The sequence below is a fragment of the Rhinolophus hipposideros genome (genome assembly GCF_964194185.1).
Source record: "Rhinolophus hipposideros genome assembly, chromosome: X".
NCBI lineage: Eukaryota > Metazoa > Chordata > Mammalia > Chiroptera > Rhinolophidae > Rhinolophus > Rhinolophus hipposideros.
Window position 1 is genome coordinate 81,605,915 of NC_138046.1, and position 72,089 is coordinate 81,678,003.

The 72,089-nt window shown below is 45.8% G+C and overlaps 1 protein-coding gene across 13 annotated transcripts; it reads right to left on the reverse strand.

The window, feature by feature from the left end:
* Positions 1-694: 694 nt before the first annotated feature.
* LAS1L (LAS1 like ribosome biogenesis factor) lies at positions 695-21,206 on the reverse strand. Of its 13 annotated transcripts, none has more exons than XR_013992919.1 (15): positions 20,834-21,153; positions 19,895-20,020; positions 18,834-18,903; positions 17,929-18,010; positions 16,808-17,089; positions 16,514-16,560; positions 15,547-15,656; positions 13,651-13,736; positions 13,253-13,303; positions 12,748-12,954; positions 12,250-12,397; positions 9,387-9,499; positions 6,658-7,193; positions 2,994-3,144; positions 695-1,036 (listed from the first exon to the last, which is right to left on the reverse strand). XR_013992919.1 is itself a non-coding variant. In XM_081042131.1 (15 exons), the coding sequence occupies exons 1-14, from the start codon at positions 21,022-21,024 to the stop codon at positions 1,571-1,573; spliced, it is 2,211 nt and encodes a 736-aa protein (XP_080898257.1). In that variant the 5' UTR covers positions 21,025-21,153; the 3' UTR covers positions 695-1,036; positions 1,556-1,570. The 13 variants fall into 13 exon arrangements, 10 of the variants coding, with proteins under 10 accessions (XP_080898257.1, XP_080898258.1, XP_080898261.1 ...); XR_013992920.1 differs by having other exon boundaries at positions 2,994-3,141; positions 20,834-21,145; XM_081042131.1 differs by lacking the exon at positions 9,387-9,499 and adding an exon at positions 1,556-1,694.
* Positions 21,207-72,089: the final 50,883 nt, after the last annotated feature.

The window sequence follows — 72,089 nt, forward strand, 5'->3', positions numbered from 1 at the left end:
TTAGTAGAGGAAATCAGGTTATCATAAGTAACGTCCTTTCTCACCAGGCAGAGGTCTCTGAGGGGTGAAAACATGATTTATTTATCTGCCTCTTGGCAGCTCAGGGCTGGCTGACACAGGGTAGGCACCCTGAATGTCTGAGGCAATTAGGTGACCATAGAGAAGGAGCTCTGGGTCAGTCCCTAAGGGATTTCTCTGGCTCCAGTGTCCACCACAGGAAGTCCACTCTATCTTGTGTAGGCCAATGGAGTGTGAAAGTCACAAAGAAAGCTTTCTGTTTGGCTGTCAACTGCTGTTTGGTGCCCAGTGAGGGCAGGCAGGGAGATGAGTCAGAAGCCTGCTGGGTAGCATCAGGAAGGCCTGGGTCTTCCCACTGTCCGGGAGGTTCTGAGCACATTCACCTGATACTGGCTGGGCTCTATGGCCAGCAATGCCTCTCTTCTGGGGTCTGATGCTTCCAAGTGAGCTGACCTCATACTATAGCTGAGGGGAGCGAAAATGGTTTCAGTCAAGATCTGAATGGAGCCTGGTGGTGGCAACAATCAGGGGCAGTGGGCCCAAGGGGCCTCAGGATCCACCTCCCACTCAAAGCCCTGTTATGATCCTGCCTTCTCTGGAGCCTCCAGAATAAAGGGAAAACTAACTACATTGGTCTGCCCCAGCACACACACCTTCACCTCACAAACACCAAAACAACAGTTGCCTGTTTATTTTTTTTTCAAAAAACCCAACCAAAACAAAACATAATTAAAATGCCATTGTGGTGAAAGATGAGCTGATGCTGCTGATTCGGGCTGTCTCCCAGATTGTTTTCAGGGAACATCAGGTGCACTGGTAGGGTGGGCTGCTGTCACAGCAAGAATGGCACCAAGGCAGGCCTCAGAAGAGCTGCAGGCCACTTTTGAGCCTGTGCAGCTGACCCTGGCTCCAGAGAAGGCCCTCCAAGTTGCTGCTGTCGTTGCTGCAGCTGCTGCAGTTGCCACTGCAGTTGCCATTGCAGTTGCCATTGCGAGTGCCACAGCTCAGGCCCAGGGTGCTGCGGAGATGGGCAGGGGACTCAGTCAAGGAAGGAGGCAACTTTAGGCTCTGGAAGGGGTAAGGATGATGTTTGATGTGTGTGTGTCTGTGGGAAGGGTCCTCCCTCTCACCTAGCTTTAAAAAGAAAAGACTAGAGCAAATCTGAGAAACCACTTCAGATGGGACCCAGTGGTGGCTCTGCCCTCCCCTCACTTGAAGGAGATAGGGAAGGAATGGAACTTTACAAATGAAACTTTATGCAGAGCCCCAATATATAAACCAGATTAAAACAGAGATATGTAGGTGGAGGTAGAAGGGGGACCTGCACCACCCCACCCGCAGGAAGATATTGAAAGTGGCTGCTTTAACAGGCCTCTTCCAAGGCCCTAGAGCTTGGGAACCCAGAGCACCCAGGGCTGGAACCCTCCCACCTCCAAAAACCGGTTAAAAGGCCCAAAGCCAGGCTTAGGCTACAGGGCTGGGCCCAGTTCCCACCCCAGGATTTTAAGATTCCTCTAGGGAGACACTGCTCTCTCACCTTCCCTGGCCCTGTTCAGAACACTCTTGCTTCCCCTGCTTCCTGCAGGTCAAAGGTCCTTCCAGGTTGATGAGGGTGACAGCTGAGAGCAAAGCTATCATACCTCCTCTCAAGCAGATCCATGGTTACACTACTGCAGCTGAAAAAACCCTTATAGATCTAATCCCAGCCCCTCCCATCACCCACCATCTTACAGACAAGGGAACTGAGGCCCAGCGATGAAGAGGGCCTTGCTCAAGGCACAAAGCCAAGTGGGTGGAGCTGAGACAAGGAGCCGTGGTAGGAATGCCGGCTCCAGTGGAAGAAGCCTCCCTGCTACAGGGGGTATGGTAGTTGGGTCAAATCAGCTCCACCTGCCCACACTTCACCTTTGATACCTTGGTGCTCATCAAGCCAGCCTCACCCTAGCGTAGAGGAGGTGTCTCAATCTCTCTCTCCCTCCCTCACTCCCTCCCTCCCTCACTCCCTCCCTCCCTCCCTCCGTCCCTCTTTCAGACTTGTGGGTACCACTACCAACTATACACTAACTGGCTTCCCCGGCTGCCTCCTCTCCTCTCCAAGAGACCTGCTGCACCTTGGCCTCGGACAGTGATGAGTCCATGCCTGGCCTGCTGCTGGGCCCCTGGGTTCTGTAGCCCTCTCTCTGAATGTCCAGAGGAAGATGGGCTCATCTCCCAGGGAGTGGTCAGGTAACACAAGGATAAACTCTCAGTTTCATGGGCCCACAGAGGTCTGTCTCTGGTACACACAGGATTCTCCCAGTCGTGATTGCCCCACATTACAGAATGTATGGGCCTCCTGGACGGGCTCCTTTTGAGTTATCAGCAGAGACCCTCAGCAAGGGCCTCTTGGTTACTGAGGCTCTCAGATGACCCAAGGGCTCCCACACCTGTAATCCAGAGGCAAGTTTTGAGGGAGAGCATGAAGCCCTGCACAAGCCTTGCTACCAAGATGCCTGGACAGTGTGGGGAGGCCTATTGATTACTCTGTGCACCTCTGGACAAATCCCTTCCCCTTTCTGGGCCTCAGTTTTCTCCTTAGGAACACGAGGAAGTTGGATTAGAGCATCTGTTCTTAACTTTTGAGAGTTGTAGACCCTTTAGAGAACCTGTTGAAAGGTATGGAATTATCTCCTCCCAAGATGCACATGCGCACATGCACACATACACACACACACACACACACACTCACACATGGATGGAATCTGAGAGGGGTGTCAAGCCAGTTCTGCGTGGCCGCCTCACTGGCTCCCCCACTAGGGGCTGGCAGTCCTGGCAAGGGCCCAGCCAGGGACTGGAGCTTACACTTCACTCATTTAGGCCCTGACTAAGGGCAGCTACCTCCCCCACCCACCCCACTTTGTGTCCTCTTCCTCCTTTCCTCCCTCCTGCAGGAGGCAGAGAAAGGGGAGATAAATCCTGCCACCACGGGCACTCACCCCTTCTTGCATGTTGGGGGTTCCAGCCGCTGCTCTAGCACAGGCTGGTCCAACAGATACATGGTGTCATAATTTTCCAGCATAAGCTCTGCTGGGTCCTCGGTCTGACCTGGTATTTGGCCTAAAGGGAAGGTCTCCCACCGCACATCTTCTGTGGAGTGAAGGGAGGAGGCAAGAGCGGATTGGTTAGCTAGTTCTCAGGCCCACCTCTCCTATCTACCCACCCACCTCAATGACCCCACTCAGCATGGGCTCCGTGTATCTAAAGCCTCACTCTTCTCTGCATCACTTCTCCAGAGCTCCTGTCCACCTCAGCAGTCCCCACCCCTTCCCCACTCCCCCATACACTCTTTATGGCCCTTCTTCCCATGTGTGTGTAGACACACACACACCACCAGCACCACAACTCACCTGCACACCAGGCACAGAAATACAAACACTTTTCTTCCTCTCCACTCTTCTCCGTCCCCAGACATGTCCCCACACAGACACAGACAATGACATCTGTTTCAGATCTGGCTTTATATCGCTACCTCAATGTCTCACCCTCACCCCCATTTCCACACACATATATATCCTGGAGAGTCTGGATGCCCCAGAATTCCCACTGCACCTCCTCCCCAAACTCACAGAGTATCTGAATAATCTAGGTTTCCTACATATGTATACACAAACTCTGACATGTTTGAATGCCATGCCATTTCTCAGTGGCCTTGCCTTGACAGATTTACACACACACACACACAGCACCTCAAGGTGGACTTCCTCACAGAGACATTATGTTCCTCCTGCCCCCTGCAGTCTTATTGCCACCAGCTGCACACAAAGAACATTCCTTGTCTAGGAAGGGCTGTCTTACTGCATACCCTACCCCCACCACTGCCTACCTGTACACACAAGCACACAGATCGAGCCCCCCATTCAATGAATGTTCCCAGTTTCACTCTGTTCCTCCTAGACCTCTCACACAGGCACACAACCCAATAATCTTAGTGTCACTGCATCCCCACATATGTGTATGCACACAGAGAAAGCAATGGCAAAGGGGAGAGGGAAAGGTTTTAATGTCCTAGCCTTTCCACGTTCACAAACCACTCCTTCCTTCCCCCATCCCAGAGATACTCCACTGGAGAATGAACTATGACAGACACTCTCAACCCTTCTGCCCTGCCCCATCCCTTACACACTGTCCACACAGTGTTACACTAAATCCCCACCCCCACGCTTACACCAATACATCCAGTGTTTTCATTTGAAGCCTTCACTAATGAGCTTCTCCAAGTAGACCCAGTTTCTGGCCTCTTGGTACCCAAAGAATTCTCCCTGTCATAATGCATTCTAGAAAGTATCAACCCTGGACTAACTTTTTATGTTACCCATAGAAGCCTGTCAGGAAGGGCTATTCCTTTGCCTGCCTATCTCCCTACCCCCTGGCTCTTTTACAGGAACGAAGTTGTGCCTGTCCTGACACCCTGCCTTGCCCTGTATGTACAAAGATAGCTGTGTACACAAGGACCAATGCCCCCATGTCACTGACCTGACTATCCTCCCTCTCCATCGCCAACATCCCCAACCCTGTCTACATCACTGCCTCGTCTCTCTAGCCTTACACTCTTGTACGTGTTCCGTCAGAGACAACATGGACACACAAGCAATCTCTGGATGGCGGTCTCACTGCCTATTCTCACAAATTTCCATGCACTCCCACCTCAGTGCTGCCACTTCTCTCCCTCACACACATACCTCCTGGTCCTCATAGGTCTTGGCAACCCTGCCTCCTCTTCCAGCCTCCTCTTCCCAAAACATCCATAACTACGTATGTGTGTATGCACAGATGCATGTACAGTGACTTCACAATGACCTTTTCATAGCCTGTTCTCTCTCTCTCTCTCTCTCTCTCTCTCTCTCTCTCTCTCTCTCTCTCTCTCACACACACACACACACACACACACACACACACACACACACACTCTCTCTCTGCCTGTGTCAATGCCCTTCACTTTCAATATTTACAAAGACCCACAAACACAGACCTCCTTGCCCTAAGAGATTTCTCACTGTGCCTTGCTTTGTCCAGCACGGGCAGGCACACACCCATTGAGACACACAGACAAAAACATGTTCCCTCACCGCTAGCACTCTCATTATGCCCCAGCCCTTGCACACACATCTACACAAGGGCAAAGGCTCCACCTTCCCCCCAAGTTCCTTTACTGCCTCCCCTCTCTTGCTATGGTTCCCCACCATACCCACCCTACACCACACCCAGTCCCAGCTCTTTTCCCTCCCTCCCTTAGGCTCCATCACACAGGCTGTGCCCCATATCTAAGTTTGTACACGTACACACACAAACACACACGCAAGTGCGCGCGCGCACACGCACACACATACCAGACTCTTCATTCCTTTGGGGTTACCCTGTCTTAAGGTTCCTGCTCCCTAACCTAAATGAGGGCACTCAAAAGACCACCCTCAGGAGGAGCATATTCATGTTCCCCCACTTTCTTACCACCCAGCCCTCCCTGCCCCCTTCCCAGCTTTGCCTCACTAAGTTGTATGCTCACCTAAAAACTATGTCACTCCTTATGCTCACTCTCCTGCTCTTCCACTTCCTGATTTAATGCCCCTGGTTTCCTTCTTTCTCATGCACACAGCAAAACCCTGTCTCATCACCACCCAGCCTCCATGTGTATATGCACGCGCACATATGAGGTCTGACAATTAGGTTCAAGAACTTGTTGCAATGATATTGCTAACCTTTTTTTGTTATCAGAGGGATTATTCATTATGAATTTGTACCAACTGGACAAACAGTTAACCAAGTTTACTATTTGGAAGTGCTGCAAAGACTGCGTGAAAAAGTTAGACAACCTGAACTTTTTGCCAATAATTCATGGTTCTTGCATCACGACAATGCTCCAGCTCACATGGCACTGTCTGTGAGAGAGTTTTCAGCCAATAAACAAATAACTATATTGGAACACACACCCTACTTACCTGATCTGGTACCCAATGTCTTCTTTCTTTACCCGAAGACAAAGGAAATATTTAAAGAAAGACATTTTGATGACACTCAGGACATCAAGTGTAATGCAATGTCAGCTCTGATGGTCATTCCGGACAGAGTTCCAAAATTGCTTTGAAGGGTGGACTAGGCACTGGCATCTGTACATAGCTTCCCAAGGGGAGTACTTTGAAGGTGACCGTAGTGATAATCAGCAATGAGGTATGTAGCACTTTTTCTAGGATGAGTTCGTGAACTTAATTGCCAGACCTCGTATATACAAAAAGTACTGTGTTCTCCCTGCGCTGCGTCACTGCATATGAAAAACACATGCTGAATCAGACATATATCCACCCCCTACCTCTCGTGTCCTTCTTGGTTTTGCTGAGCAGGACCCACACCCACACCATGCCCTCTGAACATGCTCTCTGCGTGAAGCAGCCTGCAGCATGAGTGCTTAGGCCCCTGGTGCTTACACTCTTCATCCTAAGGGGTAGGGAAGCTAGCTGTTATCCATACACCAGACTGCGACCCAGGCTTGCGTTATGTGGGCTACCTCCTGCAACTTTTCCATCTCTGCTCTAGGGTGGAAGGAAGCCTCAAGAGCCAGCCAGTAAGGGCAGTTTGGTGTGAGGAGAAAGTGGGTGTCAGGCTTCTTACCTGAACTAACTTGCCATGCAGAGCCCTGCAAAGCTCCTCTTTTCTGGGCCAGGAGCCTGGCATTCTCGGCAGTGGGGGACTCCACTTCCACAGAGAAAGGCTCCACATCCATTCTGCCTTCATCATCTTCTTCGTCGTCTTCATAATCATCATCATCATCATCGTCATCGTCATCATCATCATCTGCGTCATCATCCTCCCCCCACTTCTCCCGGTCATCATTTTCCTCTTCTCCCTCTTCCTCCTCTTCCACATGGTCTTCCATGACCTCTTTCGCCTCCTTCTCATCTTCCTTGACATTATTAAGGCTGCCCAGCTCCTTCTGTGGCTGGGCTTCTTCAGGCCCAGAGCAGGAGCCAGCCGGTTTGAGGTTCCCATACAGGCTGTCCAGGGTGTATGCAGACTTCCCGATGGGGGAGGCCTCTGAGCCCTCCTGCGCCAGACTGTTTTTTCCATTTTGGGTATAAATGGAACAGATGCCCAGAAGTTTCTCCTGGTCCTCATCTGGCAGGAGCTGCCCCATGGCTTTGAAGATGCTGAGCAAAGGGAAGGACGGGGTAAAAAGATTCAAAATCTCAAGTCACTTCATACCCAACACTCCACGGTTTGAACTTGGTCTCTGAGCTTCCAGACCTGCCTCTGAAAGGCAGTGCAGTAGAGCAGACAGGACACAGAAACAAGACCATGAACCCTGAACAAGCTCTGTGATTCATCTGGGGCTCACTTCCATTCTCGGGAAAATGAGGAAAATAATGGCACGACTTATAGAATGCCTGGCACAGTGCCTGGCACACAGTGGGCATGCAATAAATGATAGCTATTATTAATCTGTACTAAAATGCCATGTAAATACACAAACTAGTCAATAGGCCTGCAGGGCTGGACCTGAGAATGGCAGATCCCTCTCTTCCCCTGGCCTAGCTGAGCAATCTGTCCTGAGCTCCGAAGATATGCCTGGAAGTGTGCTGGGCTCCTTCTGCCTCGAACGAAAGTGGGATACCTTTCTGGGAACAACTACAGCCCAGCCTGGAATGGAGAAAAAGAAAAAAAAAAGCAGCAGTCGACAAGACAAAGCAGGATGTGGGAGGGAGGCCAGATGAGCACTGCAGAGCCCGGGCACTACGGGAGCTTGGGGGAGGCAGAGAGCACAGGACAACAGGCGAGATTGAGGGACAGCTTTATGCAGAGACAAGAGCTAGCACACTGTGCTGTGTGCATGTGGCGAGAGAAGCCTGGCTCCAGGGGAAGGGCTGTGCTGAGGAGCTGTGGGAGGAAGAGCAGGCTACAAAGGTGAAGTGTGTGTGTTGGGCGGAGGTGTCACCTGATGATTGAGCACAAGGGAAGGCTGCGTTTCTGGAGATCTCCATGGTGCCCATGTGGAGGACGGCCTGGATATGGCAGGCTGGACGCATGGAGACCAGGGAGAGTTGGTGAAGGCTGACCTAGGGCACTGGCAGTGGAGATGAGAGGGAGAAGCTGTGAAGGACAGACGACAGACAGACAGACGGACGGACAGAGAGCACAGCTTGATGACCAGATGGCAGGAATCAGGCAGGAGAGTTAAAGATGGTGACATAGTGCACACATAGGACGGCGCTAACAGCAAACCCACCAACAGATACACAGCCGCTGGGGAGGAGAGCTTCTGGGGAGGAAGAGGGTGAAAACCCCTTGCAGAGCCTCACATTTAACCGGGTACCTAGAAGGCACCTGGCCACTGATGGAGGCATGGGTGGGGTGGACAGATGGGACGGTTTCTTCTAGGTGTATGATGTTTGAACTGTGGACCGTTCATAGAGGGGCCACATATTCTCAGGGGGCTGTTTTCTCTCTGGGCCTCACAGGTAGACTGGCCACATATGCGTGGTCACTGGTTGCTGGGGGCTAGTGACTCAACTGGGAGACCCTCTGTAGGGCTAATTTCATATTCCAAGAGGACACTGGCTCAAACTGAATTGATATTGGCTGGCTGGGGGAAGCTCTTGAAAAGCTTCCAGCCTTACTAGAGGAAAAGCCAGAGAGAAACTCTCTTCTCTCTCATTGTGGCCCATTAGTATGATTAATAATAAATATTCCCAGGCACTTGACATTGGCAAGATGCCATATCACCGCTGTTTATTATTACATACCTGCTATCTCGAGCTGTCTAGTCTGACCACTGAGGTGCAGGGGTGATACGAATCTTAAAATGCATCTCCTTGCTCAGGTTTGCTGGGTCACAGGTCAGGTTGGTGGAAAGGAGGTGGACTTTGGACTCGCAAAACCTGGGTCCAAATCCCTGCCCCCACCATCAACAAACCATGTGACTTTTGGATAAGTCACTTCGCTCCTCCGAGCCTCAATGTCTTTCTTATGTGTCAAATAAGGGTATTATACCTCTATCTCCAAAGACTGCTGTGTCTAATGAAGTAACTTCTACAAAAAACACAGCACCATGCCTGACACTTAATTGCCAGTGGTATCTTTTATTTTTCCTCTGGAGAAAACAAAAGCCACGTTCTGTATGTGCCTAATCACATGCTTTTTGCAGTAATGCGATCTAATAGAACACCACAGGAGTAAGGACTGGATTATCTGGATTTTGGTCCCAGCTCTGACTTGCAGATTTGCTACTGACTTGCAGCATAATACCTGGGGAAATCCCGTTTCCCATTCTGTGTAATGGGGTGATTAGGACTAGATTCACTGATTATCTGGCAAAAGCAGGATCTGTGCACAAGGAATCGTACCCAAGTGAGCCGCTGTTACTGCTGGCATGTGTCGCATCCCTCTGGTATGCTTGGGTTGGGAGATCTCTGTGGTCCAGACTTCTCCAAGACCAGCAGCTTCCACTCTGCAGGCACTTAGGATTGGAAAGTACCTTGAAGGCCACCTATCCAAACCTCTCCATGCTGCTTTTTTCACTCCCTCCCCCCATTATATACACATGCCGTGTTCCTTCTGGCTTTGAAACTTCCTTTATTCTTTTTCGTGCTCGAATTGCTCAAATGTCTGTGATGCTTTCCTTGCCCCTCCAGGCCTTTGTAGTTCTCCTCCCAGTTTCCCACCCATCCATATAACTTCCGGTCTAGAGCACACACATCTGGAGATTTGGCTGTTTGGTTCAGTCCCATCCCCTGCCAGTCTTGCCCTGGCTGACACTGTCTATAAGTCTACTTTTTTTCTCTTCTAAGCTACTACTGTGCCCTGAATGGCATCAGGGTGCACGACTCTGGCTCTATGGGGCGATCAGGGGACTAAGAGGGTCTTGGCATCCAGACTCCCACTTCATTCATTCCCCCAGCATGGAGTCAGCTCCCACCAAAGACAGAACTGCTGGCAATGAGACAGCAGAGTATAGTTTAGTTCAACAATGTTTACTGAGGCCTATTTGGGACCTGGACTTGTGTGGTGTCTTGTGGTACAGATGGCTATGCAGAGCCCTTGCCCTTGAAAAGCTTAGTCTGATAGAGGGAAGGAGACACTAGGGAAGTAGACACAGCAACACAAAATCTCAGATTTGGGAAATATTTGAGAGTCAACATGACAGGGTAGATGGTGCCGGCACCAAATGAGATAGGGAGCAGAGGAGGAAGACCACTTTGGGGTTGGGGTGGGGAGTAAGATGACCAATTCTCTTTTGGTCACAATAAGGTGCCTGTGGGACATCCAAGGGGAGATAGCTGACTTGCTGTCAAATATAGGAGGGTGAATCTTGGGGAAAAGGCCAGGGTTAGATAAAGAGAATTGGGCCTCGGCACTTTATAGGAACTAGTAAAAAAGCAGACATTTCAAGGTGGGAGTGGTAAACAGCATCAATGCAGCAGACACAGCAATGGACAAGGGCCCACTGGATTTGGTAATTAGGAGGTCAAAGCAGCTCTAGGGGTGAACGCCAAATTGCGGCAGGTTGAGGTGTAAGAGGGTAGTGAGGAAATCGAGATTGTTGAGTGTAGATTACTCTTTTGAGATGTTCTGATGGGAGAGGAAGGAGTGATAAGCTGGTGATAACCCAACAGAGGGATGCAGGGTCAAAGGAGATTTTGCTTGTGTTGTTGTTATTGTTGTTTTAAGATGAGAAAAACTCAGGCACGTTCATAGGTTGAAGAGCAAGAGCCAGTAGAGCAAGGGAGAGGCTGGGATGAGGCCCCAGCGATGCTGGCAGAGGTGGCTCCAGAGCACAGGTGGAGGAGCAGGCTCTGAGGTGGGGCAAGGCCACCTCATCCTGAGACTGGTGAGAAGGTTGAGTGGAGCCGCAGATCAGTTCACGAGGACTGGACCTTGGGTCGAGGGGGCCCTGCTGGATGCCTCCACGTGCTCGAGGAAGCTAGGGTGAAATGGGAAAGGGGGAGGGGCTTGAGGTGAGTGGTAAGGGTTTACAACAGTCAGGAAACGGGAAAGTGGGCAGAAAACAAGTAAAAGTTCAGATAAGCAGAACTGAGGCCTGGCCCGAGATTAAAAATCATACCTCTGCAGTGGCAGCAATCCGCAGTGCTATGTGGTTTTCTCCAGCAGAGCTCAGCTCCTCGGGCTGAGGAGTGGGGGAAGCAGAGTAGGGATCAATCCCAGCTTGGGGGTTTGCAAGTCAGATATGACAAAGGATGGGCAGAGCCAAGGGTCCTGATGAGTGGCTGAAGTGATCAACCACAGACAGGATCAAGGGGAAGCAAGGATGAGTGAGGTAGGAAATGGAGGGATGGAGTCTGGATGCAGGCAAAGAGCAGATGCCATGTGATGTGAGGGTGAGGACGGGAAGGACAAGAGGTGGTGGTCATCGAGTGGGATGCTGGGGTGTCAGCTTTCAGAGATGGAACAGCTCTGAGTGGTGGAAATGGGTTGCTGAGTGTCATGGAGAATGAAAGTCACCAGAGTTGAGGAGCTGCAGAGTGTCAGATGGGTCACTCAAATGAAACAGATATTGCTCCAGAAAGCAGGAAGAGAATCGGGTGCTAAAGCCTTCTATGAGTATGAGGGAAGTAGCTCAGGGTCAGGGAATGACAGAGAAAAGGAAAGGGAGACAACCACAGGTATTTACAGGAACCAGTGCAATATTCAGTTTGACCACAGTGCCCAGGGCGGATTGGGTAAAGGGGAATCACAGTGCCCAGGGCAGATGGGGTTAAGGGAAATCTGCCCCATGATAGGTTGGGGTAACATCAGAAAGATCTTTGAATGTCAGGCTAAGAAGCCCAGACATCATCAGGAAGACAACAGAGAGCCACTGAAGGTTGCTGAGCACCTATGAGAGGTATACTTTGGGAAGATAACAGAGGAAACAGTACTGGGCTTAGAGTCAGAAGACAGGTTCAATAATAAACAGCAGCTACCATTTATTATGCACTTACTCTGTATAGGCCACTGTGCTAAGCACTCTAAGGGAGTTGTCTCATCCATTCTCACACTGCACTCAGTTCAGCCAGGCCTTAAGCTGTGTGATCTCAGGCAAGAATACTCTACTCCTCCCCTCTTGGGGACTCAGTTCTCTCATCGGTTAGTAGGAGGGAGACTGAGTAGGTGTCCTCTCAAGGGCCCGTCTAACTGCCATTCTAGGGCTGTGCAGCTCTGAGGCCTGCAGGGCGTCACCCTCTTACAAGATGAATTCAAGAGACTTACAGCTGAAGGAGTTGGGGGCTGGCCCAGCAAGGTGAGCCCAAGCAGGACTCAACCACCTGGGGCCAGTCAAGGGAGGCAGAGCAGTTGAATAGCCTCCAGTTCTTTCTCGTTTCCCACTGGTCTGCAGAAAATCGGCGGGCATTCCGTCCTGAGAGAGAAGAGAGGGCGTGAGAAGGAACCAGTAAGCCCCCACCCTGTCCAACCTTGCACTTTGAAAACCTTGGCTCTGTCCCTCCCTATCCTCCCATACTCCCCACTCTATACCTCCTAGTTGCTCAAAGCATTCCAGGCCATGTGCCCCCAGCTCAGTATAGTTGGCTCTAAGAAGAAAAAGGTGGAGGGAGATTTCTCCACTGATGCCATAGGACCCTCTCAGGCAAACTTAAACCTTTAACCAGGGATGTGTCCGCCTGGTGCTATTCAGCCGAGCTGAGGACAGTGGCAGATGTTCTTGTCTGGGCTGCGTTAGGCCCTGGGGCTAGGGCTAGTCTCCCTCACCAGTCTTGGTGTTAGCCACGATCAGTTCAACGGTCCATCTGAGGATGTAGGTAGGCCGAACCCCACTGCTCCCCAAGGCTGGCAGCTCGGAGAGCATCCTCTCTAACAGGGCCTGCGTGAAGGTCTGGGAGTGCAGGCCCCTGAGCAGGGGCTGCCAGAATTGAGAGAATGGCTTTGGCACCACGATGTCACTGAAGTCCATGTTTTCTGGTTGCAACGGACACCCGTTGAAAGAGAAAGGCAAGGAGTGGGCAATGGGAGACAGGGAGCAGGAGGGAGAGAGAAAGCAGAAAGGAGGGACAGAAAGGAGGAAAGAAGGGGAGGAGAGAGAGGGAAAAAGAAAGGAGGCCCCGACAACAAAAACAGTTCCCACCGCAGAACAGGAGGAAAGAGAAGAGCAGAACAGCGGGGAGAGAAACTAGTTAGTATCTGGAAACAAACTGACTCAAAACAGTATAAAAGAAAAAGAACTCTGGTTCTAGCTTCAGCTTTGTCAGTAACTCACTGTGTGACTGTGGGTCAGTACCTTCCCCTCTCTGGACCTCAGTCTGTCCATCTGTAACGTGAGGATGTTGGACTAGATGGCCTCACAAGGCCCTTCCAGTTCTGCTGTTCTAGCTCTCTAGCAAGTGGCTAAATCACAATTAACACAGCACAATAACGGCATAAAGACTCCCCATCCCATCCCACCCCACCCCACCCAATTGCAGGCCACCTAAGAAAAGCCCAGCAAGGGCTTATTAGTGAGGCTCCCTGTTCTGCTCAGCCCAGAGGGGCTTCCAGAGGCTATGGAATGGCAGGTAACAGCCCTTGCCCCCCAGCCCAGGGCCTCCCAGCCCACCCCTGGTGTTCTTGCCCCCAAAACACAGTACCCTAGGCTGCAGTGAGCCCTCAGGACCCTACCTTCATACTCTATCTGCAAAGCTGCCAACTGCTCAAACGTGGGGATGAGAAATCCATCATCCAGAAAAGCATCCAGCACAGCTTCCCTGGAGCAAGAGGACGTTCAATTAAGCAAACTGAAGTAGACAGAAGAATCTCTCCTATGCCCTCCCCACCTTGCCCCACTCCCAAAGCAGCTAATGCCTCTGGCTCAAGTGGTCAAAGCAGCATGGGGGAAAAGGAACGCAGCTGACAGTTGGTTCTCAGGCCTCAGCCTCTTGGGGCAGGGGCTGGGCCCGAGATGGATCAGTGAGTTTTGAATAAGCGTTTACCAAGCACAAGCTGATCTAAGGCCCATAATAAGAGCAGCAGCAGCTGAACAAGCCTGAAAGCACAGATGGAGAAAAGTCTCAGGCCCCCAGAGGAGTTAAATGTTTGGGGTCACAGGGTTAAGTGCTTTTAAACTTTAGTTCCTGCTCAAACTATTTCTCTTGACAGTCCTCCAGTCTCCTACCCCCCTCCCCTTCTCCCCTGTTGCTTTCTTTCAGATCCTAAAAGCAGGAACTTTGGCGACTCAACTGCTGGACCAAATTTGATCCTTATCCTAGGAACTCCAAAAACCCAGAACTAAGTTACAGATGTTGCAAGTGCAGGCTCTAGGGGTAATCCCTCATCCTCATCTACCTTAAACTGAAAGCAGCAGCAGCCAGCTGTCTCCTCCAGAGCTAGCAGTTCCCCAAGAGGCTCTCCTAGCTGAACAGGCCTAGGGGGGAACAAGCGCTCCCAAGGTGTCTCAATGCCTGGAGAGTTGTCACATGAGCTCAGATCCCTCCCTCCACCAGGCTTGAGGAGGAAAGAGTTGTCTGTCCTTCTATCCACCTCCCATCTCTTCAGATACCAGTATCCAGAAAGAGCACTTAAAGCAGACAGCCAGCTGCCTGCTCAGCACAACCAGGCATATACTACTGCACAGAGGCACAGGGATAGTTTTTCCACCTGCTGAGGGGGCCACCAACCACCCCTCTGCTGAAGGGTGCAGCAAAGAAGCATAGGCTGGACAGACACTGATAAAACACCTTTGGACTAAGAAGGATCCTGGAAATGAAGACTCCAGGGGCGACCCCAACCTGCACTGAGGCTCCCACCCAGGCGCACTAGGCCATCTACTCATCACCTTCCTACGCGCTCAGCTCCATCCCAGATTCCTTCCAACCTCTGCAGCTCGGAAGGTCTAGCACTGCCTCCAGAGGTTCTCAGAAGAAAGTTCCCCAAAGCCCTTTCCAGCTGAATTTAGGTAGCGACCACCCAAGAGCTAGGAAGGACAGGAATGGATAGACATTGTTTGACTGCTCTGGATTTAACTAAGCACTGTTTTTTGGGGGGTGGGGGAAATGAAGGCTCATGGCCATACTGACGGGTGAGGGACTTAGTCTTTTGAGGAGCTAGGCCTTGGGAAGGCCCCTCGTGCTCCCCAACCATGACTATATGGGGGATGCTGATACTCTCCAATAACATTTCAAAAAAAAAAGATCAGCAGTGCCAACCATGAAGTAAGCAGAGCTTACCTCAAACTTATAGACAAGGGCTAGGCAGCGAGGTGGTAAGGATTTAAAACTTTTCCTAGTTGCCAAGAGCTGCACATACCACTGGACAGACAGAAACAAAGCGGGCTGACAGGAAACCTTCCTGCCCCTGGCCATTTTAGTGATTCAGAGTTGGCAACCCCCACCTGGTAGCTGGCAGGGCCAGGGGAAAAGGGTCATGCAGAATGCAGGGTCACCCCATGGGGTATAAGGATCATCCCTGAGATTTCCTACAGCAGAGGTTGGCAAGCTGAGATATGGAAACTGATTATCAGTGAGGCTGCTACATTCTACCCTAGAGAGTAAGGTGGCCCCTGATTACCTAGTTACACACCTGTTCTCCCATGTAATGCCCTTGAGCTCTGCCAGGATGCATTCTACAGGTGGGGACAGGTTATTCCATGCCTTAATGGCCTGAGGTAAATGCCTAAATTTCTCCAGCACCTGCCAGCAAAGAAGGTCCCATCAGAAGGCTGGTTTAGCCAGGCAACCCGCCCCCACACCTTCAGGACCCCGTCCCATAGGACCTCTCAGCACCTCCCTTTAGGGGACAGGGCAGGGTGTGCAAGGGTGGGCCCATCACTCCCCTATTGGCCCTGCAACTGAAATTATCTGGCCCTCAAATGCCAGACCTTCTCCTCTTCCTCCCCTTGCCCCCCAATTCCTTATGGCTCCCAATGACCAGATACCCCAATACTGAGATATTCAGTGGGGATATTTGGCTGGAGTTGGGCAGACCCTTGGGCCAAGGGATGAAGGGAAGCAATGGGTTATGGAAGAAAGGAAATCAGAAGACCCAAGTTCTAATCCTGGTTCTATCACCAACTGCATATGTGACCTTGGGCCAGTCTCTTCACTTATGCATGGCTTCAATTTCTTCATCTGTGAAAAGGAAGGGTTGAGCTAACTTGCTTCTAAGCTACCTCCCTTCCTGCTAAAAGCAACACCCCTCAAGCTCACCTGATCCAGGAAAGTTCCTGGGCGCCATGTGATGATCAGCTGCAGTACTGCAGGGCTATGCAACTACCTACGTAGGCCCAGTTGTTCCCTACCACCCAGTGGGACAGATTATCCACAAACTTCCATCATCTACTCCCTTCCATCGGTGGGGAGGATCAGCCAACTGAACTCTGCTCCTCTTGTCTCCTTCCTAGTTCCCTCCTCTCTCTTTCCGAGAAGTTCCCTCAAGCTTTGCCACTTTTCTTTCCAATTCCTTCTTAGGACTTCTCTCAGGTAGCTGGCAAGAGGAAAGAAATGGCTGGGGCAGGTGACAACACACCAAGTGAAGGGCACTTTCTTACCTTAAACTGCTCCTCTTCGTATGAGACCAGCAGTTCTCGGGTTCTTTCTGAAAACAGAATGGGGAAATAGATAGGGCGGCCAGCCCAGCCCCTTTTCCTGATAGGATTCTGAGCCCCTCTCACCTCATTCCTTGAGTAAATAGAATTCTTGCCTCTCCTACTTCACAGGGCTTAAGGAAGATGGTTTGTGACAGTAATTCTTTTAAGCCAAGATTCACCACATCCCCAGAGGAAATGCTACACCTGAGTCTTCCAGAATCCTGGGACCCTCTCTGCCCATCGAAGGACACCTACCATATAGCTCTTTATGTCTCTGAACCTTTTCCAAATGCTCGTCAACCTCTCTGTTTTCTTTGCTGTCTCCATCAGCCTTGACATCCAGCTCTGCACCCTTCCCCTCATCCTTAGGCTCCGATCTTTGTTCTGTGACGTCATCAATAACTTTCTTTTCTTCCTCATGGTCATCTTCATCTGTCTCTTCCTTGTCCTCTTCCAACTCCCAGGTCTCTCTCAGACTGTTCTCCAGTTGGCGGCTCCAGTAGGTCTGCTGGAGCCAACCCAGCACAAAATAGCAGCCTAAAGGAGGGGAAGAAGGAAGGCAGTGCAATAGAAGCAGCTACAGGCAAGCAGCTCCTAGCAGCCTCATCTTGCAAGCACTATGGGAAGGTGCCAGAGAAGAGGCTGGGCTCCAAGAAGGCAAAAATCTCCAATATCTGAAGCACCCCCTCTTGCTCTGGGTTAACCTCCTGTTCTCTGCTTTCTCTTGCTTACTAGCACTTTTCCTAGAAGAAAAAAAAATACAAAACACTAATACTGGACTTAGAGATGGGATGCCAAAAATGGCACAGGGCTGACAAGTAGGAGAACAGGGACAGTCCCACCAGCTGGTTACATGGCCTTGTCCAAGTCTCTTCCCCTTTTTAGATCTCAGTTTCCCCCAATACGAAGGGGTTAAGCTGAATCAGGCGTTTTTAATTGGAATGGGGTGTCCAAAGAACCCCTGGGTTCATGACACTTGATGGCTCACACCTCTCAACCCGCCCCCAACCCCGCCCCACCTCCTTCGCAGGCACAAAAGTTAAGGGAATGCTAGAAAAACTCAGTAATCGAGGCATCAAAGAGTATCATATTGGAGCCTAAAGCAGAAGAATTCAGTAACACCAATACTGTCTTCATTTAAAAATTTGGTATTTTGTTCATCGTGGGTTTTTCCACATTAAAATGTTATCTATCTTGATTACTTAGCTTCTGATGCCCCCTTAAAGTTTGTGTCCAAGGCAAGCACCACACTTGCCTCACCCTAGTCCTGGCTCTGACCCCAGGTGGAGACCCTCCTCCCTTTCCCTCTCCCCACAGTGCCACCCAGCTCAGGTCCCTGGGCTTAACTGTGATAGATATACTCCCTGGGGACTCACCTCTGCGGCAGTCATTTATGTGGGGCATTTTCTTGTGGGTCAACTCATGGCGAAGTTCAACAATCCAATCTGGAATGTTCACCTGATTGCGGGGGAGGGTATCAGTGCAGAAATTAGAAATTTTTAAAACTGGCGGGACCACAGAGATGAATTAGCCTGGCCTCCCCCCATTTTACAGACAGAAATTGAGGTCCTGAGAGGTTCTGGTCTTAGTGGCAGAGCAAAGATGAGAAACCAGGTCTCCTTATTCCTTTTACTGCTCTGAGGAGGTTAATCTTGAAAATCAGAAGACACTTGCTTCCCCCAACCACCAACCACATTCCTCCCACAAAGAGATTCCTGGGAATGAGCATTGACAATCACCTTCTCCAGCCTCCCTCTGCCTTGTCTGTACCAGTCCCTCTCCCTGGATTCCCTTTACCCCTCCTCCCTCCCTTTCTCCTTCCTATACCTCCTCCAGGAAGTTTCTCTTGATGGTTGAGAACTGGCCTGCCCTCTTGGCCTCTACACAGCTCACATACTCACTCATGGCAGGAATGCCTGGCATTTTCATGCTGCTTGGCTGAGCTTGTCTCCTCCCTCAGACTGTCAGCTCCCAGAGGGCAGGTGCTGTGACTGCCACCTCTTTCCTGTCCCCACCCAGTAATGCATTCCGTTTGAGCGCCTCAGCTTCACTGGGTCATCCTCAGCAAGCTGGGTAGGCCAAGCCCACTGAAGATAGCAGCCATGATCAAGGGAGCAAGTCTGCTTCTTTCAAGCTGGAGGCTGAGGCTCTGGGGTTCTTGTTGGGCTTGGTGGGTAGTGGTGAGCTGAGCTAGTCTGACTCTGCCCACATCACTCCATGCCCCACTTAGTGAGCCCTCCTTGGGAGAGAGAGTTGAGAAAGAACACTTTATCATACATACCTCCTGAGCCAGAAACTTGAGGGGAAGCTTGACAGACTTTGTCTTCCTCTCCGAGATAAGATTCACAAACCTGGGGTTAGGGGAGAAATAAGTGGCACAGCCCAAGTAACAGTTTTACTCAAACCACTGGGACTTCAAAACATGTTGCTGAATTACTGACACCTTACTTTTCCACAACCTTTCCACTGACTATCCTGTCCTGTTCTTATGGTTAGTATCAGCGAGAGCAGGGATGGTTCCATCCAGTCCAACATTTACTGAGTCTGCCCTGTACTGAACCCATACAGGTGAATAAGACAACTGCTCTGCCCTTGAAGAGTTCAGTCTAGGAGGAACAGTCATGACATAATATAGCATATTATGCTAGAACATACTGTTATAAATGCCAGAACAGAGGACTACATCAAATGATACGGGCAACACAGCTAAACAATGGAGAAGGTAAGAAGAGCTAGGAAAGATTTCAAAGCTGACAAGGGGAATAGGATGAGATGAACAAAGACTTTGACAGATGAGAAAACTCAGTAGCAGATTTTTTGCCAATGTGCATGAGACAGCTAAAAGTGCTCTGAGTCACTCTGTAAGCCAGGAACTCCCAGCCCACATCTCTGCTTCCACAGCTTAGCAACTTTTCAGTGTTTGTGGAGAGAAGGGGAAAAGGGTAGTACGGGGTACAGTTGGAAAAATCCACATTAAACCATGGCCAAGGACATTGAACCATTCAAAAAGTTCCTCTGCATGAAGAGTTAAACGGGAAGAAAAAAAATCAGCTGTCAAAGCTGGAAGAGTCCCACAGAGATCTTGGTCTGAACCACCTCCACCACATTCCAAGAAAGAGAAGGAAAGAAAAATAAGAGAGAAGGATCTTAGGAAAAGAAAAAGAGGAATGTGTGTTGACAGAAGCTGTCAAGTCAAATAATCACATGGTGACCCATACACAGGGACACACGAGGCTTTTTGCTTCAAGTAGCACCTGATGCCAAGATTTGCTCATCACATGCTACCCCCACCCCACCCCTGCCCTCAAAAGCACCCTCCACCCCTACCCATGTAGGTCTTACCTGACCAACGCCATGCCATAGAGCAGTCTAAGTTCATCAGTGCCCAAGCCACCAGTTTCATCCATGAGCTTACAGCGTACCAGGTCAGCAGTAGAAGCGACTGCCAGGGGGAGTTCGTTGCCTAACCTAAAGGGCCACAGTCCAGCACCATCATAAAGGTCCCTTACATTGGTCCACCCTCCACCTCAGAACCTATATATTTGGAACAGCTGTAGGCTATTCGAAATATATGTATTTGGAATATATATATATACATACTTGGAATAGCCTACAAATATATACCGGCTCAAGAGCACATGAACGAACACAAATCAAGAAGGTGGGAAGAGGGAGGGTAATGTCGCTGGGATCCAATAGTATACAGGGCATGAGAGGCTGGCTAGGTTACACACAGGACATCTAACCGCTCACAATCAACCCAAAATTCAGCATAGACCCACCCCTTTCTTTCATCCTGAAACCCTCAATTCATTCTGGTAGAGAAGATCCTATCTCTGAAACCTTTATCCCTTGTCCACTCCCAAATCAATCTTACCAACTGGACTAGGCGCCCGCATTTTACACGTAAGCTCTCCACCAAAAACCTCTTTAATTCCAATCGGAAATCCACCCTGGGGTGTTAACCTATTCCTTAAGCCCTATATCAGCCACACTGGTCCCTCCCGCATCCTCCCCAAGATGGGGGAAAGGGGAAAAGCTCGCAGATTTGACAAGAAGGTTGCTGAGGCACGCCCCCTTTCTTTCTGCAAACCGGATTAGTGCAAGAGCTTGGCTGCGACTTTCCCCCAGGTACTTGAGAGGCAACGCCCAAACCACGCAAAGGGGCACCATCGGGCAATTTGGGAGAAGACTGGAGAATAAGGCCTTACAGGAATTCCACAAAGGAAGACGTGAGGCTCCACCAGCACGTAGACAGGAGGGCTGAGCCTGTTGCTTTACCTGCTCCTCCACACCGAGATGCGGTTCAGCGCGTACCGCTGCAATTTATGGTCGTCGGAGAACAGATACACCGTCACCTGGTCCCACTCGGCCCTACTGAGCCAAGCGACCACGACGCGCTGGGCCCAGAATGGTGGCAACTCTTTCTCTTTGACGCACTTCCCAGACCACGCACTACACACGCGATCCATCCCCCGGGGACCCCGACCTGACCCAGTCCCGGATTCCCACCAGACACTGGGCTAGTCTCCAATCCTTGTGCAGCAATACTCCACACAGCCTTCACTCAACGTGCAAGCCTCACTCCAAACCGCCGCCGCGCCAGCAGCCAATGGGAGAGCGTGACCCCGACGCAAGCCCGCCTCCCAGCGTTAGCGTGGCAAATCGGAATGTGAAAGCTGGGGTCGACCTAACCACAAATTAGGGGTACGTCCTCGCCGGCCGGAAGTGTTCTTTTCTCAAAGCAGTTGTACCAGCTACAAGCATTCAGGCTCAACGTTCCACTAATTTCCTGGTTTCCTCTGTCCCAGACCCGGGCGTGGAGGGGGCGGGGAACGGGTATCTGGAATGCAGGAGGAATTTTACTCTTCGTCCCTGGTTGGCTGTGGAGGGATTGTGCTTGCCCTGTGTACTGGAAATGCGTTTATAAGTACGTTTCCATTGCCACAAATCAGTGCCTAACCCAGTAAAACACTATGGGCACTAAAGCAAGTCTACCAAATATCTAATATATAAACGTCTTAAATTGGGTTGAAAAATCTGAGTTTTCACATCTGTACAGTGAGTGGCTTAGAATGGGTGATCTCTAGCTTCTCTTCCATAGATGAAAATTGTAGGGTGTTTACTCTAACAGCATTCCACCACTATGTTAGTTTCAACATCCACAAAGGTATATTTAGTTTTTCTGGATAATTTCTGGAGTTCTGGGAGGAAAGCAATTTTAGGAAGCCCTTCTGATTTTACAGGTTGGCTAAAATGTGTTCAGGACTCTGTCCCAATCGTCATAGAAGTTGTTTTCCAATCTTAATACTCAGAGAGACAACTGTTGCTAGCAATCTTAACAGCATTGCTGTGAGTAGGCTCTTTTTCACTTTTACAGCAACAAATTCCAATCTATTTTCCTTATGTGCTTCTTTCTCCAGCCAGCTTCTCTTAAGATGTAGTCTGCCTATGGTTCTTGAATGCGATGGTTATTCTGCCCTGAGTAGTCATGCCAACCAGTAGGCCAGGTGTCTGCCAGAAACCCGACACCCTTTCACCTGCAGGATCTTGGTTGTATGCAGCCAAAGACAGGGAGATGGCTTATATGACCCTTCAAGATCCAGTCCAGTCAGAGGAGCTGCCATGTCTGCAAGAATCATTCACGAACTTTTTGGGTGGTTACAGGCTAATTGTGGATAATGCTTTTCAGGTAAAGACTCTTGTCTTTCCCCTTCTCCATGAAACTGAAGATCTCTCTGTTCCATGTGTTCCAAGAAAACTTGACCAAAACACATAACAAGAGCATTAAGTCTAATATGTGGCAAATGAGGCCTGAGACCTATTGAAAATTAGGGATTACTGGATCAAGTGTGTTAAGTAGTGATAGCTTAGAGGAAGTACTACATTAATTTCATGTGGCTGCTATAATAAATTTCCACAAACTTGGTGGGTTTTACTATAGAAATTTATTGTCTTGTAGTTCTGGAAGTCAGAAGTCCAAAGTCATTATTTGGCCAAACTCAAGGAGCTGGCAGGACCATAGTACCTCTGGCTGTTCTAGGGGAGAATCTATTCCTTGTCTTTTCCAGCTTCTGGTAGCTACTGGCATTCCTTGGCCTTGTAGCCACATGACTCCAATGTTCAAGGCCAGCATCTCCAAATGTCTCTCAGCTCCGTCTCCACTTTTTCTCTAAGTGTGTAAGATCTCCCTCTAATACACATGATTGCATTTAGGGCCAATCTGGATAATCCAGGATAATCTCCCCATTTCAAGATCTTTAATTACATCTGCAATTAAATTTATTTTAAAATTTATTTTACCTAACAAAGTAGCATTTTCTTTTCTTTCTTTAGTTTGCCATTTAAAGTAGCACACGCAGGTTCCAAGGATTATGCTGTAGGTATCTGTGGGGGACGGGGTGATTTTTTTACCCTACTATAGGCACTATGGAATCCATCCTGGCTCAACATGCTCAACAATCCTAAGAATCCTTAAGCATGTGGTGCTGCAGGACACCTTCAGTTGTACCAGTGGACTTGAATTAAACAAGCACTCTCCAAGTCTAAGGCATTGCCTATGAAATCTTGAAGTTGATCAAATTTGTCTTCAAGCTACTGCTTCCCCTTGTTTGTTTCACCATTCACCTACATCTAACTTCCCAGCCCCACTTTTGTGCATCCCATTTACCTAAAGGCAGTCCCGAGGCCCCTACTGAGTATATGCCTATATGTTAATGCCTTTCAAGTCTCCAGCTCTGGTCCTAATCTTTCTCTGGAGCTCTAGATCCATGTAATCAACTGCCTGCTGTACTCAATATCAACCTGTCCAAAACTTCTTTCCCCATAAATCCAACACCCCCCCCAAACCACCTGCTATATCCTTTGATCCCAGTAAATGGCAACACTATTTACGCAGTTATCCAAACTTCAGTCTCTGAACTCAGTTTGCGCTTGAATTCAGGTTTTACCACTTACTACATGTGAAAACATGAGCAAGTTAGTTATGCCTCATTTTCTTCATCTGAAAATGGAGAAAAAAGAGCACTTACCTCATAAGACTATTGTGTGGATTAAAAGAGATAAGTATAGAGTTCTTAGAACCATGCATGGCACATTGTAAGCACTTGAAATATTAGCCTATATTGTTACTAACATTATCATCATTCACTGTTCCACCTCCTCCCTCACATCATGCTTCCCCTCCCCATAATTACATAATCTGTCTAGTAAATTCTATTTATCTTTTTAATCAGTCTTCTCCTTGACATCCTCATGGCCACTGCTCTAGTTCAGGCTTTGATCCTCTCTGGATCATATACTACCTGTCAACCTGGTCTCCCTGCCTCTATCTCTTACACAGTAGAGAAGGGGTTTCATAAACTAGAACCTCATCTTGTTAGAGTCATAAATTCCTGGGCTGTTTTCCTGAAACAGTAGGCATTAAATAGCTTTTCAAGGGTTTTTACAATTATTCTCAAACCTACCTCATGTCTAGTTACTCCTTGTGCCACAAGGAAGTTACAGCCAATCGCTGAAAGTGCAAACCTCCTAATAAGCCTCTATGCCTTTGTCTATTATGTTAGCCCTATTTAGAATGCTCTTCTTTCTTCCATCTTTCTGGCAAACCACTATCCATCCTTTAAGACTCAGGATCCTTTGTCAAATCCAGTTCTCCCAAGCAGAGTAAACCTTCCAGTTTTTCTCTGAACCCACACACCATTTTGTACATTCTTCTATTGGAATAAGGGAGAGAAAGAAACACTTATTGAATGCCTACCACGGGCCAGGTGCTATGCTAAATGTTTGGCAACATTGAATTTTATCTGAGCCCTGGGCTCCAAGAAAGCAGCCACAGTTGATAAACTCCCCCACCCTTCTGTGTTCAAAGAAAACCCCCAGCTAATTGTAAAGGACCACATTGCCCTGGCATATTCTGAGATAAGACGCTCTCCATACTTCCTCATGACTCCCATAAGACGTTTTGATGCCTCTTTGTTTACCTGCCTCTATAAAACCCCAACTTTCATTATTTTTCCCCTTTGAGCATTCTCCCTATAACCATAGTCTGAATAAAATCATCTCTTTAACTGTCCGAAGCATTTTGTCTTTTATACGGTCCTCATAGTTCTGTGAAGTAGGTTTTGTTCTTATCAGTTTACAGATGAGAAAACTGAACTCAGCTGCACGGCCTAAGATGGCACCATTAAGAAAGGAGAGAAATGCAATTCCCTCCCAGGTCTGTGGCTTTGAAGTCTAGGCTCTTTCCACAACACTCAGAGGCTGTGATTTACCTGTTTACAGGTCTGCTTCAGACTATGAAAGCTTCAAAAGCAGGGACATCCAGTCTCCAATGAATCTTAATCCTTGTTGGCTGAATGAATTCCTGAATAAACCACATCAACTCCCACTAAGGTAGTGTTGCTGTGCTTCTCAAACTTTCTTTTTAATCCAAGCTTCTTTTTGATAAGTAGGAAGAACAAATATGAACAACTGAAATTATGAGGCAAAGGAGAATTTACACTTTAAAATAGAGATGATAGTGCCTTATCCAAAGTAATGGGGCCCTCTGGAGAATTTTAGGCCTGATAGGGGGGCAGGAGGGACTAATGCTCTAGCCTTCTAAAGCCCTAAAGTGGTGAATTTCCTCAGAGAAGTACATGACCCACTTGAGAACTCTTCCATGGCCACTGTTTCATATTTATCATTCTATCTAAAAACACCTCAGAATCAAGTACTCGGAGGTGATACACAGATAAATACACCTCAGGTTAACTGCCTGCTTCTGTTGTAGGATTCTCTCTGGAATCATATCCTTCCAATGGAGGGGGCCCCAGAGGTCATTTTATTTAGTTCTCTGACTACGTAGGTTGTATCTCTGCCAAATGGGAACCTATGCCTTCTTAAGAATTTGTTTTAGATGCTAACAATGCTATGTAGAAAGTTGTTATTTGTGTTTAGCCTCCATCTTTTGTGCTGTAGTAGCAACATGAATTCTTTTTGCTTTCTGCCAAAATGGTGGACAGCCTTATAGATTCAAAGTTCCTGCTCAACTCTTAATCTACATGGACAAGGCTTCCATTCCAACTCTCAGTATTCTTCCCTGACACAGCCAGATATTCCTCTACTACTAGAATGGAAGATTAGATTGAAGCCGTAAAAACTGGCTGAGAGAGGAGATCATCCCTCTTAGGGAGGGATCAATCAGCATTTCTCTAAGGTAGTAGATTACAAACATTTCTGGATCCAGATCCATTGTAAGGAATACATTTATTTCATGACTCATTTCACATGTACATATGTATAACTGACACAAAATTTCCACAAAACAATAGTTACTCTTACTACATGCAATTCAACCCTAGTTTACTTCATTTTATTTTTTGAGAAAGGCTGGTCATCACTGCCATGTAAGGAGGTCATGGATATACACCACTAGCAACTGAGAACCAAAACCTTCTATCCCTATACTTAGCCTGGACATTGAGAACTGAAACCATGCCTTACTGTCTACGCTAATATGATTTTGCTATTCTACTGTCTTCATTAGTATGACTTCACTTTTCCAGGACTCCCTGCCTAGGCAAATGGTTCATTAACAGAACATCCTGAAATTGAAATACCCAAGATCTAACTCTTCAATGGAAAGTATCAACAGAGATTTTTGAAATGCCCTAATATTCTTTAAATCCCTTACTTCAAAATTCTTGTCACCATATATTTGATGGTGATGGAAGGAGAACTGACTCTGGGTGGTGAACACACAATGGCATTTATAGATGATGTAATACAGAATTGTACACCTGAAATCTATGTAATTTCACTAACAATTGTCACCCCAATAAATTAAAAAACATTCTTGTCTTGCTGTTTCCACTAATCAAGTCACTGCATTGAAAGCCCTACCTCAAACCAAACTTCCAATTCTCAAGTTCTGACCTTTTCTTCCCCACCTCTGAGACACCTCTGCCATAGCTTTGCAGAGGTGGTGTTCTCCTTCACCCAGTAAGCAAGAAACTCAGCTTGTTCTTATCAACAGGCTGTGTTGGTGACATTTGAGGAGCCAGCTTTCCACATGCCACAGGGTGCAGATACAACATGGAGTTTACTGGGGGAAAACTTACAAGCAAGCCGAGAAGTAGCAGAGCATGCACAGTCCCGAACTCTCCTTGTTCCATGGCATAGACCAGTCACAGATGTTCTTTATGCGCTAAGGCCAAAGTCCCAGCAAAGAGGAGCTGCTCAGACAGCAGGCTTACTGTAGCACTGTGAGCACTCAAAGAGAACAGGAACTCCACCTCCACATTGGGAAAGAGGGCTAAAGAGATACATAGTTATTCTAAGTAACAAGAAATGCATCAATGATCTCTTAGATCAGGAACAATGCTAGGGAGTATGTATGATCAGGGCCAAGGTCTGCATACCAAAGGCCTTAGGAAGAATGTTGTTTGCCAGGAACACTGACATCAGCCAAAGTCCTTGTCTTTCTACAGCTAGCTCAGTACATACAGCACACCGAGCTCTGAGCTAAGCTACTGAAAAAGGAAAGGAAATGAGGCTCCAGGGATATCGAGATTTGTCTCTCACCAATCACCCCAAAAATGATTTCACAGATGACTTTTGGGTTGCAACCTACAGTTCAAAAAACACTGTTCTAACTTTTGGGATGATTATTATGTCCATTATATTGATTGTGGTCACGGTTTCAATAGTGTATACATATACCAAAACTCACCAAATTTTACACCTTTAAATACATGCAGTGTATTGTATAAAAACTGTATCCTATTAAAGCTGTGAAAAAATGATAAAAGGGATGAGTAAGAGTAGAGGACATACATGCAACAAGATTGATTGTATGCTGATAACGATCAAAGCTAATTTTGCCTGTATTTGGAAATTTCTTAAATAATTTTTTAAATTAAAGTTTATTGGGGAGACAATTGTTAGTAAAGTTACAGAGATTTCAGGTGTACAATTCTGTATTACATCATCTATAAATGCCATTGTGTGTTCACCACCCAGAGTCAGTTCTCCTTCCATCACCATATATTTGATTCCCTTTACCCTCATCTACCACCCCCCTCCTCCCTTACCCTCTGGTAACCACTAAACTATTACATAATTTTTTAATGAATTTTATCATGCAGGTATGAAAAAACACCCTCAAAAAACAAAGAACCTGTTATAAGGATCTGAACCATGGCTGCACCATTATTATAAGGAGAGTAGAGAGTGAAAGTTGCTCCAAAGCAGAAGCAGAAACAAGTTACTTTAGAGCCTTCTGTTACCCTGGTGAAAGAATTTCTAATATCCGAAGGGCAATGAAGAAATATGGGGACTAAGTGGTATTCATGCATTCACTAATTAATTGAAGAAATATTAATTGAGCACCCATATGTTCCAGGCACTGTTCTAGGCACTGGAGATGCAACAGTGGGCAGAACAAAGTCCTGGCCTTCATGGAGCCTACTACATCCTAGTGAAAGGAGAGAGACAACTTACAATAAAACAAATACTGAATGGTATAATTTTAGGTAATGATAAGAGCTATGTATATATAAAAAAGAAATAGGTATAGGGATAAGAGAGTAACAAGTAATTCACGAGAGACCTCTAAAGAATGGTCTCCATCTAGAGCTGGGAGTGAAACATTGAAAATGGAGACAGGGGAAGGAAGAGGAATGGGGACTAAATACTAGAAATGAATGTATTGACTGGATATTAGAAGAAAAATGCTAAAGATAAGGGAACTATTGCTCAAGTGAAATGTGTCAAAGCCCCTGTCCTTATCCCTGTTAATAGAAGGGGATCAATACAGGGTTTGGAGAGGCTAGGTCCTAAAGAACTGGGGCTCAGGAGTCTAGTCCCAGCATAAGCCCGGGACATTTAGGAAATACCAAACTTCCTTCTATCTGGTCTGGTTCTGTTAGAGTTGAAATAGTGCAACTGGTTTCTGGTTGGTCACCTTTCTGTGTCTCATTTTTCATCTGTCCAATGACACAGCTGTGCTCTATGCTGCTCAGCAATTGATCTGTGTAGCAGGTCAGAAAGCCAGAGTTTGGGGGCTGGGCATCAAGGAACTGAGAATTGTTAAATCCTGGTCCTCTACTGACCAGGGTCAAGGGACTGCTCCACTTGAGGGAGTGTGACCTTAGATGGAGCTTCGAGACTATTGCCATGCCTACTACAACCTTACCACCTGCCAATTTTATATTGTTTTAATTATATCCTTCCAAACAGGTTTACATTTACAGAATATGTAAATTGCCATCAACTATGTAACTCTGATCATATAAATATTGGGGATATTTTGAATAGTCTTTTTTGTAGGAATCCTCCTTCTCATCATTCCTATAATCCAAGGTGATATGCTATTATATATCCTTCCCTGCACATAACCAGATATCCTATGCACAGATGTACATATTGTTTGTTTTCCAAAATGGGATTATATAATAAAGACTTTTTTACATATTGCCTTCAATAATATCAAAGCCCCTTCAAGTCATCTGGTAGAGCTGCAATTATTTCTTTTTAATGGCTGCATAATATTCCCTGGTGGGATTGTACTATAATTTTTTCAACCACCTCCTATCGCTAGGCATTCACTTTCTTACCAACTCTTTGCCCGTAATACTCTTGTACAAATTAGCTGAAGAGGCAGTGTTGTGGTACATAGCTCACATGGCTATATCTGGTGGCCCTGCCAGGAAGGGCAAACAAGTTCTTAAATTTAAACAAACAAACAAAAAACCTCATTGGTACTGTTTGCCAATTTCATGGTTTAAATACTTTCATCATGGCTGATGTCAAACTACCAATATGAAATCACTGAATCTAGATTGGGAAGAGGTGCACACAATTGGCTCCAGCCTGTATGAACCAGCTCCAAAATATCACTGTGAGGACAATTGAAAATGTAGAGTTCTTTACTGTTTTTATTTATTCATTTATTTTCTTTGCAATTTTTGGATGTACACATTTGTTATAAATGTTTAGGATTTTGATTAGAGAAATATAGAAGTAGATAGGTTTGTGAGTCAAAGAAACGGATTGTGCCTTCATTTGGAGAGTTGAGAAGAGAGGATCAAAAATAGGGTGATAAACTGTCAGGAATAAGAACAGCACCCTTATTAGCAGGTCTGCATTGCACCATTCACACCTACATAAAAGGAGTTGTGCAAAGCGCAACTGTTCTTGGTGGCCCTACTTCCTAGTACTCCTAAAAAGATACCATTTTGCTTCTTTGTAAGGCTAACCTAAAGGTGCAGAGCAGAAGTTCTCAAAGTTTAGCATGTAGCAGAATCACCCGGGGTACTGCTTAAAACCAAGGTTACTGGGCTTCAACCCCAGGGTCTCCGACTCTGTAGATCTGGGGTGGGACCTGATATTTTGCTTTTCTAACAAGTTCCCAGATGGTTGTGATATTGTTGATTTAGGGACCACCTTTCCAGAACTACTTGTATATAATAAACTAGGTGTTTTCTTTGTGAGCAGGATATACATGGCTAGAATATTCAATTAGACTGCCTGCCTTAGGGAATAAGGGATCACGGTAGAGAAGGGTCCCAAACTCAGATACCTATTGGACCTGGCAGGTAACAGAAGTATGTGTAAGGGCTCCCTGGTGTGTAGAAAATGTTACCTTTAGGATTAATTCATTTGCTTTGAGATTTAGTTGTGTTAAAGACAAAATTCCACTGAATAAATAAGAAGATCTAATTGGCTTTATTAAATTATTCACGAATCAGGCAACATCCCATCTAGAAGGGCTTTCTAAGGGGTTGTACCAAAGGGAAGGTTTTTATAGGAAGAAGTGTGTAGCAGGATACCCACAAACAAAATAAAGGAAAGGATTATTTTTAGATGAGAACATTGTCTTTTTGGGGGAAGGGAACATTAAGGGTTTTATCATGCACATTGCCTCTTCTTATGTGGACATGGGAGATGGAGAGGGCCCATGTGACAGATTACCTCATTGGCATTGAACAGGAAATTCCAGAGTGATTATGATTTTACATTTCTGCTTAAGATCAAAAGTACAATTAGGTCAGATATTAAGTCTAGGTTGGTTATCATGGGCTTTAGCACAAGTGATGCCACTTTGGGCCTGTGGACTTCTGTTCAACAGGAGCTTTAGAAAGGACAAATTGACCAAGGTCAAGGGCACTGGGGGAATGGGAGCTAGACAATGAGGCAGGGAGATGGGGTTGAGATAAGAGTTGACAGCACAGGACCAGTGTAAAAAATATGTCAAAAGAGGAGAGGGAGGGTTCATAACCTCCTTTTTTTCTAATCTCCCCACACCCTAATATCTGCCTCAAGATCCTCAAATTCCAGGGTATTAGAGAGTCTGCTGAGTGAGAATTAAGGGTACAGAGGTGTAAGGAGGTATGTTGGCTTGTACTCCACACTATCATGAAAGGGCCTGATTCCAGAGAATGCAGTGACATGAACGCTGCACTAGATGGCAGGACACCCTACTGTTTCTGTCCTTCACCCTCAAGACCAAGAGCCAGACCTTTTTCTGGACTTCTCTATCTGTAAAATGAGAGCTTTGGGATGTATTACATCGACAGATCACTTCTATGAGCTCTGCAGTACATGAGATGGCCCCTCTTGAGGGCTAGTTTTGGAATCAGGAGCTGGAGACATTTTTGTGAAAGTCAAGAGGCTGAAGGGATGGGCTTGTTGTCTACCCATAACTGACTGCTGTCTTTCTACTCTTACATCTCCAACATCACCCTGGTCCCCAGCTATTACTCACCTCCAGGCCTCTCAGAGGCCTTAACCAATGACCAAATCCTCATTGCCTTCATACCCTGTGCCCTGTCTGCAAGTGCGTGAGGCTGGGTAGGGTACGCTGCAGGGTATAAGGCTAAAATAGATTGAGAAGCTAACAACTTGAGTTTTGGAAACCCAATCTTTTCATCTCTAACATAGTCTGTGTCTTATCATGCCAGGGATGCAATAAACCCAAATGAGGTGATAAACAAAACATTTTTCCAGAGCATTGCAATATTATAAGAAAAGAAGTGGATTCAGAGTCAATTAGTCTGGGCTTAAATCCTATCTGGTCCACTTTCCAGCTCTTTGACCTTGAGCTACTCATTTCACTCATCCATAGAGTCTTCATTTGTGGCATCTACTGAGCAAATAATAGTCATTAGACCAGGGTTTCTCAACCTCAAGACTATTGACATTTTGACCCAAATAATTTGTTGTTAGACTAGTCCTATGCATTGGGGAATGTACAGCAGCACCCCGACCCCCACCCACTACATGCTAATAGCATTCTCTCCTCTCCCCAGGTTTTGACAACAAAAAGTGTCTGCAGACATTGCCAAATGTCCTTTTACAGGTAAAATCACTTCAGCTGAGAAGCACTTCCGTACAAGACATATTTGAAGGATAGACATTAGAAGCACATTGCAATTTGTTGGACTTATGTATTTGTTATAAATGTTTAGGATTTTGATTAGAGAAATGCAGAAGTAGATTGGTTTGTGAGTCAAACAAATGATAATGTGAGATGGTTGGATTGTGCCTTCATTTTGGAGAGTTGAGAAGAAAGGATTAAAAATAGGTTGACCAGATAGGAATGGCAGCAGCGGGGCACACTTTTTGAGTTCTCCTCTGGATCTTATCACAAACGGGACATGTATAACCCATCAAAGGACTCTCTGCTCATCACGCAGAACAGCTAAGAGACTCATGCAAGGATTACTTGAAGGTGGGCAAATTGGGCGAGCAGAGTAAGAGGGAAGAGAGCAGAGTGGAGACGCGGCCCACATCTGCGGCGGTGGAAATGCAGTCCGCAATTCGGCTGTTGAGACGTGGCCAGCATCTGCGGCAGTGGAAACGCGGCCGGCATCCTCAGCTGCAGAGCTGCAGGGGAACCCAGGATGGAATAGAGAACACAAAAGCCAGGAAGTGGGCTCTTTCCCTGCGCCCCACAGATGATCTCTCCTACCGAGGGGGCAGCATATCCAGCATTTGAGGCAATAACCTCAGTGAGACCTCCAGTTGGACCCTAGGTTGGACAAAGGACACAAACTCCATACCTAGGCCACTCCCCCTGCTCTTCCAATCCTACCCTCGCCCTTCCAGAGACTAAAACTGGCCCTTGAACTGAGGAGTAGTGTCAGATTACAGAGGAGCCTTAGTGCTCAGGCTCTGGGAAGACTGGCGTGCAGCTCTGACGCAGGGAAGAGACTGGGAAGAGTGTGATTTTTGCTGGGCTAGGAGAGAAGAGACCCCTCCATCCCCAGCCCCCACCATTTCTGGCCTGCCTAGGACAGGGAAATTACAACTGTGGAGACATTCCTAGGGATCAGCAGTAGGTGGCAGACGCAGCTCTGGGCTTTCAGCAGCTCAGAAATCTCGGGCCCACCACATACACACACACACAAAAACACACACACACACACACGGAAGAAGTGCCCTAAGACTCAGGAGAACTGGACACAGGGCTGGTGGTGCTACTCTCAGTGTGCATATGTGCTGGCAAGAGCAGAAATTGCACTGACTTTGTACAAACTACCATCCAGGCCCCCAAGCCCCATGCATCTAAATCTGCAATTCCAACGTCACTCTGGGCACCGGGTGACGGGCTCTGCCTGCACAATATGCAGGGGACTCTGGTACAGCAGAGGACAACCTGGAGATTACTTAGTGGGCTTAAGCCAAGACTGGTGCTGCTTTTTGTTTTGTTTTGTTTTGTTTTGTTTTCTCTTTATATCTTTTATATCTTTGCCTGTGTTGGGTGGGGGTTGTTCGTTGTTCTTACATGTGAAGGTATTTAATTTTTTCTTTGTTGTTGTTGTTGTGTTTGGTGATTTGCTTTCTTCTGAAATTGCCTTATGAGGGCCCAGCTTAAGAGGCACAAGATTCAACATACCCAGAGGCCAACTCCAGACGAAAGCAGACTACTACCGGGTTTGACCTACAAGTGACACACCCAGAGGGAATTCTCTAAAGGCACAAGAACCCATAGAGGCCAAACCACATTTAAGTGGTCAACCCTCACACAGCAGAATACCCTGCGGTGGGCAGAGCCAAGTCTCACAAAAAGTCAGCCTAGGAGTTAACCCCACCTACTCACAAGCGAAAAGCAATTACAGACCTTCTTTAACAGGACAATATAAACAACACAAGAGTAACGTTTGGAGCACACGCAGAAAAGAAGAACAAAGTAGTGCAAGTCAAATATAAAGGACAAATACTACATTAGATAACCCAGCAAGAACTAAGAACTATAGGGGATCTACCTAATACATCGAAGGAAACACAGAGAGTCAGCCAGAATGGGGAAACAAAGAAACATGTCCCAAATAAAAGAACGGAAGAAACCTTCAGAAATGGAACCAAATGAAACAGAGGTAACCAACCTATCAGAGACACACTTCAGAACACTGATGAAGAGAATGTTTAAGGAGCTTAGAGACGACATAAAGAAGGATGTGGAAATCATAACGAACAACCAGTTAGAACTAAAGAACACAATTACCGAAAATAAGAACTCACTTGAAGGAATTACCAGCAGGTTAGATGAAGCAGAGGATCGAATCAACGACTTAGAAGACAAGTTAGCAGAGATCACCCAAACAGAACAACAGAAAGAAAAAATAATAAAAAACAATGAAGATGGTTTAAGAGACCTCTGGGATAACATCAAGTGTAACAACATGAGCATCACAGGAATACTAGAAGGTGAAGAGAGGCAGAAAGGGATTGAGAATATATTTGAAGTAATAATGTCCAAAAACTTCCCTAACCTGATGAAGGAAACCAACATACAAGCCCAGGAAGTCCAGAGAGTTCCAACCAGGAAAAACCCAAACAGGTCCACACCAAGACACATTATAGTTAAAATGGCAAAGCTCAAAGACAAAGAGAGAATCCTAAAAGCAGCAAGAGAAAGACAGAGGGCTACATACAAGGGAACTCCCATAAGACTATCAAATGACTATTCTACAGAAACATTGAAGGCCAGGAGGGAGTGGCAGGAGATAATCAAAGTGATGGAACACAAAGGCCTACAACCTAGATTGCTTTATCCAGCAAGGCTATCATTTAAAGTTGATGGAGAGATAAAGATCTTCCCAGAAAAGAATAAGCTAAAGGAATTTATTACCACCAAGCCAGCATTGCAAGAACTAGTAAAAGGACTTCTGTAAATAGAAGAAAGATGAAAACAATCTAACTACAAATTTAAAAATGGCAATAACTATGTACCTACCAATAGTCACTTTAAATGTAAACAGATTAAATGCTCCAATCAAGAGACATAGTGTGGCTGAGTGGATAAGAAAGCCAGACCCTTGTATATGCTGTATGCAAGAGACTCACCTCAGATCAAAAAACACACACAGGCTGAAAGTGAAGGGTTGGAGTAAGATATTTCATGCAAATGGAAATGAGAAAAAAGCTGGAGTTCCAATACTTATATCTGACAAACTAGACTTTAAAATGAAGAACATGTTAAAAGACAAATATGGGCACTATATAATAATAAAGGGATTGAACTCACAAGAGGACGTAACCCTAGTAAACATCTATGCACCCAACATAGGAGCACCTAAATATATAAAATAGATATTGACTGACATAAAGACAGAGATCCGCAGTAACACTATCATAGTAGGGGACTTCAGCACACTTCTGACAACAAGGGACAGGTCTTCCAGACAGAAAATCAATATGGAAACAACAGCCTTAAATGACACATTGGGCCACTTGGATTTAACTGATGTTTTCAAAGAATTTCACCCCAAAGCTGCAGAATACACGTTCTTCTCAAGCACACATGGAACATTTTCCAAAATCGACCATATGTTAGGCCACAAAACAAGTTTTGATAAATTTAAGAAAATTGAAATCATACCAATTGTCTTCTCTGACCACAGTGCTATGAAATTTGAAATGAACTACAGGAAAAAAACTGGAAGACACACCAATTCATGGAGACTGAATATAACATGTTACTAAATAATGAATGGGTCAACCAGGAGATTAAAGAAGAAATCAAAATGTATCTCGAGACAAACGAAAATGAAAACATGAAGAACAAAAATCTATGGGATGCCACGAAAGCAGTCCTAAAAGGGAAATTTACAGCATTGCAGACCTACCTAAAGAATCAAGAAACATCACTAATCAACAGTTTGTCTTCACACTTAAGGGATCTGGAAAAAGAACAGCAAAATAAGCCCAAAGGGAACACAAGGAAGGAGACAATAAAGATCAGAGCAGAAAAAAATGAAACAGAAACCAGAAAAACAATACAAAAGATCAATGAATCCAAGAGTTGTTTCTTAGAGAAGATTAACAAAATTGACAAACCTTTAGCCAGACTCATTAAAAAAGACAGAGGACCCAAATTAATAAAATCAGAAGTGAAAAAAGAGAAGTGACAACAGACACCACAGAAATACAAAAAAATTTAAGAAATTACTATGAGACACTATATGCCAACAAATTTGACAATCTGGAAGAAATGGACAATTTTCTAGAGGCGTACAACCTTCCAAGGCTAACTCAAGAAGAAACAGAAAATCTGAATAGACTGATTACCACCAGGGCAATTGAATCAGTAATCAACAGTCTCCCAACAAACAAAAGCCCTGGACCAGATGGATTTACAGGTGAATTTTACAAAACGTTCAAAAAAGAATTATCACCTATTCTCCTCAAGCTCTTCCAAAAAATCCAGAAGGAAGGAAGACACCCAAACACTTTTTACGAAGCCACTATCACCCTGGTCCCAAAATCAGACAATGACACCACAAAAAAAGAAAACTACAGGCCGATATCTCTAATGAACATAGATGCAAAAATCCTCATAGATGCAAGAGTGGTTCAACATCCACAAATCAATTAATGTGATACACCACTTTAACAAAATAAAAAATAAAAATCACATGATCATATCAATAGATGCAGAAAACGCATTTGATAAAATCCAGCAGCCATTTATGATAAAAACCCTTAAGAAAGTGGGAATAGAGGGATCATATCTCAACATAATAAAGGCCATATATGACAAACCCACAGCTAACATCATAACTCAATGGGGAAAACTAAAACCATACCCCCTAAGATCTGGAACAAGGCAAGGTTGCCCACTATCTCCACTTCTATTCAACATAGTGCTGGAAGTTCTAGCCACAGCAATCAGACAAGAAAAAGAAATAAAAGGCATCCAAATCAGTAAGGAGGAAGTGAAACTGTGTTTATATGCAGATGACATGATACTATATATAGAGAACCCTAAAGACTCCACCAAGAAACTATTGAAGCTGATAGATGAATTTAGTAAAGTAGCAGGATATAAAATTAATATTCAGAAATCAGTTGCATTTGTATATACCAATGACAAAACATCAGAAGGAGAAATTAAAAAAACAATCCCATTTACAATTGCTCCAAAGACTATAAAATACCTGGAAATAAATTTAACCAAAGAAGTAAAAGATCTGTACTCAGAAAATTATAAGATACTGAAGAAAGAAATGAAAGAAGATACAAATGGATGGAAACACATACCATGTTCATGGATAGGAAGTATTAATATAGTTAAAATGTCCATACTGCCTAAGGCAATATACATATTCAACGCAATTCCTATCAAATTACCAATGACGTTTTCACAGAAATAGAACATATAATCCTAAAATTTATATGGGTCCATAAAAGACCCTGGGTAGCCTCAGCAATCTTGAGATATAAGAACAAAGTGGGAGGTATAATAATACCTGACATCAAATTATACTACAAGGCTACAGTAATCAAAACAGCATGGTACTGGCATAAAAACAGACACATAGATCAATGGAAGAGAGTAGAGAGTCAGAAATAAATTCATGCCCCTATGGCCATTTAATCTACGACAATGGAAGCAAGAATGTACGGTGGGGTAAAGACAGTCTATTCATTAAATGGTTCTGGGAAAACTGGACAGACACATGCAAAAAAATGAAGCTGGATTACCTCCTTACACCATATACAAAAATAAATTCAAAATGGCTTAAAGACTTAAATGTAAGATCTGAAACCATAAAATTCCTAGAAGAAAATGTAGGAAGAATCTTCACAGACATTCCCCAGAGTAAGATTTTTACTGATATATCCCTTCGTGCGATGGTAGTAAGAGAAAAAATAAACATGTGGGATTACATCAAACTAAAGTTTTTTCACCACAGAGGAAACCATCAATAAAACAAAAAGGGATCCTACTGAATGGGAAAAGATGTTTGCCAGTCATATGTCTGATAAGGGGTTAATATCACAAATTTATAAAAAACTCACTCAACTCAACTCCAAAATAATAAACAACCCAATTAAAAAATAGGCAGAGAACATGAAGAGACATTTTTCTAAAAAGGACATACAGATGGCAAACAGACATATGAAGAAATGCTCAACCTCACTAACCATCAGAGAAATGCAAATAAAAATCACAATGAGATACCACCTCACCCCAGTCAAAATGGCTGTCATCAATAAATCAACAAACAGCAAGTGCTGGCGCAGATGTGGAGAAAAGGGAACGCTTGTGCACTATTGGTGGGATTGCAGATTGGTGCAGCCACTATGGAAAACAGTATGGAGGTATCTCAAAAATCTGAAAATGGGATTACCTTATGATTCAGCAATTCCACTCCTAGGTATCTATCCGGAGAAATCCAAAACTCCAATTCAAAAATCTTTATGCACTTCTATGTTTATTGCAGCAGTATACACAATAGCCAAGACATGGAAACAACTGAAATGCCCATCGGTAGATGACTGGATTAAGAACCTGTGGTTCCTTTATTCAATGGAGTATTACAGAGCCATAAAGAAGAAAGAAATCTTACCATTTGCAGCAACATGGATGGACCTAGAGAACATTATGTTAAGTGAAATAAGTCAGACTGAGAAAGACAAATACTATATGATCTCACTTATATGTGGAATCTAAAGAAAAGAACAAGTGAATGAACTAATGAGAAACGGTTTTGGAGACATAGAGGAAACACTGAGGGTTGCTAGATGGGAGGGAGGGTGGAGATGAAGGGAAAGGTGAGGGATTAGAAAACAGTCGGTAACCACAAGATGGCCACGGGGTTTTGAAAATTAATTTGAGGAATGTAATCAATAATGTTGTAAAGATTTTGTAGGGTATCCGATGGACACTTGTCCCATTTGGGAGACCACCTCAGGGATGATGTTGATGCCTGATCACTGCAGTGTACACCTGAAGCTGAACAATAATGAATGCCAACTATAATTATATATATATATATGTATATATATATATATATATATATATATATATATATATATATATATGTATATATATGTATGTATATACTTACAAGAAGCGGAGTACAGCATTCGGAATAGAGACAGTGGAAATGTAATGGCTCTGTGTGATGTCAGAGGGATAGTGGATGGGGGGAGGGGGTTCACACAGTGTGAGGGATATAAATGATAAACGTCTAAGTATTACTTTGTCTTGTGCACCTGAAACTATTAAAAAGGAAATCTAATACAATGTATTTAAAACTAAGAGGCAATGGTATGACAAACATGCAAACACTAGTAGAACAGAAAAGGAAATCTAATACAATGTATTTAAAACTAAGAGGCAATGGTATGACAAACATGCAAACACTAGTAGAACAGGAGTGAGAATCTGGTATCAGGCAATGTAGAATTCAGACAGAAAAGCCATCAATGAGGGAGAGAAAAATTGAGAGATTTCTTTTCTTCTGTAGACTGTCTTCTAAAGTCTTTTTTATTCTCACCTTCATTACTTTTGAAACCATACTAAAGATGAAACTTTTCTCAGACTCTTCACTAATTAGGTGAAAAAATTAACCAACTAACCACCCAAACAAACAAAAAACAAAGAAAGCACCGTAACTGAATAAGCTGCTTACTGAAATAACTCTGTGATCCCTGCAATGCTAATATAAATGACCAGCTGGCAGAAAACCATAAGGATGTAGTAATATTTTTAATTGATGCTTATTCTGAACATTTATATCAGAATAGTAATAAATAGCAACCACATGAAAAGGTGACAATAATTCCATGTTAAAAAGAAACAAATTTATCTTACTTCTATGTTAGGAGGAAAAAAAGTAAAGAAATTACATAACTACAATTAGAGAGACTTTAGTGTTTATTAATTTAATAAACATTTACTCAAACATTAAGTAAATGTTTATTAAATTTAACATTTATATGAATATTGATTATTTAAAAAAACTGAAAGAACAGCCATATTGTTATGGTGATTCCACTTACTATAACAAATGTGTTTATTAAAAAATAATCTTAACTCAATGCCAGGTTCAGTCTTATGAGTAGAACAGATCCAAAATTACATGCTTGGACAACAGAAAGCACTATATTCCCTAAGCTCTATGATTTGATAGAAAATTCACAGAAGTCTTAAGTTATAACCTTAAATCTCCCACAAGTCTATTGTGTAATTTTGGAAAGTAATTTTATTTTACTGATTCTTTGTATCCTTATTTATAAAATAAATGAGTTCTTTAAAATGAAAAAGAAAAAAAATAGGTTGACCAACTGGCTGGTCTGCCAGAACTCAGGGAGTTTCCCACGATGTGAGACTTTCAGCAGTAGAACCAGGAAAGTCTTGGGCATACTGTAATGTCACTCTAGTCAAAATAGGCAACACCAGTCTGTAGTACATGCCACGCTGTCGCGTCCAGCGCAACACGGGCCGTGAGGATGCAAGAAGGGGCAGTTTAAGTTAAGTTTTTAAGACAGAAACAAACAGAGACTTAATGCTGTTAAATCTCTCAGAAGGCCAGGGGTCTCTCAGTCTCAGAGGACTGGAGCCCTGAACAAAGCCGACTGGAGGCTTTTATTGACCGGTATGCAAGGGAGTAACAGTGTTTTATGGCACGTTCTGTGAGACTCATTTATCATATAAACATCCCAAGCCCATTTATCTTAGTCTTTAAACAACCGAAGTACAAGGTCCCACTATATCTTACTTAAGGTAAATATCTTCTCAGTGTTAAGTCTCTCAGATACAAGAGATAACTGGTCTTCGTTCTCCTCATTACTTTTCTGACTGACAGCTGTGAGGGAAAAGCCAGAGCCGGCAACAGACTTTCCCAAGCAGGGGGAAGGGGAGGCAAGGCCCTTTCCCATATTTGTTTAAGGCAGCTCATTGGGGGTCCCCACTCGGTTCCGCCTGGCTTAGGTTGTATCTCCCGTGAGGTATCTTACCCATCTTTGGCTGCAAACCATCTTTTGGGGATCAGACAGAGAGACATAAGGTGTAAACACAAGGATGGAACAGAGTCCCAGAAAGGCACAATCTCACAGACTCTTCTTTCCTTAAGGAAAGACGGAGGGACAGTTGGCTAGGCTGTTGTGCGACTACACCACACAGTGTGCTGGGCACTTTATACATATTATTCAATCCTGGCAACAAGCGTGTGACAAAAGTAATATCCCTATTTCCTTGGACAGGCAACTGAGACTCAATGTAGTTGGATGGTCTAGCCACAGGCATTTGTGAAACAGGAAGGTAACTTCCTGCTGTTAAGTTAGTTGGATTGAACAGACAGGAGTCGACTGCTAATACTTAGATAAGTTCCCCAAGGACACCCGCCCTAGGGAGACCAATCAGCATTAAAGACCCCAGGGTCACTAAGTAAAAAGAGCCACTTACAAGGGCCAAGGAACTTTCCCTTTGGCTCCACATGCAGTAAGGCTCAGAGGTGCCAGCGGTGTGACCCTTTCTTCATTATAATGCTAAAAATCACACCCAGGGGTGCAGATTTAGCATGCTAATGAGACATTTTAGCATGAAGAGACATGTAGCCACCAGGCATCATGTGTAGATACCAAGAAACCTCCACCTCTACATGCCTAGACATAGTTCTTTTCCTACCTAGCTCCCTTTAAAAGCCCTGCCCCAGCTTACTTCAGGGAACCACCTGTTTCTTCCTTTTCACAGTGTTGGTTTCCTTATGCACAAGCTTAATAAAACTTTCTCTTTGTTTACATTAGTGTCTGGCAATCTCTCTTGATTTCCATCCTGGGAGATTGCAAGAACACAAGGGTACCAATAACATTTGGGCAAATCCACCTAAAGGAGGTGGGATGGTTTCAGGCCTTCCAAAAACCCAGTGGGATGAACCAGACTCCCTTCCACCCCACTCCCTCTGTCTTTGGTCCAGGATGCAAAAGAGGCCTACCAGAATATAGCCAGTGACTTGCTGGTGACTGTGTAGACACACAATTCTGAACATATTATGCCCAAAGCCTTCAGCATGAAGTGGGCTAGAATGGGCCTTCGTGGAGTATGTTACTCTACATTTGCAAAATCATCTTCAAGGTTAAGGAGATGGTCATGAGAAAAGGGAGAATCCCAGGAAAATGTATGCACAAGATTGTCTTGGCTCCGTTTGGGGGCATTACCCTTGACTAGGTGGAGGTAGGGTAAGAGAGGTGAGTGGGGTGACTTGGGGCAGAAAAGAGACAGCAAACCCACTGTGCCATTCTGGAGCTCACATTTCCTCTGTGCACCATCATTTCCCAGGGATTCTCAACACTCCACCCCAACCCCTATATAAAAAAAGTTTTGTCCCTGGAGAGTTCCGCCCAATGGTCTGTCATCGCAAGCTCTTGCTAGCCTTTTGGAAGGAAGCTGTCTTTTCCAAGATGAGGAATTTCCTTTAGGAAGTCTGGGGCTTTCTCTCCTAGTTGCTAGAAAAAATGACGTCTATCTGTCTCTTATGCTCTCCTTCCTGCCTGCATTTTGATGTTCTAAACAGCTATCCTCACTCTAGCCTCAGCATTCTGAAAACAAATTTATATTTGCTCCTAGTACTCATGATGGAATCTGTAAACTGCTCACTTCTTTCCCATGAGTATCTTTTGATTGAAGGCCAGGATTTATTAGTACTGCTGTTTGCCTAGAAGGAACTGCTCACTCTCATCACAGTTTTACTTGTTCTTCTCTGAAGTTCAAGGCTGCCAGGGAATAATGTTCTTCAGTGTATCTCCCTCCCACTTCCTGGATGTAACCTTCTGGTTTCTGGGCCAGCCAGCAATACTTCAGAAAGGGTGGTGAGGAAGCATGCTTACACAGATCCACTGTTACACTTAAAATTTCTAAGGCAAACTCTCCCAGAATCATGAACTGTTGGAGTTGGAAGTGCCTTCAGACGATCAGCCAGTTTGACTTCCTAAGCTTAGAGAAGGCAACGCAGTGATGACCGGAAAAGCCAATGGCCTAGCCCAAGATCACTCAGTGAGTTGGGGACTAAGCCTGGCGCTAGAATCCACAGCTGCTGGAATCTAAATAACCGTTCAAAAGATGTCTTACTTTCTGAACACCATCCTAGCCCTGGCACAGATTAAGGGATTGGAAGTTTTGGCCAGGAGTCTGGCTGCATGATATCCTGAGCTGAAGAGCAGCCTGCTGATTCCCTGCTCCTTGGATAGGTCCTCACCCACGTGCCTAGCTTCAGCAAGATAGCCTTAGAGTGGGGAGGGAGGAAGCCAGATCATCAGAGATTGGTGAGGTGACCAATGTGATCCTGGATACAACTCATTTTCCTACCTTGGCATAATTAAGTTAAATGATTGACTTTTCTCTCCCCCCCCCTTTTTCCACCTCCCCCGTCCCCCACTCCAGTTCAAGCCGTTGTTTCTCAGTCTAGTTGTGTAGGACACAGCTCCCTGGTCCATGCTGGTGTTATGAGCCTTGCACTCTGCCAGGCTGAGGCAGTCGGTTACCAGCCCACAGCAGCTCATGGCAGCTCATGCTGACCTCCGGCTGCTCTCGGCTGCTCTCGGCTGCTCTCGGCTGCTCTCGGCTGCTCTCGGCTGCTCTCGGCTGCTCTCGGCTGCTCTCTGCAGCCCAGCTCCAGGGAGAGCCGTTGTTCACAATCTTAGCTGTAGAGGGCGCAGCTCACTGTCCCATGTAAGAATCGAACAGGCTACCTTGGCATTGGGAGCACGGTGCTCCAATCGCCTGAGCCACCGGCCGGCAGTTTTGTTTTAATTTAGACTTCCATAAATTTCTGTTAAACTAGCACCACGAGCCAGCAGTATGTGTTAAGATGAAGGGTCTGAGTTGCTTCTTTTTTAAAATTTTCTCATGGACATGTGTGCTGTGGGTTGCGATTTTGGACACATGTGTATGATATGTTCTGCTGGGAAATTTTTCTCATGGCTTTCCTGAAAGAATGAAATAAAGAGCAGGAACGTTGGAGATTGATGAGTTAGTTTCAGCCCTTTTGAACTAACTGCATAATTTGGGCGAGTTGCTTAATCTTTCTGAGCTTTGATTTCTCTAGCTTCAAAATGGGGGCTATCATACTAATTCAGCGGTTTGCTGGGAGGATTGTATGAGATGATGTTGATAGAGTGCTTAGCTTAATACCTGGCACATGCACTGAATGTGTGTGCAGCCAATAGGGTCTATTAACGTTGTTGTTATTATCCTGATTTTGTTATTGTTATTGTTCTGCTAAGAGCATTGGGACCTCTAGATGTGTTGCAACCACTCATCTGAGAAGCAGTACACCATCCACATAAACCCTTTCCCAACTCCCTCATCCCTGTCCTCTTCTGTACTCCAAAATTGTAGCTGAGCTCCTTGTGATTTTAATGCCTCTAGCATTTTTGGCAGCTAGAATTAAATAATTTAATTCATAATTAAGATATAGGTATAGGCTTGTGGGGACAGAGCCAGGAGGGCAGTTTCCAGGCTCTCGGCCTCACGTAGAAAGGTGCTGTCTCATGTAGTAAATGGCCATCAACTGTGATTGGATGGCCATCAGCTGTGGCTAGTTGGCCGTCAGCTGTAACCAGTGAGCCACTGGTTATTAATATAACTGCTGTGGCTACGCTAGCAGGAAAATGGGGGCTAGCAAGAAGCTGGTGGCTGAGCTAGCAAGAGCGGATTGCAGTTAGCACGGTGGATTGCAGCTAGCAAGTGAGGTTGAAGTCAGAGAGAAGTGGATGGCAGGTTGCAGATAGTGTGGCTCCTGCTTCCTGTGTCTCCAACCCAGCAGCCAGCGAAACTATAGTGATATGACTCCCCTACCTATGGCTCCGTGGGTGTTCCTTTTTGGCCTCGCTATGTCCTGAGTTCTTATGTGGGGAGCAGGACCAGAGACCCTGCATGAGTCCCTCCATGACAAGGTTTTAACTAAATGTTTCAATTGCTTTGGTTGTCATATAGCTTACAGTCATGTTCTGAAGGACTGCTTTTAAAGCAAGCTCCAGGAGAAATGTTTAAAAGTACACTTTGCTTGATAATATAAAAATATAGCTAGTTAAGCCCACAAAACAATGATAGCTTAAACAAAGTCACAAGATGTCTAGTTTCTGCTTTTTCTTTAAAAATAACATTACAGACACACAATTATGAGATATTTTGCAGAATCTTGATTCTTCAACCCAGAACCCCTTGTTCTCACGATATAATTTTGTGCTGCTGATACACTGTTTCTTTGTCAAGCAGGAGGAGATAACTGTAGAGTCTTGAGGAGAATTTATGAATTTGTTTTGTAGAAGGAAAGAATGTCTTCAAGGTAGCTATGATCAGCTGCTGACGCCCAGGAGTCTAATATGAAAAAGCGTCATCTATAACTAGTAAGGAAACACAGACTTCTCTCTCATTTCCCAGAAACTCATCCTTCCCTACTCCGTAGCTGCATAAAAACTCCTTACTTTTACTATTTGAGAGAGACAGATTTGAGAGATTTCTCTCTGCCATCCTCTCATTGTAGCCACATCAAATAACCCTTTCTCTATCTTCAAGCACCAGTGTCTCAATGTTTTGGCTTTATCTGCACTTCGGGCACATGAACCTGAATTTTGGAAGATGATTCTGCAACAAAACCAGTTTTGAGAGTGTGGCTATGCTAAAGGGAAGCATAGCATTTAAAAATTCCCTTTGCCCTCTACTAGCCTACTTTACTACTATCATGCATATACAGCGGGTGTCAAAAAATGTATACACATTCTTAAATGTATACACATTTTTTGGCACCCTCTGTATATCTTAACCTCTGCTATTTTGCATTGTTTTATAATCATCTCTTTATGTCACTCTCTGTCCAGCAAAGCTTGAAATGAGGCCAAAAACTGTCTTAATTCTTTATGATGCCCCAGGGACCAGCATTAAACCTACAATAGAGAGTGCTCAAGTAATTAAATAATTAACAAATGAATTAACAAATCCAGAACCAAAGGATTGAGCTTTCTGATTGTAAAAGAGCCTACCTTTCTCCTTAGGTCACTGTCTGTATGCCTAAAGATTCCCAGGTGTTTCTGGTAAGCAGGTAGGTTCTAAGCTGTTTTGAGAAACTTTTTTTTCCCCCCACACCCATCCCATTTGAGTTTACTTCTTGTTCTCTTTGTATACACAGAGTTTTCCACCTTTATTCTGGAACTTAACCATCAGTCTTGGTGGTGAACTCACAATGCAATATATAGATAATTTATTATAGAATTGTACACTTGAAACCTATATAATTTTACTAACTAATGTCACCCCAAAAATTTAATTTAAAAATTTTAAAGTCAGTCTTAGAGTACAGTGTGTTGTCTATTTCAGTTCAGTACCCCTTAAGAGTGGCAACTCCTGGTGAGTAGTTTTGGCTTTGTAATCTGACAGGTCAGGGTTGAAACTCTGGCTCTACTGCTCGTTTATTGGATGTATGACTTTCAACAAACGACCCTCAAGGCTGAACCTCTTGAGTCTGTATTTGTAAAATGATGTAATAGATTTGTAAAAGTCTTATTTAATCCTTGTGATGATCCTGCGGGGGGGGGATAGAATTGTCACAAGGATTAATTAAATAAGATAGCATGTACAAAGTGCCCAGCATAGTGCTTGATACATAGTAGTCAACCAACATTAGCTTATCATTTGTTTATGAAAAATAACAACCACATTACAGAAAAAAAATGTAGAACATAGAGAAAAGAATGAAAATTTATTCATAGTTCCACTACCTTAACATGACCACGTTTAGCTTTTGGGTGTCTTCAGGGGTCTCATTCACTTTTGTGGTCCCCACACTGCCTGGCAACTAGTGGGCATTCAAGCAGTGTGTTCTAGTCAATTGACTTAGTAGGGAGAAGTAAATAGATGGCAAACATATGTAGAGATCTTGACAGTTGACAAAATCATGTCCACTACACGTTTGTTGCCTACACCAACAATTTGAGGCTAATACATGGCCATTCCTTCCATTTTACTGAGGAAGAAATTCAGATTCAAAGGGGTACAAGTGATTACCTGAGTCCGCACAGCCAATAAGTAAATGACAGAACCTGGACTGGCCCAGGGTTTCTAACTCCCAAGCCTGGGTTTTTGCCACTGTCTGTCCCTCACTCCCTCAGCCCAGTCCTCCCCGAGAAAGCCTAAATTGCTGTTCTTGCTCCTAGGTTTGTAATGTTCCCAGGCAAACTGCTTAACTATGCCCCCTCTTTATTCTTTGCCCCTGAAACTTGGGTTGGAGAATAGAGGTGGTGTTGGACAGGGAGCTGAGACAAGGAGGATCTTGGATCTGCCAGCCCAGAGGGAGCAGAGGGAGAAAAGACATGCCCACAGAGGCCTGGGGCCATTTTCACTGGGAATGGAGGGAGAAGAATTCACTTTAGAGAAGGTTCAGCTAGTCCTAGACAGTTAAACTTTGGGAGAAAGCGAGCTCCCACTGAAGCTACTGTCCAGACAATTGAGAAGGGATTCTGGGCCATTACAGGTTATCTCCATCTCCTGTGCCTGGAACAGGCCTATGTCCCTGAGACAACCCTACTTCCACTCCGCCTCTGTTCTTGGCCACCCTGTCCTGATATTTAAATCCCCACCCTAAACTGGGGGCCTTTGAAACTGCTCCCAGTTGGGGAGCACTTGAAGAAAGCCTCCTCTCCCCTATACATCAGCCCCTGGTTCCACCCTCACACTCTACTGCAGGAAGCTGACTCACACACTTGTGAGGCCCTTTCTAACTTGTCTTGATCCCTGAAATCTAAGTATGTTTTCACAGATTGATGAAATATCCTCGCAGATGTTCATGAAGATCCAGATGATAGAACTCCAGTAGGAGTGCAGCAAGTGTGGAAACAACTCCATCAGAAAATCCTTAGAGAAGGGTGGTAGCAGGGGAAGTAGAATGGGTCTAGGGGTGTGGGTTGGAGCTGCATGGCCATACTCATCTGCCTCCAGTCTGCTGGGTGGGGTTTACCTCCCTGGGCCTCAAATGCTACCTGAGTTTAAAGAAAAGGACTCCCAGAATGTTCACCTTTGGATGGACTCAGAGGTCTTTTCCTACCTGAGACCCAGAGATTGTCCAAGGTAAGTTAATGTCAGAGCTCGGAGTTGAATCCAAGGAGAAATACCTAGACAGTGCCCAGCACAGAGTAGGAACTTAAATGTCCATCCCCTTTCTTCTTCCTGACTTTCCATCCAGGGTTCTTTTTAGGATGAACAAATTGTCCTGGTTTCCCAGGGATTTTCTCAGTTTCAGCATTGAAAGTCCTGAGTCCTGGGAACCCACCCTTAGTCCTGGGCAGACCAGAACAGTTGCTCGCCTTAGTTCTCTAACTGCTTTCTTCTTACCACCCTGCTTCCCTTTGGGAATGTCAAGCTTGTGGGAAGAGTTGAAATTCTTGGGAAAATAGAATCTGATTTTTTTTTTTTACCTGATGGTGTTCACCAGCTTTGTGTCTTTGGATTTATAGGTCACTTTACGATTTTTAAAGGTGTTTATGGGCATTATCTGGTTTAATCCTCCCTCCGACTCTGTGTCGAAGATGCTCATCAGCCTATTTTACAGATAGGGTAGCCATGGCTAACTATCCTTGGGTTGGTTAGCTTGCCTAAAATCATACAGTGCATCTGTGGTGCAGAGGTCAGGGGTGGACAAGCAAACCCAGGGCTTCTGACACTAGGTTTAGTGTGTTTCCCATGACACTTCCCATTGCCCCTAAAAACTGGACCTGTGATTGCTGTCTCTTGCATCTTTGGGGCTTCTTCTCTAAGGATAGAGGCTAGGGCTATACATACAATGTATCCTCAGCCTGAGTGCTGCCTGCCCTCATAGTGTTTTTAATGTGTGGTAGTAGGCTGGGCAATTGAAGAGGGCTGGCATCTTGATGCTTCTGGAAAGTTGTAGAATGCTTCATCCTGTAAGTCTCCAGGAGGCTTGACATCCCTCTCTGTCTGCTGATAGCCTGCCCCTCCATTCCCATTCCCCCCGCTCTGGGCTCATGTTATAGTTCTAATATTTTTTTAGGCTAACCTTTGCATGTACTATGGGATTGTCCTGAGGGTGTTAGATCATGTCCACATCAGCAGCCTGCTGGAGATGACTCACCAATAGGTGTGCCAGTGGGAAGTGAGTACTCGGAAGAGGTTGCGGGACTCCAGCCTATTCACCCTCTGAAACAACTCTGCATTCCCACTCCATATTCTATCAGTGGTTTTGGAGATTGAGGGTTAGTGAAAAAGGTCTGGGGGGGGGGGTGGTACAAAGGTCATGGGCTTGGAAGTCAACAGAACAGAGATGGACCCGAGCTCTGTCCCCCAATTGCTGCATGGCTTTGAGTAAGCCACTCCATCTTTTTGGGGCTCAGTTTTCACCTCTGTACAATGCAAGGACTGACTGTCTCACATTATCACTGAGGTCTGTTAGCATTAAAATTTTGTCATAATTTGTGGACAAAAAGAAAAGGGTTCTATAGAAAGTAAACTAACAAGGTGACTTGATCATAAATTTCTAACTGTGCAGGTCATGTTGGGTAGGCATGCCCACCCACCAGAAGGTATATAATTTCCTTACTAAAAGGCTTATTTTTGCCTTGAGCAAGCCCTGTCCATTGTTTCTGTGAATTTAGGTTAACAAACCTTTGAAATAATCACTATCAAGGAAGCACACAATCTTGCTAACTATCCTGTAATCCAATCCCTGCCTTGCTTTCTCCCACCTTCCTGACATAATCTTCCTTACGTTCCCTCCCTAATCTGAAAGGCATAAAAGAAAAGGCAAAACTGTTATTCTCCAGAGCATTTGAGAACTTGCTCCTTGGCATATGCCAGCTTGGCTCAAATAAACTCATAAAAATTCTCTGCAGGTTTGAACTTTTCTTAAGTTGACACATTCTAGTCTCTGATTTTAGCTCCTCTGGGATTCTGTCCCTTCAGAAATGATTATAATTGTTAACAGTAATAATAAAAACTATCATTTATTTAACACTGTACATTCACTAAGCCCGCAGGGCAGATAAGAACTTGGGGTCTGGAACCGAATGGTCTGGATTGGAATCCAGCTCTGTAACTTGTTACTTGTGTGAGCTTGGGCAAGTGACTTATCCTCTCTGTTCCTCAATTTTTCTAATTTGTAGCTCAAGAAAAATAAGAAGTGCTGAGCATAGTGCCTGGCATTTAAGAAGTTAGATATTATTATATAAACTACTTTTTTTGTCTCTCATAACAACCCTATGAGGTAGTGACTATAATTATAACCATATTACAAATGAAAGAAATGAGGCTAAAGCAGGTAGAAAACTTTCTCAAAATCACACAAGTGTCAGCAGTGGGCTTCAATCCAAGCAGGCTGAATCAAGAGCCTACTCTCTTAACTCATGTTCAAAGTTACCTACTTACCTTCGCTGTATAACAAACCTATGGGTTTATAAGCAAATCACAATTTTCATATGTGTACACTGCTTTAGCTGTTTACAGAACACTTTCTCACACATCTCTCTTGGTCTCCACAACTACCGTGGGCAGAAGAGCTTCTCTCCTATTTTATAGCTAACAAAATAGAGGCTCCTAGTCTAAGGATTTGCACAATGTCAAACATTGGGCATCTAGATGTAGGTCCCAAACACAGGCAGGTTGCCTCTTGTCCTACCATGAGAGGCATGGAGGGTCAGGGAACCAAAACTTAACCAGTTTTGCTTTCCTAATATCTAAAGTAAGGATAATTGTAATGTATGATGTTTTGCAGGTTATTGTGAGGATTTAAAATTCCTTAAAACTTTTCATCTAGAGACAGATAAGTGGGGCATATTGATTCATTCAATCATTTCACAAACATTTTTCAAGTGCCCTCTAAGTGACAAACACCATGTTACTTTTGGCCCTAGGGATGTTACCGCAGACTCAAAGGGTCTTCTTGCTTGCCCACATCCAAGCCAAAGAGAAAAAAAGGACATGAGCACGAATTTACGACAAAGAAAGTAAAGGTTTATTTAAGGAGCTGGTGCCAAGCACAGAGACACAGGTGAGCTACTGCTCTCAAAAACCTGGCTCCCTGATTGGCCTCTAGTGATAAGGTTATACAAGGGAAAAGTCATTAATTGTGGTTACTATGGGAATTGGGGTCATGGGCTCTACTGACTGGTTGGGGCTAAGGCAGGGAAAAATTGATCCTGGCTTCAGGTCCTGGTGTCAATTATGGCATTGTTTGGTCAGGTTTCCAGGGGATGCAGTCTGTGGGGTCATTCTGCTTTCATGAGTCCGGAGCTGAAACTTAATTGAGGCCAAGGTGTTGTCTTTGTTTGACTAAAACCTTATTCTAATTTGAGGTTTGGTTATGGTGTCTTGTTTGTGGTTGATAGACCTGAAGCTTTCTTAAGTGAGTTAGATGCTGACCAGAACCTAATGTCCTAAGGGCTTAGTGATTAAATGGTGCAGACATGCAGTATACGTACAGGTGGGAGGACCTGGGGGAAGGAATGCAAGTGAGTCATAGTTCTATGGGCTAAACAAAGCTAGCTTCGATTAGAGCAGAATGCATGCTAAAGAAATGAAGTTCATGTGTGGTTACAGGGACACGCAGTACAGACAAGGTCTGACGGAGAGTTTGAGGAGCTCCTCTGTGGGAAGCCCTAGGTTTCCTTAAAAATCTTGTTTTAACTTAAAGATTCATGCAAAATTTCTATTCCAAAATGTTCTGCTTAATATTAAAATAATGTTTTACATTTATTTACCGTGGAGGAAAATTAATTTTCCAGGAAGATGCACTTTGTTTACTATTTGATTTCATAGAACCCTCCCTGGCACACAATGTGTGAAAATAACAGCTACTCTTTACTGGGTGATTATTGGGTGCCAGGCATCTTTTAAAATGTCAAATGTATATTAACTTATTTAAAATTTACAACACTCTTTTGAGGTACGTGTTACTGTCATTGCCATGTTACAGATGAGGGGAGTAAAGGCAGTGAGATGGCAAGTCAGTTGCCTGAAGTTACTAAATTAGCAAGTGGTAGATCTAGGATTTGAACCCAGTCAGTTTGGGTCCAAAGGCCACCCTCTAATCATCCTTTTGCTTGCCTTTGAGACCTGTGTGCCCTAATTAATGAATCCCTAATTTTAGTGCAATAAGAGCTCATTAAATGTGTATTTCCTCTTCCCCCTTCCTCTAGAGTCTAATTGTTAACAGGGAATGACATTGAACCTCTGCTCTTTGTCTTTTTGAAGGCATGAATTCAATCAAGAGACAGAATTTTGTGCAGAATAAAACAGCCAGAAATTTATTAGTAAAAGAAAGTATACTCCAAGACTTGAGTGGACTGACCCAAGAGAGGGAAGCAGCCTAGCCTTACATTGCATGAAGGCTTTTATTTCTATGGGTAGAATTGCCCCCCCCTCTCCTCTTTTTCCCACTGAGGTGCCTGGTCCTCTGGCATTCAGCAATGCATTTCTTTGATTTAGGGGCATGTGTAAACACATCCCCTTGGGGTATGTGTAAGCCTGGAATCCTGCTGGGCAGCTGCAATGGGTCTGGATCCAACTGTGAGCTGCAGCAAGGGGCTTTCTAACCAGGGCTAAATTCCTCCTTCTCTTGCTCATTTCTATCTATCTACCTACCCTATCACAATCTTGTCTTTTATGCTATAGTATCAGCAGCTGCTGATGGCTATAAGGTGATTTGCTATTGGGGAAGATGTCAGTCCAGACATACTAGGAGCTGGGGAGCCTATGAAATCCTTTGTCTGGAGGGCTTGGACAAGGTCACCCTTTTCTTAGCCTGGGTTTTCCTTCCCCATTGGTTCTCACAGACAGTGGCAGAACAGGAGCCTCAAGACATCTTGAGTACTTAAATTTTCAGGAGGCCTTCCTTGCTGTAGCTGCTCTCAAGTAACCCCCACCACCTTGCTCTTGGAGCAGGGAGTCTTTTTCCTTCCTTCCTTCCTTTCTCCTTTTTTCCTTCCTTCCTACCTTCCTTCCTTCCTTCCTTCCTTCTCTGAGGGCTTTTGTCTGCTGCTTTGAGCTTTAGCAACTAAATAGAGACTTGTGGGTAGTGCCCAAGAAGGACATGTTCCTCCTCTGGGTGGGCTGGCTCCCAGCTCTAAGCCAACAGGTCTTGAGTTAAAATGAAAAGTACTTCTCAGTCAGAGAGTTGCCTAGTGTGGGACACCCTTTCCTTAGCTGCCTGGGCCCATTCTTTAGTGGTCAGGCCACAGAATCCAGGCTTAAGGGCTCAAGTTCTGCCTGTTTCTTCCCTATCTTGTCCCTAGGAGCAGGCCTCCTTTCCTAGCTACACCCCTTCCCCCTTGATCCTGCTTTGGGCCACCTTCTACCTGTTCTAATTATTACTTCTTACGAGTCACAGGGATCCTTTACTAGCAAACTCAAGCCCTCCCTGAAAGATTAAGAAAAGACTGAACTTTTGGCCTCCTACTTCCTGAGGTTTGTTGCACAGCCACCACTGGAAATCCTGGAGCAACAAAATTGCTTTGGGGTAATCTTCCATGGGGTAAACCCATCTTTTTTTCCATACCACCAAGAAATTCTCAAATACCAACTGGTTACCCAACAATTCAACTCAATTCTGACATTATCTACCTGGAGATAACATCAGATTTCACAGATTAAGGAATCAGTCCCACAAGATTACCCTCTGCCATTTTAGAGGCCAATTGCAAATACAGGTTATCACCTGTGCTTCTGACCCACTGGCTATAGATTGGGAAGTTCCCACAACTCCTCCTCGGGTTTGATTAATTTGTTACAGTGGTTCAAAGAACTCAAAGAAATGTTTCACTTACTAGATTATCAGTTTATTATAAAATGGTATAATTCAGGAATAGCCAGATGGAAGAGATGCATAGGGAAAGATTTGTGGGAAGGGGCATGGAACTTCCATACTTTCCGAGCACATTACTCTAACAGAATCTCCAGGACGCTCTCCAAACTTGGCCCTTCTGGGTTTCAACGGAGGCTTTATTACATAGGCGTTGTTGATTAAATCATTGGCCAATCCATTCAACCTCCAGCCCCTCCTCCCTTCCAGTTGGTCAGGGGGAGGTGGGACTGAAAGTTCCAAGCCTCTAATCATATGGTTGGTTCCCCTGGCAACCAGTGCCTTTCTTAGGAACTATCTAGCAGTCACTTCATTAACCTAAACTCAGGTGTGGTTGAAAGGGGTTTGTTATGATTATCAAGACAACTTTATTGCTCTTATCATTGTGGAAATTCCAAGGGTTTAGGAGCTCTGTGCCAGAAATGGGGAGGAAGAGCAAATATATATTTCTTATTTGTAAATCACAAGATCACACCACCCAATACACAGGTGAACAATCCCCAGCTGACCACCCAGCTGGCTGACTGAATAGCCAACTCACAATCTCACTGATTCACAAGTCAGTTTATTCACTGGAAGATTTCTTTGGATTGACCCTCTGATTGACTAACCCCTCATTCTGATGGCCTGATTGAATAACTAACTCTAATAGATTTAACTGAACATTACTGACTGGCTTATACAAATTTGGACTGCTGAGTCCTGACAAGTAACTGATCAATTAACTAACTCTAACCAACTGATAGCACAGACTGATGATGTATGGGAGGAAGAATTTTCCCATCTGTCATGTGGGGTAGCCTGCAGGGTCTCAGCTCCGCTCCCCACATAAGAACGCAGGATATGGTGAGGCCAAAAAGGAACACCTACAGAGCCATACGTAGGGGACCACTATGGTCTCACTGGAGGCTGGATTCACACGATCTGCAATCCTCCATGCTAACTGCAATTGCGCTTGCTAGTTCAGTCACCATCTGTTTACTAGCCCCCATTTTCTGCTAGCGTAGCCATGGCAGCTATATTAGTGGCCAATGGCTCACTGGTTACAGCTGACGGCCAACTAGCCACAGCTGATGGCCATCCAATCACAGTTGATGGCCATTTACTACCTGAGCCATCACCTTTTAGCGTGAGGCCGAGAGCCTGGAAACTGCACTCCTGGCTCTGTCCCCACACCATCTTCTCTTTTAGGTTCCATGGCCTGTCTAATAATTAAATTGACATAAGACAGATCAACGGGAGAAAAACAAATTGAATTATGTACACACAGTGAGGCCCACAAAGATAGGAGATCCAAAAGGCACCCAGACAATTGAAGCTTATATACCATCCTGTTGTGCGGAAGACCCTGCTCCCTGCGCCATTTGTCGTGTAGGGCGACCTGCGGGGTCTCTGCTCCCGCTCCCCACATAAGAATGCAGGACATGTTGAGGCCAAAAAGGAACACCCACGGAGCCATAGATAGGGGCGTCATACTACCATATTCTCGCTGGCGGCTGGGTTGGAGATACAGGTAGCAGGAGCCACACTGTTCGCAACCCTCACTGCGCCACTTGCAGGCTCAGCCACTGTTTTCTTGCTAGCCCCCATTTTTTGCTAGCATAGCCACAACAGTTATATTAGTGGCCAATGGCTCACTGGTTACAGCTGACGGCCAACTAGCCACAGCTGATGGCCATGCAATCACAGTTGATGGCCATGTATTACGTGAGACAGCACCTTTCTACGTGAGACCGAGAGCCTGGAAACTGTACTCCTGGCTCTGTCCCCACACATCCTGCGCTAAGAAAACTGATACAGGCCTGGGACTTCAAGAGGGAAGAAAGTGAGACAGGTTAGCTAGCATGTTGTTAGGTAAACAGGGAAGTCCCTGGTAGAATAAACAAAGGCAGCCATATCTTGGAACTCCAGGTTCTGAAATGACTCATTCACTCCAGGGCAAAAATGTAATTGTGCTCTGGGGTAAATGGGTTATCTCCTAACTCCCTCTAGGCTGGGTGTGGGGACAGAACCCCAGAAAGCAGTTTCCAGGCTCTCGGCCTCACATAGAAAGGTGCTGGCTCAGATAGTAAATGGCCATCAACTGTGATTGGATGGCCATCAGCTGTGGCTAGTTGGCCGTCAGCTGTAAACAGTGAGCCATTGGCCACTAATATAACTGCCATGGCTACGCTGGCAGAGAGAATGGGGGCTAGCAAGAAGATGGTGGCTGGGCTGGCAAGCACGGATTACAGTTAGCACAGAGGCATGCGGGTTGCAGATTACAGAGAAGTGGACAGCAGTTTGCGAACAGTGTGGCTACTGCTTCCTGTTCCTCCAGCCTAGCCGCCAGTGAGAATATATTGGTTTGACTCCCCTACCTATGGCTCCGTGGGTGTTCCTTTTTGGCTTCACCATGTCCTGCTTTCTTATGTGGGGAGCGGGAGCTGAAACCCCACCTGCCGTCCCGCACAACACTGTGCAACAGAGCAAATCTGATAGACAAAATCCATTAGAAGGCGCCAACTCCCTTCCCCATGCATGCAAGAGAAAGTATAAAAATAAGAACCTTTTGCTTTAGCCAGTGGATATCCCAGTTTTGGGTACCCCCTCTCGTAAGGGAGCTATACTTCCGTTGTAATAAAAATCTTTGGTCCTCTACCTCTCTTTCTGAGTCCATGTTCTCATTCTTCGGGTATGTGAGACCACGATCTCCAGGCACTAGATACCAGAATCCTGTATCAAAAGCAGTTCACAGGAATGTGACAGGAGGATATGTATGACAAATAAAATGTGCCTTATCATGCAGGTAAGTCTCTCAGATGAAAAAGCTATCTCTGGTAAAAGCTGTCTTCCTTGGACAGGCCCCTTTTCTAATGTAAATTTTCCTCACAAAAGGGTAACTTCTACTCTGTTTTACAAGCTTCTCCTGTGTCTGCAGTTTCTCAAAATGATTCTTATGCCAAAAAGGGATATTTTGGGTTGACATTCAGCTACCCTTCAATGAGTTGGAATGTACTGTTCAATTAACTGACTGGTGCTGACCTACTAAACCCTGATTCATTAGGCCTAACTTAGTCACTGATAAACTGAGCAATCAACACTGGCTGACTAACCGGTTAACAACCTCTTCAAAAGAAGATAAAACAGCTCTAATTAGCTGACCAACCTGACCAAGGGTAGGAATGACTGATTAAAACTTGCTGTGTAATTGAAGAAAGGAGACAGAGTAGGGGAAGGCTGACTGGGTGAATGGCTGGCCAGCTCTTTCCAAGACTCAGACCCCTCTGGAGTGTGGGGCCTTGCCCTCACTGCCTGTGGAATAAACTCGAAAGGCTAGAGATAGATTCTCCCATTCTCTATGACTCAGGCTCTCTGCAAGGGCCAGTTTCATGGAAATGTGACTTTGGGAGATTCTGAGGTCTTTCTTGCTGGTGGGTAAGGTAGAAGAGGACGTTAAACAACAACAAAAAATTAACTTTCACAGCCAAAAGTCTTTACAAGAAAGGGTAATTTATTAGGCCATTGCTAGCAAAAAAAAAAGGAGACCAGTCTTGGGACATGGAGTCTAAAACACCAGCAGTATGTATGGCTAGGTAGGAAAGACAACATGTCCATCGTCTCAGAGTTTGCAAGCATTTTTACACATCGAGTAGGGGGTAGAAAGATGTAAGCCATTCTGATTTACATGAGCTGTAGACTAAGAGGGTCGGAGAAGCTGAAACAGGGCTAGTTCTTGGATAGGCATAGCAGAGTCTGCAGCACAGACCACAGCAGAGTCCCTAAACAAGAAGGGGAGGCTCCTGGGGTTCCATGGAAACTGGCTGTTCTGTCTTTTTACATAATTTCGGAAATAGTCACCTGGAAGTTAGTACTAAGGAGTGTGAGTATAACAGGGTGGAATGCTTTTTGCTTCTCTCCCATCTAACTCTTTTTTTTGTTTGTTTTAAGTGTATAAAACAATGTAATAGTTAGACATTTATACCCCTCACAAAGTGATAACTTCCTTCCCCAATCTACTGCCCCTCTGACATCGTATATAGCTGTTGCAATTCCATTGACTCCATTCCCTATGCTGTACTCCACATCCCGTGATTATATATATATATATATATATACATATATATATAACATATATATATATATATATATATATATATATATATATATATATATATATATACTGTGCTTCCCCGAAAATAAGACCTAACTGGAAAATAAGCCCTAGCATGATTTTTCAGGATGACATCCCCTGAACATAAGCCCTAATGTGTCTTTTGGAGCAAAAATTAATATAAGACCTGGTCTTATTTTCAGGGAAACACTATATATATATATTTGATTATAGTTGACATCAATATTATTCAGCTTCAGCTTCAGGTGTACAGCACAGTGGTCAGGCATTTACACAGTCCATGCAGTGGTCTCCCTAATAAGACAAGTGCCCATCTGACCCCCTACAAAATCTTTACGTTATTGATTATATTATAGTATATTATATTATATTACATTATATTATATTATCTTATGACTACTAATTTGTGCTTTCTAATCCATTTACCTTCTCCCCCATCCCAGCTCCCTCCCATCTAGCAACCATCAGTTTTTTTCTCTATATCTCTGAGTCTATTTCTGTTTAGTTTGCTCATTTATTCTGTTCTTTAGATTCCACATATAAGTGAGATCACATGGTAATTATCTTTCTCCATCTGACTTATTTCACTTAGCATAATATTCTCTAGGTCCATCCATGTCATTGCAAATGGTAAGATTTCATTCTTTATGGCTGAATAATATTCCATTGTATAAATGTATCACAGTTTTTTTTCTTACCCAGTCATCTACTGATGAGCATTTCAGTTGTTTCCACATCTTGGCTATTGTGAATAGGGCTGCAATAAACATTAGGGTGCATATATTTTTTCTAATTAGTGTTTTGGATTTCTCTGGATAGATACCCAAGAGTGGAATTGCTTGGTCATTAAGGTAGTTCTATTTTAAATTTTTTGAGATATTTCCATACCGTTTTTCCCCCCTTCTTCCACCTCCTCCGCACACACACTCCGGTTCAAATTGTTGTTTCTCAGTCTAGTTGTGTAGGACACAACTCCCTGGCCCATGGTGGTATTATGAGCCTTGCGTTCCCCTGGGCTGATCAGTTGCCAATCATTAGTCGGCCGCTCACAGCAGCTCTCACCAGCTGTCGGCCACCCACGATGGCTGCCGGCCACTCATGGCAGCACACGATAGCCGGCGGTGGCACTCAGCAGCCTGCGACAACTCAAGATGGTTGCCGACCACTCACGCTGGCTGCCGGCCGCTCATGGCGGTACACGGTAGCCCATGGCAGCTCATGGCAGCCCACAGCAGCCCAGCTCCAGGGAGCGCTGTTGTTCACAGTCTTAGCTGTAGAGAGCGCAGCTCACTGGCCCACGTGGGAATCGAACTGGCGACCCTCAGCGTTAGAAGCACGGTGCTCAAACCATCTGAACCACCATAGTATTTTCCATAGTGTCTGCACCATCTGACTCTTATCATAAATTCTAGCTTGCATTTCTCCCAGGGCCTTCAGATAAATAGTTCCTATTGTAGATATGCTAATAAACTAGAGGAATTCTGCAGAAACAGCTTCCTGAACTGGTGGGAAAAGATATGCAAAGCCATGACTGTTGATCAAAGATTTACAGGAATCTCAGGACCTACTCAGATCAGTGGAGAGTCAAGAACTTCAAGAATCAACTGGGAACAAAGAGATTTGGAGATTTCCTGCTCTTTTTTGGAGCTCACCTCTTGTCCTGCCCATTTTTCCTTCCCTTGACATAAAAGAAGCCTGAATTTTGGGCTTCCTTAAGATGGATTTGAGAAAACCAGGAGTCTCCCATCTTCTCGTTATGACACTATTTTGATAAATAAAACCTTTCCTTATTCCAAACTGATCTATTGAAAACTAAATATTTGACACACCGAGCACATAGGCCTCGTGACTACAACACGGAGCAGTCTTTTATTGGTTTTGCACTGCAGTTGTTAACTGATTAATCCCTTTTTGTCTCTTCCACCCTCTGGCCTGCTGTAATTTAATTTAGGATATCTCAGAGTTTATTCCTTGTCAAGGAAATGGACAGGATCTTAGGGAATGCTTCTGTCAACCTAAATAAAGAAGTAAATGGAGGCAAGCTCTAATGCCCTGAAATTGAATTTATTTGGGAGTGAACCTGGAGGGCCACTGAGTCTGGGGTTCATCCTGACTGCACCACTCAGCCAATAGACAGACACAGAAGTTGGGCTATAGGATAAACATTTATTGTCAGAGCACTGGTGGTTTGAGAAGGCAGAAGTTTAACACCTTCAAAAACTGCCTTAACATTCTCAGACTGGCTTAGGGTATTTAAGGAAAAATTTGGGCATTTCCAGAGGCTACATGATGGTTGGGGGTGGGAGTGGCTGCATGGGGCCTTGCCTGTGGAAACATAGCTTTCAGGTGGCATCAGCAACCCAGGAACAATGATGGGAGTAGCCTGGAAAGAATGCTAGACCATAGAGATTGTGATCAATAAGCCTAAGGGTATTAATCATAAGTTTCAGGGTAATTTTCTAAAGTAGTGAACTGGGACAGGGGACATTCTGAGCTCAAGCCACAGGGGGATGATCTAATGTTAAACTATAAGTCAAGGAAAGGTGAGGCTGGGGATGTTGTGAGGCCTCTACTGCAGGCCTCTACTATGGGGGTCCCAACCAGGTCCTGCTTCAGGAATAGTAGAGGAATTGCAATTCAGAAAATGTATGCTGTAGCAAGCAAGCTACAGGTGAGCCTGTTGAGGGTTTGGGGTGGGCTGTATTTATGGGCAAGAAGTGCAAAAAGGGGAAGTCCAGCCAGAGTCCAGAGTAGTTAATTGGCTTGATAGGAAGACATTCTCCGCCCCCCCTTTGTTCTGCCTCCTCCCCCACTCCAGTTCAAGCCGTTGTTTCTCAGTCTACTTGTGTAGGACACAGCTTCCTGGCCCATGCTGGTATTATTGTTGCAGAAAAATGGCAAGGACTGAGAAACTCAAGCAGCACGCAAAGGAAGAACACAGCTTTATTAAGCCAGCGGGCTCAGCAGGATCCTTCCCAAAAGACTGAGCCGCTAGCAAGGTTTTGAACAGCTTTTTATGGGTTGGGGACTTCCTTAAATTGGGGAAGGGGTAGGTGTCATCTGGTGATTGGCTCAAGGTGTGGCTTGGAGGGGGTTATGCGGAAGTGGGCTGGGGATTAGGCTGGGGACTTTTCTCTCCACTGGGGCCACCATTTTAGCTCCGTTCCACGTGGCAGGGAACCATTTTAAGGTCAGTTTTCCCATCATGTCCCCCCTGTTGATGATCAGAAGGGGAACTCTAGAGATCATCATTTAAACCGAGAGGGCGATAACCCCATAGGGCAAGGATGCGGGCAGTGGTCTGAAAGGAGAAGGTATTTTCAATGAAACGGACAAGGGCATTGAGGATGCAGGGGCCAATGGTAGCTAGGAGGAGAATGGAGAGTAAGGGGCCCGCCAAAGGGAGGAGCCATGAAGTCCAGGACTGAGAGACAAATCCCCAGGAGGCAAGCTCTTCACAACGGTGCTGAATGCGGTCTCGGAGCTCACGGACCTTGGTGTCTACGATCCCAGACTGGTTTACGTAGTAGCAGCATTCTTCTTGGAGGAAGAGACAGGTCCCACCCTTTTTGGCCATGAGCAGGTCAAGGGCGCGCTGGTTCTGGAGGGTGACCGCAACCAGGCTGGAGAGTTGGGTCTGGAGTGACGTGAATGAGTCAGTGACCCAATCCATGTCATCAGTGAGTTCCTGAGAAAGCTTGTAGTAAAAGTTGATGGAGGTCCCAAGACCAGAGGCACCAGCTGTGATCCCAGTAAAGATGCCAGCGCCTATGAGGAAAGGGATGACAGCCACCAGTCGGGCACGATGAGAAGGGGAAATCCGAGACTGGAACTGCAAGTCAGTGTACAGGGAGGCGGAGGGGGATAAAAAGGTGAGGATGCAGCCAGTGTCAGTGTCATTGGCGCCTCGGCATCTGAAAAGTAAGCCACCCTCGCAGGAGAGGAAAATGCCGGGAGGGGCACAGTAGGGTAGTGGCTTAGTGAAGGTAAAGCAGCGGGGGTCAGGGACCTGTACGAGGCCTGGAGGCAGATAACAGGTTAAGTTCCGGGCAGGAGCTAGGGGAACGGGGCATCTGATTGGGCTGGAGAGGATGGAGGTGTTAGTGGTGTTGGGCAGCAACAAGTCGGGGGGAACTGGGATACCGGAGAAAACTGAACGGGCAAGGGGTAAACAAATCCAATAGGCAGAATTGGCAGAGGGGGAAGTAGAATTAAGCCATAGTTGGTAGGATGTGTTGAGGAGATGCCGGGTAAGGCTCTGGGTATCTGGGAGCGGAGTGAGACGGCGGAGGGAAGTTAGGTTGAGGCCAAGGTAGCGGCCCTGGGAGTAGCCCGAGCTTTCGCAGAAATCTGGGTTGCTGCAATGTTGCGGAGGGCAGTGTCCTGGATACCTCTGCCATCAGAGGACCCAGCCTGGGCCAGGTAGGAACAGCAGACAGACCCTCGGGGGAAGGAATTGCAGGGGGACCGGAAGGTCTGAGTCAGAGTGGCGGTCCAATAGGTGCGGCTGGATTCTGTGCAGGTGGTCGGCATGGATCCCCAGTAGCATTCCTGGGGCATGAGGGTATAGAATTGGAAGTAGGCTCTTGTCCCAGACCCCCGGGTGCAGGGACATTTCGAGGAGAGACTTAAGGGGGAAAGGCTAAGGAGACTCAAGAGCCAGAGGGCTGCAGGCAGGTGAGCATGAGCAGAGGAGAAACCCATAGTAGAAATCCAAACAGGAGGAGACCCCTCTGGTTGGGGGTCCAATCAGGCGGGGTCGCAGAGATGAGCAGAAGAGAGGCAAGAAGCATCAGCAGGCAGAGGGTGACGATGGTAAGGGGGGCACAAATAAGAACTGTCATTCAGGAGGTCTTCTTAAGCGTCATCTTCAATGGTTCATCAGGTACTGGGTGTGGGGTCCAGGCAGGCTGATTGGGTTCCACTCGCTTGATGTGGGAATGGTGGATCCACGGTGTTATATCGGAGACCTTAAGGGCAGTGGGGGTGACAAGGATTACTGTGTATGGGCCCATCCATATTGGGTGGAGGGGCTCACGCTTCCAATCTTTGACCCAGACCCTGTCACCTGGAAGATGGGGATGGATGGGGGTCCCTAATGAGACAGGAGTTCTTTCTAGCAGATGTGAGTGTAGGCCCGTAAGGATCTTTCCTAGGGCAATAAGCTGACCTTGGAGGTGGGAGTCACTTACTACTCTGAGGTTGCCTGGGATGGATGATAGCAACGAGGGAGGCCAGCCATAAAGAATCTCAAACGGGGAGAAGCCATCCTTCCGAGGAGTACACCGGAAGCGGAGGACAGCTAAGGAAAGTAGGTCAATCCACCCCAGAGAGGTTTCTTGGCAGAGCTTAGACAATGTTTCTTTGATGGTACTGTTCATGCGCTCTACTTTCTTTGAACTCTGGGATCGATAGGCCGTGTGAAGCTTCCAGAAAACATTGAGGGCCGAGGCCAGAGTCTGTAGAACATCTGAGACAAATGCTGGTCCTTTGTTGCTGTGAATGGTGAGGGGAAGCCCGTACTGTGGGATGATCTCATGGAGGAGAACCTTGGTGACTTCTTTGGCTCTCTCAGTTCAGGTGGGGAAGGCTTCCATCCAGCCCGAGAAGGTACAGACTAGGACAAGAAGGTATTTTGTCCCTCGGTGAGGGGTCATTTCTGTGAAGTCTACCTCGAGATCCTCAAAAGGGGCAGATCCTGTTCATTGGACCCCAGGTGGTGGGGTCGGTCCAGTCTTAGAATTGTGTCTGGCACAGGTGGCACAGCGCTCCATGATAGAGCGGCATAAGGCTGTGAGTTTGGCTATATAGAAGTTTTTTGGCCAGCAGCTTTTCAAATCCAGTCTTCCCTAGGTGGGAAGTAGAGTGATGTTCTGAAATGATGCAGGGAGTGAAGGCGGCCAAGATAAACAAGCAGCCATCATGTAGTATCCACCAACCCTGAGGATTCTGGGTGGCCCCCTCATTCTGTGCCCAGCTGTCTTCCGCTGCAGTGTAGGTAGGGATTGGCGTGTCTGGGGTGGTGGAAGCAATGATGGCTGTGTTTGTGTCCTGGGCAGCTGTCCTCGCGGCTTGATCAGCAAGGCGATTGCCAGTAGCCGGCTCATTCTTCCCTTTCTGGTGTCCTCGGCAGTGGATGATAGCTAGGCGCTGGGGTGCCCAAACAGCTTCCAACAGCTGTAGGATTTCACCTTTGTTTCTGATGGTCTTACTGTCAGACGTGAGGAGGCCACGTTCTTTGTAGATGGCCCCATGTATGTGCACAGTGGCAAAAGTGTACCTGGAGTCTGTGTAAATATTGACCTTTTTGTCTCTCAAAAGCTGTAGTGCCCATATGAGAGCCCAGAATTTGGCTCGTTGTGCTGACCACCCGGCAGGGAGTGCCTTTGCCTCTAGAACCTCTGAGGCTGTAGTTACAGCGTAGCGAGCTCTATGCAGCCCATCCTGTAGAAAACTGCTGCCATCAGTATAGAGTGTAACCTCGATGTCCTGCAGAGGGGAGTCCTGTAGGTCAGGCCGTGTGGCATGAATCTCAGTGATGACTTCTAGGCAGTTGTGTTCTGGCTTGCCTTCAGCCGTAGGGAGGAAGGTCGCTGGGTTCAGGGCTTGAACAGTCTGAAGGCTTATGTGAGGATTTTCCATAAGGCGCCCTTGGTATTGGGTGAGCCTGGCATTGGAGAGCCATCGTGGACCCCGACAGTTCATGAGCGTAATTACAGAATGGGGAACCTTGACTGTGAGTTGTTGTCCAAGGGTGAGCTTGTCAGCTTCCCAGATGAGGAGCACTGTAGCAACTAAGGCCCGCAGGCATGGTGGCCATCCAGAAGCCACCGGATCCAGTCTTTTGGACAGGTAAGGGATAGGCCTCATCCAGGGTCCAACTGTTTGGGTTAGGAGCCCCAATGCAGTTTTGTCCTTTTCATGGACAAATAGGCAGAATGGTTTTTCCGTATCGGGTAGACCTAAAGCCAGGGCTCTCCCGAGCAAGTCTCTGAGTTCCATGAAGGCCTTTTCCTGTGCCTCTCCACATTCTGGGGGTTGTTTGTCCTGTCCAGTGAGTGACTCATAAAGTGGTCGGGCTATGGCTGAGAAACCAGGGATCCAGATCAGACAGAATCCAGCTGCCCCTAAAAATTCACGTAAGGTCCGCTTAGTGGTGGGCCGTGGAAGGTTGGTAATAACTGCTTTTCGCTCTGCGCTGAGGGCCCGTTTTCCTTGGGTGATTATGAAGCCCAAGTATTTGACTTCCTGTCTGCAGAGTTGAGCTTTTTCCCAGGACACTCGGTACCCTTTGGTGACCAGATGTTGGAAGAGGGCAATTGTGGCCTGGTGGCAGACCTCTCTGGTCGGGCAGGTAACGAGGAGATCATCTACATTTTGCAACAGGGTGCAGTTGGCTTGTTCTCGCGGGAAACTTGTGAGGTCAGAAGCCAGGGCCTCACTCAATAATGTGGGGGAGTTCTTAAATCCCTGTGGAAGCCTTGTCCAGGTGAGCTGCATTTGACACCCTGAGTTAGGGTCAGTCCACTCAAAGGCAAAGATAGGTTGGCTTATCGAGGCCAGTCAGATACAGAAGAAGGAGTCCTTGAGGTCCAGGCATGTGAACCAGGAGGCCTCCAGTGGGACCTGGCTGAGAAGGGTGTAGGGATTCGGAACTACTGGATGTAGAGACTGAGTTACTTGATTCACACGCGGAGGTCCTGAACTGGGCGATATTCGCCATTTGGTTTCTTGACGAGGAGCAGCGTGTGTTCCAGGGGGACTGACACTCAACAAGGATGCCCACATCTTTCAGCCATTCAAGATGTATCTGGATGCCTATCTGGGCTTCCCTGGAGATCGGGTACTGTCGAAGCCGTTGCAGTTGGGCCCCAGCCTTTAGCTCAATTATGACCGGGGCCCGTTGGCTGGCAAGTCCGGAAGGATTGTCCTCTGCCCACACCCTTGGTACCTCAGTTCGGTAGAATTCAGGGTTTGTCTCAGCAGCCTCTGATTCAAATAGTCTCCATTCTTCATCCCTAGGTGTGTTGAGGGACAGGATGAGCTGTGGCTCAGTGGGGCTCAAGTTCATGGCTGTTTAGCTGGATGGCTCTTAGGAAATGTGTGCTCCTAACTTGGTGAGTAGGTCTCTCCCCAGCAGCAGGATAGGGCACTCTGGTATATATAAGAACTCATGGGATACTACGTGGCCTCTCACCTTGCAGGTTCGGGACCGGCAAAATGGCTGACTTATTGCCTGATTTCCGGTGGCCCCCATGATGGTTACAGTCCGATTAGTAAGGGGAGCCATGGGGATAGTTACCACTGACTGTTCTGCTCCTGTGTCTACCATAAAGGTTATCTTTTGGCCTCCTATGTCTAAATCAACCGTGGGCTCACGGAGGCCTAGCAGTAGAGAGCCTGGTCCCTATCAATCAGAGTCTATGCCAGCCAGTCTGATGAATTCAGGTTCCTTTTCAGCAGGAGGGGCAGGCCGTGGATGGCTTCTGGGTTTAGGCCGCCACCGATTGGGACATTCATTTTTCCAGTATCCCATCTCCTTGCAGTAGGCACATTGATCTTTCTTGAGCGTCCTGCGAGCCTGTGTTGGATTTCTTGTTTGTCCCGTAGTTCTCCTTGGGTTGGTGTTTTGTTGGAGTGCCACCGCCAGTAGAGTTACCTTCTGTCTCATCCTCTTATTGGCTTCTCATTTGGCTGTGTTGTCATGGTTGCGGAACACCTTGTTAGCTACTTCTAACAGTTAAGTGATGTGCATCCCAGTGAAACCTTCAAGCTTTTGGAGTTTTCGGTGGATGTCAGGGACCAACTGCGCAATAAAGGCCGCATTTACCATTCGCTGATTTTCTGGCGCCTCTGGGTCAAACGGGGTGTATATGCAGAAAGCTTCGCATAGTCGCTCTTAGAAGTCCTTGGGCATTTCTTCCCCATCTTGAGTTACATCAGTCTTTTTTGACATATTTGTTGGTTTCTTCACTCCCTGTCGGAGACTCCGCAGAATGGCCTCTTGATATTTTCTGATAACGCCCCTACATTCTTCCGTGTTGAAGTCCCAATCAGGCCGATTCTCAGGGGCAGCCTCGTTAGCCCATCTCCCAATGTCCATGAAGTCTGCTGGAGCCATCTCCTCGAGCCATTTTCGGGCTTCTTGTAGAATTCTCCGCCTCTCTTCAGTGTTGAAGAGAATACGAAGTAGCTGTTGGCAGTCTTCCCAGGTAGGCCGATGCATTTGGACAATGGACTCCGTGAGGTCAATCATGGCTTGAGGTTTTTCCAAATATGCTGGAGTGTGGTGTTTCCAATTTAGGAGATCAGTGGTTGTGAAAGGCTGATAGTAGATCACAGGCCGACCCGGCTGAAGGGTGCCGTCCGGGCCCATGAGATCAGGACTTAGGGTCTCACAGAGAGGCATCTGGAGGGCCAGGACGTTTTGCGGCCAAAGATGGCGGATGGGATCTTGTGTAGTGGGCTCTGCGGGCCGATCCTCAGGTTGAGCAGCTAGCGGCAAAATGGAGGGCAGTGGGGTGTCCGAGATTGCACCCGGAGTGGTTGGTAGGACTGGTGGGACGTATGGTGGTGGCGGGATTGGCAGCTTCTCCTCAGGGTCCCCTTGGTGAATGGTCTTTGTCGGAGGGACATTGGGAGTTCCTTTTGGGGCCTGGGCCACGAGAATCCTACACTGTCCCTTTTTACTAGAGCAGATCCGTAGCCAAGGTGGAAGAGTCCTGGCAATTTCCAACCAGGAGTCAATGCATGGAAATTGATCCAGGTGACCAGGATTGCCGGTCACCACAATGTAGACGCGTTGGACGACGGCCAGGTCTAGGGTTCCTTCTGACGGCCAACCGACGTTAAAAGTGGGCCATTTTACTTCACAGAGGGTTCTTAATTTTCCTGGGGTCATGCGAACTCCAGAGTCTCCACCAAAACCCTTTTTAAAATTCTTTAACATGCAGTCTAAGACTGTGGGCTTACTCTATTTCCCTCCCATAGTGTAGGATGTCGCAGACGGGGGTGGGTGGGGTTGGGGGGGAGTTCACTCAGGTGCTGCCCTGCTCGCGTCCCTTGTGGGAGCTTAGGAGCGTCTTGGCTAAGGTCTATCCGTATAAGCCCCAGACCAGGCCACTCCGTGGAGTGGATGAGCGTTATGCCGTATGACGCTCTGTGAGAATCAGGATGGAGCCCACTCAGTTCCGTGGCCAAGGAGGTGGAACCAAACAATCAGACTCACACAATCACACCAGGTAGACACCCTCCCAAGGGCGTCCCTGTCTGTGTAGGTTATAAGAACCTACCGGGAGGTGATCAGGCTCCTCTTCTGTCACGTGGAATAGGACTGACTTGGCCAGTGGCCCCGGGGCTTACCTGGTCTGACGGGAGAATCCGGCTGGTTGTCCCTGGTCCCTCTCAGCGGGTCAAGCTGGGGAGGTGCAGGCCGCGGTCACCCGGGGAAGGTCCGGTTCGGGATCCACTGAAATTGGTGGGGCATGCCTATACCCTTCTCGGTTTCCCTGTGGCTCCGCGGCCCACCTCTTGCCCCACACCGGTGGCTCAAGGGGACAGTGCGGTTGGGTTTCCAGGTCAGGGAATCAAATGTTGCAGAAAAATGGCATGGACTGAGAAACTCAAGCGGCTCGCGGTGATCAGGGAGAACACAGCTTTATTACACCTGCAGGCTCAGCGGGATCCTTCCTAAAAGACTGAGCCCCTAGCAAGGTTTTGAGCAGGTTTTTGTGGGTTGGGGACTTCCTTGAGTTGGGGAAGGGGTAGGTGTCGTCTGGTGACTGGCTCAAGGTGTGGCTTGGAGGGGGTTATGTGGAAGTGGGCTGGGGCTTAGGCTGGGGACTTTTCTTTCCACTGGGGCCACTGTTTTAGCTCCGTTCCACATGGCAGGGAACCATTTTAAGGTCAGTTTCCCCATCATTATGAGCCTTGCGTTCCCCTTGGCTGAGGCAGTTGGTTGCCAGTCGGCGGTCAGCCACTCACAGCAGCTCATGGCAGCTCTCACCGGCTGTTGGCCACTCCCAATGGCTGCCGGCCACTCATGATAGCCACCAGCCACTCATGGCAGTACACGGTAGCCTGCGGTAGCCCTCAGTAGCCCACGCTGACTGCCGCCGCTCATGGCAGCACAGCAGCCCACGGCAGCACACGGCAGCCCAGCTCCAGGGAGAGCTGTTGTTCACAATCTTTTCTATAGAGGGTGCAGCTCACTGGCCCATGTGGGAATTGAACTGGCGACCTCGGTGTAAGGAGCATGGCGCTCCAACCATCTGAGCCACCAGGCCAACCCAGAAATTCTTGATGTGTTTTCATTGGTCAAGAAATAAGACTCAGATTTCTGTAAATCAGGCATTTACAGGAAATCAGTCTCTCAGTTAAGTTCCATTTTTATGAGGGCACATGTGTGAGATTCTCCATGTTCTATCCTCTGGTTCCATTTTAGATTGAAGTCCTTTCCACTTCAGTTCTATGCTCAACTATAGGCTTGGTGAGCCCTGTGTGGTACTTTTGTCTTTTGTGCATGGGGCAGGAGGGGCAAGAGAGGAAGAAGGACTACCCAGTGCTAAGATTCTAGAAATAGATGAAGGGACTCGTGGTAGCCTTAGTTTAATACTTTGTGGAGATGCTTCATTCAAGACTGAGGAAGAAGGATCCAATTATCAGATATCCTGACTGGCAGGAGGTGAGTGGTGGGGTAGGAGTGCAGGATAATAATAATAAATGTACAGGATAAATGCAACTATCTATTTGTATTGTGAGTGGTAAAAAGTATGTAAGTAGAAGTGGTGATTATATAAATAGCTATGTATATTTAAATGAGTATTAACACATCTGTATAACAGTGTGTGTACAGTGTATAAATATGTATATTTCTATATATGCATTGTGTGTTGAGTGAAGCCAACTAACACACATTATGTTAATGGCTGTCCCAAGTCCTTTTTGGATTGAGGGAGGTTAGAAAGACAGAAAGTGCAGGAAAGAACAAAAAAAATTAATTGAATACACACACACACACACACACACAAATAACTGGGCCTTACAACTTCATATAGCTTCAGGTGTTAAAAGGACTTTGATATCCCTTATCTTATAACTTCCTTGTGCAGCACAAAGACCAAGTTTTATTGTCTTCATTTTATAGATAAGGATTTCTAGATAAGTTCAAGAAAGTTATGTGATTTTCCAAGGTCACATTGAAAATACAAAACAAGGACTGAGACCCAGGTTTCCAGATTTCTACCCCATGTTCTCTTTTCCTTGTGTAGTGCTAGAAACAACAGATTGCATTTATTTGCATCTCATGTAATTCTGTGAACAAATAGACATGTACTGTGGGCATTACACTGGAAGTTCCTGGAAAACAAGGGCCATGAGACACTTGATTTCCAGAATTTTTACAACAGGATCAGCCATAGTAAGAAATTAATGTATATGGAAAGTAAGGAAGAAAGACAGAAGAATGGAAGGCAGACAAGAAGAAGAAAAACATTAGGAGAAAAAATTGAAAGGTTGGAAAAAAATAAAGAAAAGAAAAGGACATTAAAGAGAGCTTCCTTGTGATTTGAAAGGCTTTTCAGATACAGCAGGTATACTGGCAAAAACATGAACTTACACCTCAGAGAAACCAGTTCAGAATTCATGTCCCACTTTTTTTTTTAATTAAATTTATTGGGGTGACAATTGTTAGTAAATTTACATACATTTCAGGTGTACATAGCTTTCATCAACAAAACAAATAGTAACAAGTGTTGGAGAGGCTGTGGAGAAAAAGGAACTCTCATACACTGTTGGTGGGAATGCAGACTGGTGCAGCAGCTATGGAAGGCAGTGTGGAGGTTCCTCAAGAAATTACGAATAGAATTACCATATGACCCAGCAATCGCTCTCCTGGGTATCTACCCCAAAAATATAAAAGCATTTCTCTATAGAGACACGTGTACGCCAATGTTCATTGCAGCTTTGTTTACGGTGGCCAAGACATGGAAACAACCAAAATGTCCTTCGATAGATGAATGGATAAAGAAGTTGTGGTACATATACACAATGGAATACTATTCGGCGTTAAGGAAAGATGATATAGGAGCATCTGTGACAACATGGATGGATCTTGAGAGTATAATTCATGTCCCACTTAAATGGTCTATGACCTTGGCTGAAGTTACTTCCCCTTCTATATGTTTCCTCACCTGTAAAATTGGGTTAATGCATGCTGATTCTTAGTGTGGTTTGTGGGGACAGCTTGAAAAAAGAAAATGTATATGGCATCTGACAAGAACTCAATAACATTTCCTTGCCTTTTCTTTTTGTGCCCTCATCCCATCCCACACTTCTGATCTCTCCACTGAGAGCCTAGAGTCCCAGCCATCCCCTGGATCATTCATCTTCTTTTCCTGTCAGGTTCTCTATGGAAAGATGATGCAGGCCTTGGACTAGGTGCCCCAGGCTTCCTCTGAGAACCCTGACATCAGCAAGGTGTAGGTACAGGGATGGCAAGGCCTCTCTGATGCAGGGTTTGTCAGAGACTCAGAGGATGTAGGCTGCCTAGGAAGAGGTGGTAGGAGGAGGAAGAAGGTGGTGTGCAGAAGAAGTTAAAACCAGGTTTGAATTAAAAACAAACAACAAAAATCTTTGTGAATAATCCACTAGTTATGAGCCCATGGGTAATTGAGAGTTGGCCATGTCCTCTGAGCCTGTTTCAAGCCTTTCATTATTTGGGTTAAATGTCTCCTGGGCTCTCGCTAGCTATCCCTTGGCTCCAACTACTGCAGGGCACCAAGCAGGCCGGAGTTGCTTATATAGGCCTGACGAGAGCCTAAGATGCTGGGAGGCTCAGGGCTTTGCTTTCCCTGATGCTCTTTCCCATCACTTTTAGTAACTGATATGTCCTATGAGCATGGTCCTTGGAGGCAAATACCTGGGGAAGGGGGTGAATTCCTGAGTCTTCTATTTCCTAGCTGTATTAGTTTGCTAGGACCGACAGAATAAAATACCACAGGCTGGGTGGCTTAAACAATAGGCATTTATTTTCTCATAGTTCTGAAGGCTAAAAGTCCAAGATAAAGGTGTCTTCAGTTTTGGTTTCTTCTGAAGCCTCTCTCCATGGCTTGAAGATGGCTATCTTCTCTCTGTGTCCTCACATGGTCTTTTTTCTGTGCATGTGCATCCTTGGTATCTCTGTGTTCAAATTTCCTCTTGTAAGGACACCAATCAGATTGGATTAGGACCCACCGTAACAGCCTCATTTTAATTAAATGCCCCCTCCAAATACTCTTGATAGGGTAGGTACATAGAAATGAGTAGAAGGAGAAATTTAGCCCTGGTTAGAAAACCCCTTGCTGCA

Coding starts and splice junctions, on each gene's coding strand:
- LAS1L (XM_081042126.1), bottom strand. CDS start 21,024: ATGGATCGCGTGTGTAGTGCGTGGTCTGGGAAGTGCGTCAAAGAGAAA. Junction 16,561..16,807: donor GAGACATAAAGAGCTATATG/GTAGGTGTCCTT, acceptor TTCTGTTTTCAG/AAAGAACCCGAGAACTGCTG. Junction 7,194..12,249: donor AGCCCCCAACTCCTTCAGCT/GTAAGTCTCTTG, acceptor CCCTTTGCTCAG/CATCTTCAAAGCCATGGGGC.